Source organism: Myripristis murdjan, chromosome 5, assembly GCF_902150065.1.
Source record: "Myripristis murdjan chromosome 5, fMyrMur1.1, whole genome shotgun sequence".
Taxonomy (NCBI): domain Eukaryota; kingdom Metazoa; phylum Chordata; class Actinopteri; order Holocentriformes; family Holocentridae; genus Myripristis; species Myripristis murdjan.
In genome coordinates, this window is record NC_043984.1 from 33,506,596 (window position 1) to 33,575,514 (window position 68,919).

Sequence of the window (68,919 nt, forward strand, 5' to 3'; positions counted from 1 at the left end):
ATGTAGTTCCCTCGCTGAAATCCTACGCTGAGTCTATTTCAGGAGGGAATCTGTTGGATTCAGCTCAGCCGTCCGTCACGCTGACAGGAGAGGAGAGCCAAAAAATTATAAAGTCTGTCAGAGGTTTGTCCCAGGCTAAATGGACACTCAGCAGACTGGGAGAAAGTACATTTTACCCATTATTTTTTTTAATCTTGTGCTGAGACACAAATTAAATTTTCAAAAAAGTAAAAAAAGCAGCAAGGTAATCAGGTAATAATCTGTTTCATTTCAGTTTTTTAGGACAGATTGTTGCCAGATCTTTCAGAAGCAAAAAAAATGTGTTCATGAATAAATAAATAAAAACAATAAATGTTTTCTGCTTGACCACCTTGCAGTTTTGAGTTTTTTCTCTTGTTCTGGGGGAAAAAAGAAATAAAGACTTAAGACGAAGGGTGGCAAAGTGTTTGACTCACAAGAGCAGTGTGTGATTATTCTTCCTTCAGTTCTATGTTCCTTCAGCTCTATGTTCCCAAAGCTCTATGTTCCCAAAGCTCTATGTTCCCTCAGTTCTATGTTCTTTTGGTTCTATGTTCCTTCAGCTCTATGTTCCTTCAGCTCGATGTTCTCTCGGTTCTACGTTCTTTCAGCTCTATGTTCCCTCAGCTCTATGTTCCTTCAGTTCTATGTTCTTTCAGCTCTGTGTTCCTTCAGACCTGTGTTCTTTCAGCTCTATTTTCTCTCAATTCTATGTTCCTTCAGCTCTATGTTCCTTCAATTCTATGTTCCTTCAGCCCCATGTTCCCTCAGCTCTATGTTCCTTCAGTTCTACGTTTTTCAGCTCTATGTTCCTTCAGTTCTATGTTCTTTCAGTTCTATGTTCCTTCAGATCTGTGTTCCTTCAGCTCTATGTTCCTTCAGTTCTATGTTCCCTCAGCTCTATGTTCCCTCGGCTCTATGTTCCTTCAGCTCTGTGTTCCCTCAGCTCTATGTTCCTTCAGTTCTATGTTCCCTCAGTTCTATGTTCTTTCAGTTCTATGTTCCTCAAGATCTGTGTTCATTCAGCTCTATATTCTCTCAGCTCTATGTTCCTTCAGTTCTATGTTCCTTCAGTTCTATGTTCTTTCAGCTCTCTTCCTTCAGATCTGTGTTATTTCAGCTCTATATTCCTTCAGATCTATGTTCTTTCAGCTCTATGTTCCCTCAGCTCTATATTCCTTCAGATCTATATTCTCTCAGCTCTATGTTCCTTCAGTTCTATGTTCCCTCGGTTCATTTTAAAAGGTTTCACCTCTGGACCAAAACTTTGTATTTGTCAGTTTCATCAGATCTGCATCGTGACATAAAATCAGATTTAAATGTTTTCTGAAAAGTGATCAATATATTATTAACAGCAGTTATAACATCTTGTTTCCTGTAACTTTACAGCCGTTTAGTAAACACTTAACCCCGATGCTGATTGCGTGTTCATGTTTTACTGATCTAAGTGGAAGTAAGAAATTATTTAAACAATTGCAAACTCATTCTGGTGATAAATTTGATAAATCTGGCGTTAAATGTTCCAGCAGCCTCTCCTGTGGCCTGATTGGACGTTGCCTCTTTGGGAAGACTTCCTGCAGCACAAGTGGAAGAGGAAACCCTGTGAAGTCCAAGGACACGGAGGAGGTTCAGCAAGGCAAGTGAGGATTTTTGAAAAAAAAAAAAAAAAAAAAAAATCTGTGAATGGATGTCAATGAAATTTGGTGGACGGATCCGCCAAGGAACAACTGATTAGATTTTAGCGGCGATCCGGACGCGGGACACAACAGAGACGTGAATCCAAATCCTCAGGAAATGTCCGCGGGGGCCAGGAAGTCAATTTAAGTGGAGATGTCGGTGGTGAAGTGTTTGTGTCTATTTTTTGATAACCACATTAGTTTGGCATGTTCTCCCCAGGTCTCCCCAGTCCAAAGACGGTGCCGTGCCACTGCTCTGAAGGCCCATTATCCCCAAACCACAGGAGTCGGAAAAATGTCCCGTTGAGCTGAAAGCCCGTTGGTCCGCCGGCCTGTTATCACGCCTGCTGCTCCGAAGGCCTGCTTCTCTGAAAACACACACTCTGCCGGTGTTATGCCGAGTTTTGCGTCCGTGCCAAGAAAGGCACCCAGGCCTGTTTACCCCGAACCCTCACCCGAGGCGACCCCTGCCCCAAACTGTACCACAAGCACAGAGTGGACATTTTTTTGAATGACGCAAGCCCAACAAGGTGAAGCCGTTTGAAAATTAACGATGAATGAATGAATGAATTAGTTTAGAGACATTCAGGTCATAAATCTCATGTGGTTGTCTGCAGTCAAAGCCGCCTTTGTGCAGGTTTTTAAGGGTTTATTGGCCCTGACTGCAGAGACGATGCTGAGGCGAAATCTTTATCGAGTTGGAAATAACTAATTACATTTGCTCACATTACTGTGACTGAGCGGCTTTTGTGAACTTGTGCTTTTGGAGTGTTTTGATTTAACTGTTACTTCAGTCCGTTTTTGCTTGAGTTTTGTCCTTTACTACATTTTAAATCAGATTCATTACAGAGAATAACAGATTGTGGGTCGGTTTCACAATAAAAGCTCTGTCAGCAAAGATGAGAGGAGGAACCTGCTTCCACTTTGTTGGTTCTACTTTTTATCGTTTTTCAAATTTCACAATAAAAGCTGCACCATGGAAAACTGCAGCAAGTGTGGACGATGAGAACCATGTAGACTCATCCATCATGTTACGTTCTTACCCCACATTTTGTCAGCTGAGTCTACAGGGTCCTCACTTCAGTTTTAGCGTAATATCCCTTTAAAAGCATGTAGTGTGCAGCGTGTTCTCTCCTCCTTTTCTAACTGCATGGAAAAGATCCCAGCTAACACAGTTACTGTTTGGAAAAAGGAGCTCAGTCACTTTTACTGCCAAACATTTGACATGAGACACTTTGGACTTTTACTGCAGGACATTTTTACTGCACTACTTCTACTTCTACTGCAGTCAGATACCAGCAGAGGAACAGTACTTCTACTTCTACTGCAGTCACATACCAGCAGAGGAACAGTACTTCTACTTCTACTGCAGTCACATACCAGCAGAGGAACAGTACTTCTACTTCTACTGCAGTAGCAGCAGTTTGTAGTACTCTATCCACCTCTGATAAAACTACTGAAAAAAACCCCAAATTAGGCAGGATTAACTGTATCTGCTAAGATGATGATTAAGTGTTTTTGTAAACCAAAATAACATAAAATTAACATGTCTTTCTGTCTACTCTTGTCCTTATTATTATTATTATTATTATTATTATTTATTTATTTTTTTTTTTTACCTGATTCTCACTGTGCATTTGTACCATCAGTCTGATATCGGTCCTGTCAATCACCCAAAATCCCTCCTAAAAAGTGTTAAAGTTTCCTAAATGTTGACTGAAACGTCCCTCTGAGTGGCTGTGTGAGCTCTGTGCAGTACTTTCAGGTGATAAGCTGGACCCGTCTTTACTTCAGTGAAACATTGTGTGGTTTCAGTTTGGTATTTTACAGAATGCCTCACACTGGAAGTGAGAGCAGAGCGGCCGTGCTCACACACACACACACTCTGCTGTGGCTGCAGGCTGCAGGCTGCACTCTCACAGCGACGACAGCAAGTCTGACTGCATGGAGAACCTCAAGCCGGAGCGTTCACTGTCCTCGCTGCAGCGCTGTCTGAGGAAATGTGGAGTCTGTCTGCTCCCTGCTGCTGGACAGAGCCTCACACAGACCTCTTCATATGTGACAGCCCCCTACACACACACACACACACGCACACACACACACACACACACACACACACACACACACACACACACACACACACACACACACGCTGAGCTGACGTGGCAGTGACTCCACATGGCCTGTGGAATGTTGTTTGAGGAAAGAAAAAAGACATGTGGAGCTTTTCAGCTGCAGGGATTTGAAGGGAACTTTAAATTTCATACACACACACACACACACACACACACACACACACACACACAGGCATGAATGTACATGCACACAAATGCACATACACAGCATGCATGTGCAGTCACAACAATAACAGGGACACGTGCCTGAGCATAGAGTCATAGAGGCATGTACATGTTTGCACACACACACACACACACACACACACACACACCATGCTTACACCACACTCCAGTGAGATGAACACAGCTGTAATTTAGATGCCAAAACCGTTCAAGTCACTTCTCTGTGTTTGTCAAAGGAGCAGAACTTATCGTTTTCAGTGGAGCTCACTGGGCTTGACCTTTAATTTAAAAAAAATAAACCAAAAAAAAAGTTTTTGCAGGGCAGCAAATTAACAGTTACACTTGAATTTTGTTAGTCAGTTGATCTCCAGCAGACTAATCTGCAGCTCTCATCAGCATTACAGTGAGGGGGTCAGACTTCACAGCGACTTGATAATAACATTCCTGTGACCTGTAGTCCTGCAGCATAACCAGAAAATCACGGGTTCGATTCCCCTGCTGAAGTGTCGTTGAGCAACAAACTGCTTCAATTCATTTCAGAGGATTTAAAAACCTAAAAAAAAATGTCCACACAGAAACACCAAGCCAGCGTTTTCAGATTTACACACTTTTAAAGTCTCAGAAAAAGCCAGCTAAGTGTGACTGAAGGGCCAAAACTGAGAAGAAAAAAAAAAAAAAAACCTGCATTTTCAATTTTACCCGGCTTAGTGTGGAAAGTGTAAGGAGCTCAAATTTAGCACACCGAGGAAGAACCAGAGAGCCGTGTCTTCAAAAGGTCTGACAGCTGAACGTTCATGTATTTAATCAGCACGATGAGCAGCACCTTAAAGATTTTGTGAGGTAACTGAATGAGACGTTTTTCACGTTTTCAGGAAGCAGCTGGACGGGTACAGACCGGACTCAACATTTGAAAAGATGAACGTAAATCACCACGCGGGAGGACAGTTTAACGTCAGTGAGGAATCAGTTTGTGACTCGGCAAATCTCAGCCTGACGGGGAGAAAGAGCTCCACACACCGTTTTGAATACAGTGTGTGAATCTCTCTCTCACTTCCTCAGCGCACTCAGCTGGAGGCCATGAAACAAAAAGGAGCGAACAGATTAACAGCACCCCTGTGGGCCAAGAGTGTTTATGAATGAACAGCTTCTGTTACATTTAATAAACCAGCCTTCAACAGGAAACTTTTTTTTTGTTTGGGTCCCTGAAACTGCATCTTCCATATCGATATTACCAGGTTTTACGGTATATGATGTGAAATCTTTAGCACCGCTGTATGATTTGCAAAATATGGGTAAAATGTAGTAAACAGGACATTCAAAATCCCTGGTATGTGTGTGTGAATGCTGCTGAAAAAGCACACACATGCTCAGCCAATCTACCCTGCACAAATAAAGGCTATGGTCCTTTCATTTCACATCCACCTGTCCAGTGTAAATACCGTAATTGTCGGACTATTGAGCGCACCTGGAATATAAGCCGCACCGACTAAATTTACAAAGAAAAAAGAATTTGTACATATATAGGCCACACCTCTTTATAAGCCGCAGGTGTCCACGTTGTAACATGAGATATTTACACAGAAAGATGGTACACGGAAAGATTTTTTTAATTTTTACTTAAGCGACAGTTCAAGACAGTGAGAAACTAGGTCTAAATATGGCCTCTGTTGTCAACTATTTTTGGGACTACAATTCCCATGATGCCTCTCTTGCCATTACCATGCCTGACACAGGTGTTTGGCATTCTACAATCAAGTGACATGACTATTTGAACCCTCATGTTGTATTCACTTGTTCTGTATGCCTGAAGAAGGTCTATGACCGAAAGCTTGCAGTAAATTTTGATATGCACAGTGTTTGAGTGTGCGATTGCTGTTTTTGTAATCTTTATACTTAAGCGACAGTAAAATGGCAGTAACACGGCTGGTTTAAAAAAATAACCAGCCTGCCAGCCGTAGGCCGTTTGCCTACCAGAAAAGTCATTGATCGCTATCTTCATCTTCCTCCTGCGCACTAAAACCAGTGAAGTCGTCTTCTTCAGTGTCGGAACTGAACAGCCTCAGAATGACTTCATCACACACTTTCTCAGTCTCTCTTTCGTTGTCGCTCTCAATGTCACTTTCGTCTCGAGGCGAATTTGTGCTCGTGCCGTCCTCTTCATCACGCAACTTAAAAGCTGCAACATACGCATTTCTCCGTGTGTTTTCCATGATGAGGGTGTGTGCATCTATGGTGTGCATGATGCGCAAAATGACTGTTCAAAACACAAGCAAACTAGCGTCTTCCTTGGCGCATCATCTCGTCCACCTGTCTGTCTTGCTCTTGCGCTTCCTGCTAGAGCGCCCCCTGGAGGCCGTTAGCCCGTAAAAATCTATAGATTAGCCGCATCGTTGTTTAAGCCGCAGGGTTCAAAGCGTGTGGAAAAAAGTAGCGGCTTATAGTCCGGAAATTACGGTACTCACCTTGGTATCCAACTGACTGATGCTGATTTAATACAAATAATTCATTGTATTTACACACAGTTTAATAATCAGGTTGCTCACCACCAGGGGGCGTTTATCTGATTTGTGAAACTGCCACATAAACGGAAAGCCGGTTTCCATAATCAGGATAAGGGATTAAGAGAAAGCCGGTTAGCACAGGTAGATTTCTGCTGGAGAAACCCCACCACTGTCGCCATGGAGACCATCACTTGCTTTTCTGGGTGTTTTTGTTTTTTTTTTTTTTATGTGCAAGCACGTGCAGGAAAAGAGAGCGGATAAGAAAACTGACCAGATAAACCCAATAAACTGTACAAAACTGCACAAAAAACGTTATTATTGAAGAACACTCGATAATTTGATGTTCTCATGAAGATCTCACTGATCATGTGGTTCATGTTTTCTCCACGCAGGTTCGAGATCAATGCATCGCCGGGCACAGCGGCCACGTTTCGTAACATTACGCGTGTTACCGTCAGATGACATCTCTGCAGCTGAAAATCATCACTCGGGCTTGTTCACATTCACCACGGCCAAATGAAACCACGCTCTTTTATGCCCTCAGATCCCATAGATGTGCCTGTGAGAACATAATGTGAAAAATAGACAACAGCCGGCCTTTTAGCTGAGGTTTGGTGTAAATTTATGACGCCCGAGAGGAAATTCCATCTTGGCCCAAACAAACACAGCCTCTAAAAGCGCGGAGTCGGCCGTGAGAGACGCAGTGAACTGAGCTGGCAGCACTTCTGTTCACTTTGTGAGGAAATGAGCTGACCTTTTTTTTTTTTTATTATTATTATAAAACAGTGATTAATAAGCCGCTGTGTTCCCTCCTCTGTTTTTTGGTAATCACACTGACAGGCCTAAAGCTTTATGTGTCCCTGGCCGACTAAATGAACCTCATGTGATTTAAATGAAGAGTATGGAGACACGGCAGCGGTCATGTTAGGAGACAGACGTGTGGCAGGCGACTTCAGGACAGTCCAAGTGTGTTATATGACAATACAAAAACCACAAAAAAAAAAAAAAAAAATGTATCATGGAGCAAATGAGAAAGGAGCCAGGATGTGAGCCACATTTTATTCGGCTGTTGTAATCACAAATTAGACGGCTTGCACGCCAGTTTCACAAGCTCTCCATCCAAATTGTGTTATTATAAAGAGGCACTGTGAGGCTGCAGAGATTTATGGCTCATAAATAAACAACGTTTGGCGCAGTCGTGTACTGAATTGCATCATGGGGGATGAGCCTGCTGTTGCCTCCTAGCTGCAAGACACGGCGCTCAGCTGTTGTCATCCCACTGCTGAAACGTAGAAATTTGCGGAAATCCAGGTGGATGCTGAGGAGATCTGTCTGCTGGCTGGACACACATGAGGCAAGCTGCAGGTTCACCCGGTTTATGGTTTGATTTGTGTGTTTGGATGTGTAGTCAGGGTGTAAAACTGAAAAAAAAAAAGATCCAATCAATAAACAATATACCTTACGAAAGAGCAGAAGAATCAATGAATATACTGACAGTATTTTTATGTTTGTTTTAATCACTCTAACTAGACTTTTGCCTTTGATTTCATATTGTTATGCCAAATCTCTGAATGAAAAAAAGTTATTTTTGCATGAGAAATGGTAGTTTTTTTTTTTTTTTTTTTTTTCATGTACAAAACAAACTGAAGCAAAACTGTGGCCCAAAATCTGCAACACAAACCGAACCGTGACTTTGTTTGCCTCTCTGTGTGTTTTGTAAGATATTTTCTTTTGATTTTGTCCTTCATTGATCAGTTTGACAAAGTACTCTGAGCTGCTTTTTGGAATGTGTGTGTGACTAAACCAAACTGTGTTTCCTCTCGGGGCAGCCTCTCCCACAGTGATGTTACAAAACAGTGAAGCTCCCCACACTGAACATATTTCTTTACAGCGTGTTTCTGTTTCCATGATCCGACGGGACACGGACTCGAACCCGCAGCGTCGGGAGCAGGACGTGCCTCGGGCTGCGTTCAGGGTCAGCGTGTTCAGATCGGTTTCTCCGAGCTCTGCAGCGTCATCCCGCCGGAGCTCGCCGTGACAGCGATGTCACCTGAACCTGGAAATGTGGTGAGAAAAGGGCTCGAAAGGCCTGAAATAAAAAGGTTTGCCTATTAGCCGGCTATACAAGGGCCCAATAAGATTTCTTTTCATGGGGCGCCCCTGAACACAACAGAGTCAGCTTCTCCTCTCAGATTAAAGAAAACAAACAGCCTGGGAGTGTTTTATCATGTTGTCAGGAACTCTATTAACTGTGGAACTACATCATTATATTTTCAGATGAAGAACTGAGATTAAAGTCCGACCCAGGCACAGAGCTTTTCTGTCAATTAATTAATGGTATCTAACTATTACATCAATAAAACAGAGTGTTACTGAGGAAAAATAGGATAATGCATTAAAAAGTCTACAGATGGAGAATAATGGATTCTAATTTTTCTGTTGTGGTAAACTTCATTTAAATTTTTGCAGGTAGGAGTTTATTGTCTTGTTCAGTGACACTTCAGTAGGGAACTGAACCCTAGGGTTGTGTGTGTGTGTGTGTGTGTGTGGCGATCTGGGGGGAAACCTCACTAACCGCAGCGCCGGCCACACTGCCTCATTCAACGCGGCCCACAAGGCGAAGTCAGGCCTGGATTCCCCCGTCCGTTTCGCAACCGGTCTGCATTATTTACGTCCTCCTACGTTTGTCTTGTCTGATTAATATTTATAAATATATATTTTTTTATTCTGGACAAACAGAAGTGACCAGACAGCGGAGTGAGTCACGCTGAGCTGTCGGCTGCTGGGGGAGGGAAGTCCAGGCTTCATCTAAAACGGCGTCCATTTATTTTGGAAACTCGCTGAATCACTGAAGTGCAGTTCTTCATTCAGCAGCTGCTCTCAAACAGCACGCCGTCCGTTCGGAGAACCGCCGACCAGCGGCTCGTTTTGAAAGCCACGTCATTTGAAATCTTCATCTTAAAGGAGCGTTTCATGAACAGTTTCCAGAGTTTGCACATCTGAAACTCACCGGCCTGGTGCTGCCGTGTGGACGAGGAAAACGGCTTTCTGAAAACAATGAATTTTCATGTGATCCAACAAACGCTTCCACATTATGAGTTGCATCGGTGCACAAATGAGTAGCAGAGGACTTTTCAGTTCCCGGTTGTCTCAGTAGAGACGGTAGACTAATGGAAAACGGTCTGAAATGGTGTGAAAATGTCAGTGTGTTGTACGGAGGGGAGGGAAGAACAAATGACCTTTCCTGCATAGTTAAAACTTCAGATTCATTTACTTTAAACATTTCCATTGTGCTGTTTATCACGTTGAGTGAATGCATTACATTGCAACAAACCATTTTGCAAATCATGCAGCGGTACTCAAGACTTCACAAAATGTGCCATAAAGCCCAGGAAATAGTCACATCCTTTGCCTTTCTGATAAAGGACTGGTTTATGTAAATGGATCAGTGACTACTGATGTACAGCGCCCCCTGGCTGCAAATGTTTTCGCCCTCCTTTTTGTCTGAGTGTGCGCAGCCACCATGAGATTTGCCGAGTCACAAGTCAAATCTTCCTCACACGTGGTGATTTCCATTTATCTTTTCAAATTTTCCGGTCGGTTTGGACTCAGATGCTCAGATGCTCTAACGGCAAACACGAGGACGCTCTGTGCCGTTTGCTCAGTTAAACTGCCGGGGTGGAAACTCAGTGTTATCGGACGTAGCTAGGTTAGTGTGGACATGACCTGAAGCTCCGTTCACACCGGCTGAACCTTGGTGCCTCCTCCTCCTCCTCAGTATGGTTTGTTGAACACAGCAGAAACAAAAGAACCGGCGTGAGAAACTGATTTCAGGTCGCCTCTGAGTGAGCCCAAGCACGTTTCGATTAAAGTGAGAAGGCAGTTCAACCCGACTGCAGGAAGTGAAGACATGACAGAAGTCTGGGAAATGTTTATTTTGTGAATTCTGCCATTGAGCGTTTGCTTTGCGAACGCCATTTTAAAACTGAGTTAAGTTTGTAAGCAACAACACGACTGCATGATTTGTCATTTTTGTTCAGTTTTACATCTTTTCCACATATTTCTTCTGTTTCCAAAAGCAAAATGCATCCTGACAGCCGCTCAGGCTTCAACCCCGAAATCAGCTCAAACCTCTCAGATGTGAACATGTTGATTATCAGTCAGCGCATCTCTTCAGTTTAATTTGACAAAGCTGTTACTCAGTCAGCTGGTGCACATTTTTCCTTCAGGTTTGGAGTGGAATGAGGGCAAAATCAAAGAAAGACAGAAAGACAAAAGAAGGAAGAAGGTGTGAACAGAGTGGTAGACCGTTGTGTTCCTCCTGTAAACGAGGTGAACCTTATTCAGTAAAACTGGAGCTTCACTTCAAGTCAGCTTTATTGACAGCACCTCAGATGACACAGAGCGCCAAACAGCGACAGCAGAAAGAAAACAGCAGAGAGAAGGACAGAAATAACATGAAAAAAATAATAAAAATGATTCATGTGTGCTGGAGCTTTGGGGAAGTCGCAGGTTCGATTCCAGCCGTGACAAAACACTGAGTCAAGCACCGCAAACCTCAGTCAAATAATGGTGGAATATATAGATATATTTTTGAAAAACAACAGAGAGAGTTCCCCATTTCACGTCCCTGTTCCTGCTGACGTGTGCAGCTCGATTTGTCTGAGATTTTCCTTTTTTTTTTATTATTATTTTTTTTTAGCTCTAGAGGAAGCTGGCTCACACAACACAGTGAGTCAGATTCAAACATCCAGCATCAGAATGATCATAAAAAAAAAAAAAGTTTATTATGCACAAAACAAACCAGAGCATGATGAGGCGGCTGTTTCAGACAAAAATTCAAATTTGAAAATGAGTAGATTTTGATGAAATGTTGTGACGTCCTTATTAACTCCACATGATTTACAAAACAGTTTGCTGGCATGTAAAATGTGGATAAATTTCAGTAAAGAGGTCAAATGTGTGCAATTACTGTAATTAATAAAACCCCGTGAGGCGCTGTAGTCCAGTAATTTTAGGCCAAAATTGGGGTCAACCTAGGACAAATTGCAAGAGAAAAAAACTCAACTGATTTTGTATCCTCAGTTTGTCCTGAGTGAGGGGAAAAAAGTCCCAAGGAATCCCATTGGTGGAAAGTTTTGAAAATCACCTATTTATGACCACATATTACCAAAAAACATTGTTTTTAACACACAGGGGAAAGGGGTTCAAAATTTTACTTTCAGATATCACTATAAAAATTCACAAGGTGATTACACACACAAAGATAAGAAAAAAAGTCAATTACAAGTTCTTTGAATTATTCTGTTTACACATGCATATCACACATTATCTGATTTGATATGCACTAATATAATATATTAGATAATATATTTTAGTAACCTTGTTACTTGTTACTTGTAATTCACTGTTTAAATGTCTCTTCTGGCATTTATTCCTTATATTATATTAGTGCATATCAAATCAGATAATGTGTGATATGCATGTGTAAACAGAATAATTCAAAGAACTTGTAACTGACTTTTTTTCTTGTCTTTGTGTGTGTAATCATCTTGTGAATTTTTATAGTGATATCTGGAGGTAAAAATTTGGAACCCCTTTCCCCTGTGTGTTAAAAACTGAGGCGGATCTACGGGTGGGCCTGGATTGACAGCTTGCCCACCCTATCAGATTCAAGACCAAAAAATAACTAACTAAATAAATAAATGTTTTAATGTCCTTTATATGTCTGTAGTATTATGAAATGAGTAGCCTACTAGGAAATTGCATACCAAAATTTATTACGGGTCCGAGAGGTTTTTTTTTCTTTCATCATATCATTTTATACATGTCTATCTAAAAAAATAAACAAAATGAAATAACAGGCCCATCCAGAATTTTTTAGGCCCACCCATTAGCCATGTTCTGTATCCGCCACTGGTTAAAAACTGTTTTTTTTTTTTTTTTGGGTAATATGTGGTCATAAAGAGGTGATTTTCAAAACTTTCCACCAATGGGATTCCTTGGGACTTTTTCCCCCTCACTCAGGACAAACTGAGGATACAAAATCAGTTGAGTTTTTTTCTCTTGCAATTAGTCCTAGGTTTTTTCATAAAATGACTGGACTATTGTGGAGGAAACACTGATAAATGGAAGGTCAGATCACGGTCACATTTCCACCGTGAAAACAGCCGTGAGTTTGACTTGATCAGTGACAAACGGCCTCTCACCACATCCAGGAGGCAGTTTCGTGTTTCAGGACGTCCCGCCGCAGAGCAGCGACACGTTTCGCTTCCCGCTGCCCGTGAGGTGGATGTGGGTTTTGAAACCGCGGCGCTGAGGCGACCTGACCAAACCAAACCGCGGCCACGCAGCTTTCATTGTGTCAGGGCCCAGGCGACGTTTGAGCTGTGAGGAAAAAAAAACAAAAATCATCTTCACAAGTCACTTAGCCTCACCTGACGTGTTTAAATCTGCCAGTGGGATGAGATAATCCCATTTGTTTTCAGTGCAGATTAGTGTAAATCTGCTGAATCAAATGAAGGCAGAATGAGATCAGCCACGAGCATCGAGGAAATGACACTCGATTCAAGGAAATTCTGGAGAATCTTCACATTAAAAAAAATTAGACTGAATGACTTGATAATTTTGGTTGGAGGTTTTTAAATTCATGGAAGAGGTCTTTAAAAAAAAACTTCTTATTATGCTGGGAAAATCTCCAACTGGTCCTAATCAAGACTAAAATGATTTATTCAGAATATTGAGAATCACGGCTCTGAAGCAAATCACAAAAGGGTGGAAAACAACTAAACCCCCAGATGTAACAAAATGGAAAATTATGATTAAGGAAGTTCAACTTATGGAAAAAAATAACTCACAAAATAAGGAATATGGAAGAGGTGTTTGAGAAAAGGTGGATGTTAGACGACCATAAATTATAACTGCATCATAAAAAGGAATATATGTGCATATATGAACTGAAGGTATAAAATGTCTGCAGTGTCCAGTTAATCCATCATGTTTTTTGTTTTTTTTTTCCTAAATTAATTTATTTACTTATTTATTTTTGGTAGATTTTGAGTAAATTTGGTTGTTTTTTTTTTGGCTTGTACTTTTCTTCTTTGTGTTTCTTTATTTAATTTTTTTTTTTTTTTTGACATGAAAGGCAATTGTGGAAGCAGTTAAGCTGCCAACAATAATTGAAAAAATAAAGTATTAATAAAAATGAGACTGAATGACTTGATAACATGGAGATTGTTTTCTTTTTGCAGGGAGGAGTTCGCAGGCAGGGTCAGGGTGAGCGTCTAATCTCATCTCTGTGACGAACTCCTCGAGCTTTAGCTGGAAACTGGGCGGCAGCCGGGCCGGGAAAGGCCTGGCAGAGGAGCGAGCTACACCCTCTCTCCCAAAACGCTGCCGCAGAATTAACACAGAATCCCGTTTTGTTTTGTTTTCCCTGTTAAACTGCAGGAACAGGAGCGCTGACGACACCGACACCGACACGGGCCCCTGCAGGTCAGGAGGTCGTGTTCCCGAGCGGACTGGATGATGTCGCTGCCTGTTTTGTTGGCTCGGTGCAGACACGCTCCTCTCCCCCGGGACGTCCCATAAACACAAGCCGCTGACTGGCAGAGGCCGGGCGCTTCGGCTTCCTGGCAGAAACGAGGCGACGTGTTGACTTTCCTCACCGCTTCATATCAGTACATGTGAAATTGTGCAAGAGCAAATACTTGACGGATTGCAGTTTTCACACAAATACTTCTTCATATCATGTTTTTTTTTCCTGGCTTAGTAAAGTTAGAATGATGCTGAAAGGCCACTTAAAGGAATATTCCAACATTTTGGGCAAAAAAACCCTTTTTGAGGCTTATCTAGACTGAGACAAAATGTTTGAGAGTGATTTGAAGAGAAGTTAATTTGTGGTGGATCTTCCTCTACCTTCAGTGGATAAATGTGAATAAATGTGTTCCGAGGTTACAGCGCCACCATCTGACTTCTCTTGAAACAACTTGTTTTTCATGTATTTCAAATCCACTCAATCCTCTGTGTAATTAATGCAGCTTTGGAGTTGCTGTAAGGTTTATTTTTTCACTTTGACAGAGCCAGGCTAACGACTCCCATAGACTTCAATTCTTTATGCTAAGCTAGTCGGGAAAGGGGGATTTTGCCCAAAATGTTGGAATATTCCTTTAAGTAATTTGTAGCTTCTGGTTGCATCGCGGAACAAAATTCCTGTTTCAAACTCGCTGAAGCTTCACATCTCTGGATTTCGCCTGGATGTCTTTATTTGTTGACGAGCTGTGGAACAAAGTTTAAGCAAAAACGAAAAAACAAAAAAAAACTCACTAGCATTAGCTCTCTTAGCATTACAGGAGCTGACAGTAAAGTTAATATGTTGGGGATTAGCGGGCGACTGCTGTGCCTGCTGGCAGGAGCGGACTTACCATTAGGCAAAACTAGGCAGTTGCCTAGGGCCCCAAGTTTCTGAGGGCCCCATAAAACTCCTCATACACTTATGGTTAGTACAGTTATCACTTATTTGCGCACATTAATTGTGTTTTTGATTAAAATCCTTTCGCTAAAATGCCAGCAGAATGCTTATCGTATTATGTGTGTCTTGGGGCCCCTGTTTTGTGTGTTGTCTTCTCATTTCAGAGGGCCCCATGCCTGCCTTTGCCTTGGGCCCCAAATTTCTTAAATCCGCCACTGCCTGCTGGAGCTTCTCCAGTCTGCAAAGCAACAGCAACACTGCCCACATGATAAAACCTTAAATCAATATTCTGCCCATTTGATTTGTGTGTTTGCTCACTCATCCATTCATTCATTGTCTCCTGATGTTGTACCTGAACATTTAGAGCAAACGGTGCATGGACATTTTCCTGCTTCGGGGCCATAAATGAACCTTTTGGCAAAAAACGGGTTATGGAAAATGTCTAATATCGCTGAGCTGATGTTCCGGGATATGATTGGATCTAGTTTTGATAAACACAGGAGAGCTTTGATATCACAATGAGCGTTTGTGTTTGATGGAGAGGTCGGTGAGGGTTTTAATTAAATCAGTCCTGTCCTTATCACAACAAATTATAATGTAGGAACAACAACATCAGTTCAATTACACTCTTTTCCTTTTTCTCCTCATCAATCAGCTGAACTGGTATGAAGTCGCTCTGTGAGCCGCACACAGTTTGGCTGTGACGGGAAGGTTTTTCAGACGAGCAGCCCTGTTTCGTTTCTTGTTTCCTGCAGCCGGCGCGCAGAGCGGAGGGCTTCTCAGCTGGGACGGTAACTCCGTCTCCTTAATCGTTCCCAGCCGTCCCGGAGGCTCCGCCCCCCTTCACCCGCCGTGACTCCGGCCGGCTGCGAGCTCTGGAGCAACGCGCCGCCGCTATTTAGGAAACCGCACTCATTTAAAGCTCCCATGTGCACACACCCAAAACTCTGCCTGACCCCACACACTTCACAAGTCAAGTGTGTGTGTTTATACTGCTGTGTGTGTGTGTGTGTGTGTGTGTGTGTGTGTGTGTGTGTGTGTGTGTGTGTGTGTGTGTGTGTGTGTGTGTGTGTGTGTGTGTGAGTAGAAGTTGTAGCTTTGCTTATGAGCTCCACATGTTCTCACAAGAACAGGAAGATCACCAGAAAACGACTTTAAATAAAACTGGGTTAAAGTTACGGTAAAAATATACGTGTGTGTGTGTGTGTGTGTGTGTGAGGACACATAAACACATTCTTGCCAGTAATGTGTGTGCTGTAGGTTTGCAGGGTGTTGGGAGGGAGGCACAGTGTGTGTGTGTGTGTGTGTGTGTGTGTGAAATGAAACAGAAAGTGACTTGAATTAGATCCATAGGTACATTCTCAGTTTTGTCAGGGTTATACAGAAATTATAATATGATCGTTCCTGTTTTCAAGACTCTTAATCTGTCATTGTAATGCAGTTTTAATCCAGGTTATCTGTGCACGGTGCACCCGGGGGGCCTCAGCACCGTGGAGGGCCCCCACCTCACCCTCCCTCCCAGTGGCAGGAGGTACCAGACCAGCAGCCTCCTATTATCTTTGAGTTAATTTGACCCCATTCAATGTTTAACGTCTCTAAATAAATGATTAACATCATTTTTTTTAATTTTTTTTTTTTTTTGCTTCATATTTAATGAGTTTTCCTAATGTAATGGGTACTAACGGGTAAACATGAAACATGATGATATGTTTTCAACGTCCTGTGCACACTTTGTAACACATCGGTTATAAACAACAAAAATCTGTACTTAGAAATAATATAAAGCCATTAAAACACCAAAATTAATATTTCTTCCCACTTTCAGGTCAATCAGTGAGATTTTATGGTGATTTGCATATTTTTCTATAGTCGTGTAATAGGAATTCTGGATGTAAGTTGTGTGTGTGTGTGTGTTTATGTTACCACATAAACGTTGGTAACAATTTTAGTTCTAATAATTTTGTGGAGGTTTAAACTGCTGGGGTCAAATTGAAAAAAGATGTTTGTAAATTTGAACATAACAGGAGAGTTAATCCAGGCTGTGTTTTGGGCGTAACATGCAGTCAACCAATCAGAGCGCCGTCTCCCGTCCCCTTTAACAGCCAGGTGAGTCACAGCGATAATGGAGGATTTTCCAGGTAAGAAGGAAGCTTCTCCGCAGAGGAAACGGAGATGGTCACAGATCATCTACGGCCACAGCAGGACTCCATCGGCGCTCCCGTGGACGCTCAGATGAAGAGACTCTGCTGTCCCCACCACGTGGACGCTGGACGGGGAAACGACACCTGAGCCGCTCGGAAACGAGAAAAGACCCTTGGCGTTGCGCTCGGTGCTCGGTGTGCGATACGGCCGCTGGACTTGGTGACCTTCTTCCTTTCACACAGTCAAGTCGCACTGTCGCTTTAAACCGACCTGACGCTCTAAACTGAACACACAAGTGGTGCACGCCATTCAGAAACACCCGCCTGCGCTAATATTTACGGTGTGATATTTTAATATTTGTTGTGCGTTATTGTTCTTCGTGGCGCTGACGTCCGAATGAAACATGATCTCACTCTCCCTGTTTGATCCTGCAGAAATAAAAACACACTTTGTTCCGTGACGGTGTGTGTGTGTGTGTGTGTGTGTGTGTGTGTGTGTGTGTGTCAGGTGTGCCAGGTTGTGTTTGGAGGTGCCAGACTGCTGGTTGCTGTATCCACTCAGGTCTGCTCTACTGACAAACACATTCACAGCTACAGTTCAGTTTTTTTTTGGTTTTTTTTTTCATCATAAATCATTTAGCAGTTAACTGGCATTTCTCACACACACACACACACACACACACACACACACACACACACACACACACACACACACACCAACCCCAAACGATTGATTCCAATTGATTTACCTTAATTCCTTAGCTACTGATGTTAATCCACTGAATGAGAAATCCTCATCTCAAGAAACCTCTCATTTATGTGCACACACACACACACACACACACACACACACACACACACACACACACACCAAACCCTAAATACACACCCTAAACTTTAAAAATACACTCAAAATCCCAAACACCCACCCCGAACTATTCTCTTTTCAACATTTTTTTCACTTTGGAGGATGTTCTGTATCTTTTGGCTCTGTGAGGAGTGATGGAAGTTAAACAAAAAAAAAGAAAGAAAAAAGAAAAGAAAGAAAAAACACACACACTCACTCACTCACTCACACACAGGGCGATGCCCCAGACAGATAACTCATATTTCCAGTATGAAAGTATTCTCTAGGGACTGTAATACTGGACTGCTCAGCCCTGTGTGGCTCACACACACACACACACACACACACACACACACACACACACACACACACACACACACAGGAAGTTACTCAGGGCGGCTGTAATTTCATTCAGATGCTCTGCTCTGTCTCTTGCCCATTTTTTCTCTCTCCCTCTCTCTCTCTCCCTGTGTGTGTGTGTGTGTGTGTGTGTGCACTGATCTGGAACCACAGTCAAAAATAACATAACGTGTGTGTATTTTTGTGTATCTACATCCATATGAAACCACAACCATAAGTATAATACAGCTCCAGTATGTGTGTGTGTGTGTGTGTGTGTGTGTGTGTGTGTGTTAAATACCACAGGGATATGGGGATCTGAGTCTGAAGCACTTGGTTGCCATCTGCTGGCTCAATGATGCAACTGCTAAATGAAGTGATGGATTTTTCTGGAAAAGAAGTTGAACTTTGAGGGGAAACCAGTTCACTGCTCCAGCAGAGAATCAGATTTATGGGAGATTTTTTTTTTAGAAACTTTCAGGTAGTTTTATTCTCCTCAAGGTGGAAAAAAAAAAACAGCATTTAAATCTTTACACTTGAGATTTCCACTGAAACCAGACGGATAAACTGACAACTAAAAGAACAAAAAAAAAATAAATAAATAAAATAAGCACAAATTAACGTCCATGTCAGTTCCTCAGGTCCGTGTCTGCAGGCGGGACGAAGCCCCGTCCCGTCGGAGCTGGACGACAGGACTCACCTGCACCTGACGGTTAACCCTTTCAAACCTGAACCAATTCACCGGATTTCACCTGGATTTTCCACTAATCCTGAAAATCCCAGGTCACGGCGCCTACAGACTGTGAGATTTCAGCAGTTTTATAAGTTTGCAGCGTCAAGGATCCAATAAAGTTTGATGCAACCATCAGGGCTGATGTGTGTCGACTGGGCGATGATCTTATTGGCTGCAACACAGGTCAATATAGAAGAAAACATCATCAGCGTACGCGATCATTCTGCGCCGCTGTGGTGGTAAACAATGAATGGAGCCTTGCAACAGTGGTATTAATGTATTAATATTGATGATTATTATTAACATTAATGTGTTTGGACAGAAATCCACAGAAGAGGAGGAGGACGTGAATGTGGACCCAGTCGTTTTCTTGTTTGTTGACATTTCATTTTGCTCGTTTTACCTCCGTCATTGGGTTTAGTGTTGATCAGTGTAGACGTAGATGTAGGTCAGGTAGCCAACTTTGAATCAGACTCATTATAGTTTTGTATTTTTCATTAGTTTTTATTTCGTTTTAGATTTTTGTTTTCAGTTCAGTTTAGTGTCAGTTAGTTTCCAGAGTCAGTTTGCTGGTTTCAGTTTAGTTTTTATTGTCTGATAATGTTTTAGTTTTCATTAGTTTCAGTATTAGTTTTATTTATTTATTTTTAAAATTCTAATCTGGGCAATGTTTGTCAGGACAGGTATTGACTTTGTGAAGGCAGTGACTCCCAGTCATGTCGACGTCTCAATAAACATCAGTACCAACACACACTCCTGCTGGTTGTGTGAGCACGTCTGACCAAACCGACCAACAGCAGCACTAAACACACTTTCTGTATCGTTTGATTTTAATTAGTTTTGTAAGTGCATAATATTTTTTTGGTCAGCTTTGTTTTTGTCTAAAGTCCAGCGTTTGTTTTTATTTCAGTTAACTAAAATGTATTCTCACACCTAGTTTTAGTTTTAAAATGAAGAGAATCAATCATCTAATGTCTTTTAAAACAGTGGACGTTACATTTTGGAAACACTCTTTTGCATGCACATGGAAGCACATGGAAACACACACACACACACACACACACACACACACACACACACAAAGAAATGAGTCACACAGTCGAGGCTGGTGTATTCAACATTTATTTTTTTGTCATTTTAAAAACAGTTTGAGGACAATCAAAATATAAATACATTTCTCTCTCTCACACACACTCAACTGTCCACATCATAACACCCTCTCACACACACTCACACACACTCTCTCTCACATACACTCATTCGCACACTCTCACACACACACACACACACACAAACCCCAACCCCTGATTTAGATGTTAAAGGTGCAACAACCAGCCAACCGACAGCTGAACCTTCACTGTCAAACTGCATCGTCCAGTCTTCAGAAGCAACTTAAAGGAACATTTCGCTGATTTTCAACCAGCTTTGCATGGTTACAATGTGGACAGTAAATGTGAGTGAAAAACGTTGACCTTCCCTCCGTGTTGCCTGCACCCTGAGCTCCCCGCTCTCGTGTCGTGTCGTCTGGTGGACTTTTGCCGGCTCTGCTGTTGTTTGAACCACAGACTGTATTTTTTCAGTTTTTTTGCACACCTGCCTCCACGGACAGTCGGATGGAGACGGCATGCTGTTTCCTCTTCCGGTCCTCACACCGCTGCGACTAAAAGGTTGCCTAAGAGAAGTTTTTTCCTACTCCAGCCTGCTGGTAAATGGAAACCCAGTGCATCCTGGTGGTTGCAGGTTTTCTACCTTTTGAGCAAAAGGGAAAAAGGGAAGAGCACAGCCCCTTTTCTCTGCTTCCTCTGGTCATGTGGCACCACTTTCAAAAATATCTCCGACTGCATGGACAGCCCAATTTCATGAAAAGACCATCTTTGCAGCAGTAAAATACCACTTTAAACAAAACACTCTTGGGCATAATTAATAGCAAAACTCCATCATCATAATACTCTGAATATGTGCGTCTTTGTCTTAATCTGGGCAGGTTGCAGCAAATTTCTCTAGAATGTGGAATAACCAAAATTCAACACACATTTTGAATTTTGGCTGCTCTTTCCTGCTGCACAGGAAGTGATGCATTCCTGCTTCGTTGGGAATAAACACAAGAAGGCGGATTGGGCAGCTGGCATGGGCGGCGAGTTTCACGGATGAACAAAGGAAAGAGAATCTCAAACTCCATCGGAGAAAAATCCAGCGAGAAGGATGTAGGTCTGTCTTAAAATAAACCGAGAGGAAGATCAAACTGCCAGAAACATCTGCGTCTCTTGTGGTGACTTAACGCGTGAGTCAGCATCGGACAGACATTTACACACTGACTAACTGTGGTTTTGCAGTTTCCTGTCGGCTCCCTGTACTTGACTGAAGGTTCTGGATAAGAATAAAACTTTTCAAAGCGCGGGGCGGAGGCTGCAGATCGGCCACACAGAGATCTGTAACCAAGTTTTCCACATTATTCAGAGGAAATTGGACCTCTGAAACAGCTTTTGGTGCTTCAACAGCCTGACAAGGTGGATTTTTCTTAGATTACCAGACACAGCAGTCCAAAGAATAGAGGGAAAAAAAGTTTCAGAGGCAGAAAAAGGTAGAAGAATCCCTGTTTTCCCCACCAAAACACACCTTTCTTTACACAAACAGTGCAGTGCATCACTGAATCTACTGTGAATTATATAGTTTTCCACTGTTTCTTTCCCTTCTTTGAGGGAGTGAAGGATCCATCTGTACAGTATTTACACTCTAATCAGCTTAAATAGAGGAAAAATGGAGAGAAAAGACGGCAAAATCATAAGAGGGTGTTGCTTTCCAAAATCCAACGTGTTCCAATGCTGAGGAAAAGCATTAATCTGGAGCTCATTGTTCAACTTGTCACTGAAATCAGTACAATCAGGGCAGGAAAATGAGTTTGTTGAGTATCACCGTCCTTCCAAAAGCACCATAATCTGCTTTAGTTTTGTCCTGTCAGTTGTTTTTGACAGCAGGTGTCGGTTTCCGGCCGGTGACGTGGAGGCGGAGCGTCTGTCTGGAGGAGTCGAGGGGCTCAGATCCCTGGAGGCTGCAGCCCGTCACCATGCCTCGCCAAGCTGTGGCAGCGTAAATCTGACCTTGACTACGGGACACTTTAATCTGCCGTGCAAAACACTCATGCTGGACTTGCTGCTCCAATTTGACTGTTTTGTTTGATTGTTGATATGAATTCTAGGGATCTGACCTTTAAAGGTGGAAACTTACACTCAGTGGCCACTTTATCAGCTCCACCTGCTCAATCTAATCCAGTCCAATCCCACTGTTGTGCCGTAAAGTTTCCTCTCCTGCTGCCTGTAATGCTCAGCTTGTCTTGTTGTCACGGTAACAGAGGTGTTCACTCACTTCTATGTTTGGCATTGAGCTCATAGTTAGTGCTGCTGTTGGACTGGACTGCACTTTACTGAGAGCTGTTTCCAATATTCTGTCCTCCTCAATGTATATAAACAGGGGAGGACAAAAAATTAGAAACACCTCTCAGTATAATGCAGTCCAGTAGCAGACCTCTGCAAACTACAACCTCAGTAATAAACACAGAATTAAACTGACACATTCTCCACAATGTCAACACAAACTGAACATTATAAACTTTCTTCAAAGGTAGAATTGATGTCAGAGCTGCTGACCTGAACAGGTGGAGCTGATAAAGTGACACTGAGTGTGGCTGCTAAATGTTGAAAAAAGTGTAACTGAACTGATGAAGCTGATTTGATCAAGTCACTCCTGTCTCTAGTTATAATTTAACAATGAATTCATCAATTTAATTACACTTTTATCTTTTCCACCATATGACAATTATATTTTTATCTTCTAATTTTTGGAAGTTCCTCCCCTCCAAGCGAGCCGCCGTCATCGATCAGCAGACTGACAAAAGGCGTCCAGTTTTATCATTTCAACATTATTTGTTACGAGAACTGAAGTTTTGAGTGAACTGAGGCGTCGTCATGTCGTCCTTAACGCCGCCGCCGCCGCCTGAGCTGACTACACCGCAACAGATTAAGCGGCACCTGTTGTCATGGCAACGCCGGGGAATTGGGGTTTGAGGGTTCAGATACGAATCGCTTGCTTTGGCACGATGCGCTCTATGAGAAAAGATTTTAAAAAATTAAACCGTCTGAATCGGTGAACTTGGGAAATTGTAGTGAGTCCAAAGTTTCTGACCAGTAGATTGTAAAAAAAAAAAAAAAAAAAAAAAAAAAACATAATAAATAATCTGCAGCAATCTCATGAGAAGGGATCATGCTGTATGCTGCGTTCAGGTGATCCTCAGAAAAGTCGTTGATGGGGATTACCTGAACGCACCGCTGATCCGACGGGTAATGCAGGGAGGGGTCATTAAATATCAAGAAAGGGAGGATTTTGATTTGAGGGGCGGGGCTGTTCCAAGTTTAAAAATTAGTTAAACTTTTATTGGCTGAAACTGTTACCTCTACCAACTGGTGCAGCTTGACGCCGCCTCTAAAGATCCACTGTTCCCCAGGAAGTAAAGCGAGAGTTTAAAGATGTTACAGACTCTCCGGGCTCGCCGCTCCACTCCTCCAGACAGAAGCCGTGAACAGGCGGCGTACCGCGTGTGGCGCCGACCTGCGCTGGAGTAAACAGGAAGCAAACAGGAAGTGGAGAGAGGAAAGGTTCACCCTCTGCTTCTGGAGACTGGCTCTGACGGACCGGACCGGACCGGACCGGACCGGACCGGACCTGTCTGTCTGTCTGTCTGTCCTCTCACGTTCAGGCGTGTCTAAAATCCATCCCGTCTGTCCTCCAGCGGAAATCAAAAACAGTGGAGAGGAAATTCAAGGTGCCGACGTTCCTCTTCAGTGCTTTTAAAGCTGGAGGAAAGAGAGAGAGGAGAGAGAGAGAGAGAGAGAGAGGGAGACAGTCTGTGTGTCTCTGTTCATCTGTCTGTCTTGCTGTTTTTCTCTCCTTCAGTCCGACGGAAAAGAGAGAGAGAGGAAGCAGAGACGGTCCCGACTCTTCTAACTTCTCCAAAACATCTTCTGCCTCTCCTTCCATCTCTCTCTCTCTCTCTGTCTCTCTTTCTCTCTCTCTCTCTCTCTTTCTGTGTTGCACGGTGCCGGCCAGCAGGGGGCGCTGTCTGTCTGTCTGTCTGCCTGTTTGTGTCTGTGTGTGTTAGGAGGTTTTTCCCAGCTCTATCTTCTTCTGGATGGCTCTGGCTGAGTGGTAGATGAGCGAGTCGATCAGGCCGGCCACTGCAGGGGCGAGCAGAGACAAACAAACAAACAAACAAACAAACAAACAAAGAGTTCAAAACTTTAGATCAGAGAATAAAACACTGACCCTTTTTTTTTTTTTTAGCACTGACCACTGTATCGATCGTTTTGATTAAATCGATTAATCGTTTAGTGTAAAAAACAACACCAAAGTCTCATGGGAGGTCAAGAGAGGCCAAAGCCCTGCACCATTTATCGATTATCAGAAATATAACAGATTAAGAATCACGTTTGTTTTGAGCAAAATCTGAGAAAACAGAGAAAACCGGCTGTGCTTCGATCGTGAAACATGACAGTGTGGACTGACCTGTAAACACTCCTCCGATGATGGCACACACTCCTGTCAGGAAGTGTGTGAACGACCTGCAGAGAGAGAGAGAGAGAGACACACACAGAGAGAGAGAGAGAGAGGAGAAGTCACAAGGAGACTTTGTTTTTTTATAATTAAATAAAATAATAAAACCAATGAAATAATAATAATAAAATAGATTAAATAAATGAAATAAAAATAATAAAGCCAATAAAATAAAACTGATAACTAATAGCAACAGCTACAACAACAATAATAACGATAGTAAAAACAATAAAATAAATAAAATTAAAATATAAAGACAATAAAACCAATAATAATAAAACCAATAAAATAAAACAATAATAATAATAAATGATAACAACATCAATAATAATTAAACAAAACTTAAAATGAATAAAATTAAAATAATAAAAAAACAATAAAATCATAGTAATAAATGATGATAACAACACCAATAATAATAATAAAATTAAAAAAAAAAAATTAAAAGAAAGCATTTTGGAATAAAACTCAACAAATCCTGTTATTATCATTATTATTAGTAGTAGTAGTAGTAGTATTTTTAAGTTCATATATTATATTTATGTATATTGAATATTACAAAGATGCACATAATGATCGTAACAGCATGGGGTGTACTCATATGGTTTTTCCCTTATTGAAGTATGAAGCTGACTGAGGTCTTTAACAAACACAGACAGAGCGACGTGGCCTTGTGCGGCTGCCGCGGAGCCGCTGAGCCCTGTGTGGTTTTAAACTCGGCCTCACGGTCAGGTTTGGTTTGTCTCGTCTCACCTGTGTTTCTCTGTGAACTTGACCATCATGGGGGAGAGCTCGTACAGGACGAAGACGCCCGGCAGCCCCTGGTCTCCGATCAGCCCGTTGGCCACTTTCTCGTGCCTCGTCACCGAGAACTGGTTCGTCTTCACCACCTGGAGAGGAACACACACCTCAGCTCGGTCACACACACACACATATACACACACACACCCTAAAGCCACACACGGTTCAGGCGTCATCTTTTAGATCGCATCTTTAAAAATGTCTCCTTTAACACGGAGCTGTATACTTTCCCTATTTGTTTTTCTTTTGTTACAAATGAAATCTATTTATTATCATTTGTTTGTGTCTTTTGAGGTTTATACTTTTTACTGTTTTTACGCTTTATACTGTTCTTCTGATGAAGCCCTGTGTAGCTGTGACTTTGAAAACTGCTCACTAAATAACAATTTTATATTATCATTTGGCATTTCATAGAAAAAAATACACATTTCATTTATGTCAAACATGCAAGAACAGTGAGAGAGCACTTTGTTATTATTTAATAAAACATCTAAACTTTATTTCTCATTTTTGATCTTGTTTGTATTAAATGTTGGAGGAAAAATAAATCAGAGAGGAATGTGCCGGACTCACCTCTCCGTCTGCTTTCATGTAGATGGTTGGCACTATTTTTACAAAATACTGGTACATCATGGACGCTGAGGAGGCAAACACAGAGATGCACATTGTAAAAGGTAATGCAGCCTGAAAAATGTATGCTCATGTTTTCAGTGTTGTATAAAGCCTCTTAAGATAAAATCATTTCAGTGCATAAAACTGGTCAAGTTTGCATAATAACCCCTGTCTATTGCAAAAGTTACAATACTAAAAAATAAAACAAATAAAAACTTTAATGATCTTGTGGGTAAACTCGGTCGCTGTAGCCGCAAAAATCAGATACAGTACAGGGACTATAGAAAATAACAGCAAGCAAGAACAGAGCAAAACAGGTGGTACTAAACATTACAGCACTAATTACAACATTTATTTAATAGGAACTGCAGGAATGCAGAGTGTGCAGTGTAACAGCATCACAGAAATATCACTTTCACGTTTGAGGTGCACATAAGAAACAACTAACAGTTTCATCCATTTCAATGTTAAAACAACCGAAGATGTCAGATTTGTTTTTGTGATGCATGCTATTTATTAAATCCTGGTTAATGAATAAATAAATAAATAAAATCTTGATCAACTACATAAATACATAAAGCAACCAGTTAATAAATATATAATAAATAAATAATGCTGGTTACACCTCTGCCAAGAAAAATCATTACAATACTCCTACAGAGAATGTAAAACTCAGTTATGCCTTCATAGTGACCTTATTATTATTTTTTTAATAATATATAATATCTATAGATTCTGTAGTACCTATACAAAATATATCACTATTTTTGCTGTTTGGCATCTCTCTAAAAATTGTTATATGATTACTATTTTTTATTAGTGTAAAATCATATTGAGCGCGTCAAAATATTGTCTATTGCAATTCAAATAGTCACCACAGGGGGCGCTGTGTGTGCTTCGTGCTCCTCATGCCTGCCCTCCGCTCCTCTCTGCTCTCTCTATCCGGTTATGGAGGTCTGCAGCAAAGACATTTAAACGCGGCTGCGCTCAGAAACACGACAGACCTCCGCACAGCGACGGGACTTAAACTTTACTTTCACCGCACGGTTCAAGGTACGGTGGGTTTCAGCGGGACTGGACCGCAGCTCGTCCAGGAAAAAAGGCTTTTTATTTATTTTATTTGGGTGAAAACGGCTGCTTGTGTTTCAAGGCCACAGACACAGGTGACAGGCGAGCTAACGTTAGCCAGCTAGTTAGCATGCTAAGCTAGCAAAACAAACCCCGCAGGTTAGGTTGACGTGGAGGACGTAATTTTACAGCTTCAGTAACTTCTTGGTATTCGCGACATTTTGAAGTTAAGAAAAGACCAAAGACGTTTTTTGTTATCATGTGATATTAAACAGACCCCGGAGATTGCTTGCTAACGTTAGCCGAGCATGCTAGCTGGTCCCTAGCCAGCGTTGCTTAACCTGACTTGACAGATTAATTATCCGGAGGCAGGTCTTTATAAACCCTGACAGCAAACAGCAGATAAGCTGCTCCGTGTCGTGGCTTGGACTGACACTGTGAATATGGATAAAACGATCCGTATGAATAGGTTAGCACTGTCTCGGATGTGTGTGTGTGTGTGTATGTGTATGTGTGTGTGTGTGTGTGTGTGTGTGTGTGTGTGTGTGTGTGTGTGTGTGTGTGTGTGTGTGTGTTATGAGGGGCGTGTCGTGCACTTGGCGTTATGAAACCAGACCTGTTCAAATAAAGAGGTTCAGACTGATCAGGAGGTGACGCTGCTCTTTGTGAAGCCTGAGTGTTGTGACAGGCAGATAGAGTTTGTCTTGTTTGGCCTTATTTTTGTCTCAACCTGGTGCAACACGGAGGTCAAAGACATAACTTAACACTTTGACTTGCACTTTGATTTATCTCCTGATTCAATATTATCATGATACTTGGGTGCCGATTCAATATTTATTGCAATTCACTATGCCATTTTTTTTTTTTAATTCTCCTCTAGTATATGGCTGTAAAGTTTCAAGAGGCTGTGATTATCCGAGAGGTCACTATAGTTCATTTTATACAGTGACGTCAAGTTTAAAGTCTCAGCTTTCCAGTCACAGCCAACTGATGCAACTCCAAGACTGTTTAGGCCCCAGTCTGCACAAACACACCATTTTACAACAGGCCACAAGAACACATTTGACCTGCATGGGATTAACGTATGGTGGGCATGTCTGCAAAGGGTAGAGCCGTGGCTGCACACAGAACCCAGTTTCATTCGGAGATCTTGAGGTCAGAGGTCCCACTGGAAACAGCTATGTTGGTTTTTCTCTCACTGAAATTTAACCGAACTTTGGAGCGACATTTAGTCCCGTTGCCGACAATCTAGCATGACAGCTTGGTACCAACAGATTCCCGAGGTTGCCTAGTTTACCAATGTCTTTACTTTTCCCTACCGCTTTTATTATTATATATTATGTGATTCAGCGAAATAGACAAGCTTCGGCTCACTGTTCCAACTTCTTGGCATTTTAAAGTATTGAAAAACAAATGAGCTACTGAAAATGTCAGCCTGCTGCAACTCAGACACTGCAGTAATGTGTAGTGATTTCATATATTATAATATAGTCTGTTTCTTTATATTCCCCTCTTATAATCCCTCCTCATTTCATGTGTATACGCTGACTTGCTCTCCTCACTGAATGTGATTATGGCTCTCAGTCTCAGTTTGCACTGTGGGCTTTGTTGAACAAAAAGCCCCCAAAACATATTTGCATCTGTACCTCAGTTCTTGTGTTTGTATGCATCAGGGAGCAGCTGATGTGGAAACACTCAATCGTAGTTTTCTGTGTAACATTGGAGATTTATCATTCCTGCACTGCTCCAAAGTGTATGGGCTTATACCACAGACAAGATACAGAAAGACGTTATGAAATGTTACTTGTGGCAGTATGTCGAGATCACATGTCCACTTTTTCTGCTCCTATGGATCAATACCATTAATTTCCTTTATCTTCTCTAAGTACCAGTCTTTTGCTTCATTGTTAAGCTTCTTTCAGTTAAAAGAAAAATCCTGTATTTGCTGTTCACCTGGTCCATTTCAGTTTTTTGTAATTATTGTCACTGTTGCTTTGCTTTAGTATTTGCTGTGAGATAAATCAGTGTAAATAAAACAGGGTATCACATGGTTGCCTACTCTGTAATAGGAGGTGGTGGGGAAGTGCAGTCTGTTTTAATGGTAGGCAGCAGGAGTAGCACTTGGGAATTTGGGAGAGTCAGAAGTTGTGTTACATATGCCAAAACTGCTTTTTAGGGTGCAAATAAACCATAATGGTAACATTTTTAGACAAGTGAACAAGTTCAGTTGCAAAGAGGATTAAAACAGGAAGCTGTCAAAGTCTGGAGTTCTGCAAACGGCTTGTGATGATTGATTGTCTTCGTCATGGTTAATGGTAACTGCTGTTTTTGTCTATATGCAAATGTATGAAAATGCCACGGCATGTCTCCAGCAGTGTCACTGACAGTTCTGGTTTGTTTACCAGAAGTGTCAACGCTAAATGGAAAACAGAACTTTAAGCTGAAATACTGGGGGGAAAAAATAATCTGGTTTATCCCTGAATGTCTTTGGATCAGGGGTGTCAGACTGGTGCCATGGAGGGCCAAGAGGCTGCAGGTTTTCATTCCAACCAAAAACTCCTCCAGGTGATTTCACTGATCACCTCACCTTCAAGCAGAGAGAAGGAACTAATCAGTGAAATCACCTGGTGAAGTTTTTGGCTTAATGGTTTGAGACCCCTGCTTGTGCACACAGCCACAGATCAGCCCCCCTGTTTGTGTCTGTCATCAGTCTCAGTGTGAGCAGGGCCTGATCTCTAACTGGTGCTCCCTGTTTTATCTCTATTTCTCTCTCTCCAGATGCCAGTGGCAGTCGGTCCGTACGGTCAGACACAGCCCAGCTGTTTTGACCGGGTCAAGATGGGCTTCATGATGGGCTTTGCAGTAGGAATGGCAGCCGGCGCCATGTTCGGCACCTTCTCCTGTCTCAGGTACATCTAGACCGTGCACCTGCCTGTGTGCTGTGAAACCTGCAGCTCCTCTGTGTTTTGTTTGGACCAGCTCTCAGCTTCAGAAAACTCAGTTCCCTGTTGGAGGAAGCCATGCGCATCGCCTGTCTGAAACTGCTGTTCTCCTGGAAAGGCAGTGTGCCTGGGCTGCTCACTGAACATGTTCACTGTACTTTAAGTAATCTGTTTTATAGTCTGTGGATTTTATTTAATTCTTTCTCAGTCTTTTAAATGAGCTGATAACTTGAAATTTAAAAACTGAATTTATGTGGTTACTGTTTCAGTCTCCTGCCACAAGAGGTGACTGCACTTTTCATACTATGATACATATTCAGGCTCAAAACTCAGCGATTCGGTTAATTGTTGAACTTGACGACACTTTGATCCTCACAGCAGTTAGTGGCTAATTGATTCTAAGATGGGCATCTAAATTTGAAGTATTTCTATTTGAAGAGGAATGGAGACATTAATGAAAATGCAGCCCAGGATGAATTACGACAGCTGAAACTGTGTGTGTGTCTGCAGAATCGGCATGCGAGGCCGGGAGCTGATGGGAGGAGTAGGAAAGACCATGATGCAGAGCGGCGGCACGTTCGGCACCTTCATGGCGATCGGCATGGGCATCCGCTGCTGAGGATGAGGAGGAGCGAGGGGGGGTCACCTTCATCCCTTCATCTCGCACACACACACCCATGGGACTTTGATAAATTAATAATCACCGCTACAGCTCTGTCCGCTCAACGCTAGCACATTCCCAACCCGGGCTCTAGTTTTGTCAATAAAGGTTCACGTTTCAAACGGGTGTTCAGACTGGATGTGTTGTGCTTCCTGGTGCCGGTAACTGTCCAATCAGAGGGACCAAGAGGTGGACGGCAGCCTGGCGGAGTGTGTCTTAGTGTTTTGGCCTCATCTCACCAACAGTCGGCTGCAGAAATACTTTTTTTTTTTTTTTTTTTTTAACCTGACAAAATGCCGGTCGAACGGTTTGAGACACAGACAGCGTCAGGAGTCTTGAGGGTTTACTTCCTGCTGTGAGTGAGTTTGTACGACAGGTGGCGCTGTAGAGCCATGAGCAAACACAGGCATGATTGGGGAAACACCAGTCAGATTTAAAGATGGCTGCGAACTTGTCAATATTGGCCTTGGGGGAATAAAACCAGATGGTTCATGTTGGTATCAGGCTGCTGCAGGCACTGACCTTGTGGCGCTGTGACATCTGTCCCGTCCAGAGGGTTTACGATGCCCGGGTAGTCTTTCCCAAAGGACAGGTGCTTTATTAGATGGGTCATGTTGATCTGCAGGACACACACATTAACAGCCGTCAGCAGTCTGCCATAATAATGAGCCATAAGGACATCAACAACCTTTAAAAGTCCTGATTGATATTTTTTTTCTCTTGATTCAAAAAGACCCCAGAGAAAAAACTGAAATTAATCTCATCTTCAGCTGATAGAACAGTCTGTCATCTCAAAACAGTTTGACGTTATGAAATTTGAAAAAATCCCAGAATTAGTTCAGGGAAACAGGAAATGACCGGATCTCCAATCTCCAGTTTTCAAATCTCCAAAGAAATAGAGCAACTTTTCATTCTTTAAGCTCCTTGATCAACTTTTGAATCAGCCATTTTCAGTGAAAAAGACCTGCTTGGATTTTATTTAGTGAACTAAAATGCTTCACAAACAAACCAAAACCTAATTAGACATAATAGTGAGAGTAAATGGGAGTGCTGTATTCCATTGGTCAGGTGGGATTCTAGTGCTTTTAACGAAGAACATCAACAGATGAAATCATCAACCATCTGAAGGGGGGTAAAAATCTGTGGTGGCATGACTGGTTGGAAATTTTTGTACATGTACTGGTAAACCATGAAGTAACCACTAAAACACTTGCAGGAAGTAAAAGTAATGGGATTTTGATCTAAAAATAATGAAAAAATAAAGCTGTAAATGTCTTTTGGCATCATACATCATGATACAGAGCTGAAATACAAGGAGAGGAAAGGAGATTAATATCCAGTGATGATGGCTGGTGTGTAGAATAAAGTTCAGCTGCAGAATCAGCAGACATCACACTGCACAGATTAACAGACTAACAGATTAGCACTCTCAAATCTTGTTGATCTAAAAGGTTAAAAACATAAAAGGATTTTGAAAAGGGAAAAAATACAGGAGGCATAGAAAAAAAAAATATCACCGGCTGTGTTACTTACGTTATCGAGGCCAAAACTCTGCAGGTCGTGGACTGCAAATGGAAACAAAACACAAAATGTTATTTTCCACATCAGACACTGAAAACTCTTCTCTTAAATAGTCTGTTAATGTGAAGGAAATGAGCTCTGGGTTTGAGATAAATTATGATACTGAACCTTGAGACATGAGTTACTGATCAGAGTGATTATTGCGCTCATGAATGTGATTTAATTGTTCATTGATTAGTTATTTGGTAACTGGAATACAGACAGAGCCAACAGTCACACCGTTTTTTCTCTGATGTTTAACCTTTAACTGGTGGCTTAGATTGATGACGTGAAGTTTATTCTACTTACATTCACTGCACGTCTTCAGACAAGAGCTTCAGCTAAATTAATAAAATTTTTTAGCTCATCTTGGGGTTTGTTAAGGGGATTGGAACTGGAGCAATTGATTACATTCAACTTTACAAAACCTTTATTTTAACAGAATACTCAAACAAAATCCCCTTTTTCCAACGTCCACAGTCTGAGACAAGATGTTGGATACTGTTTTCACCTCTGTACGTCCAGTGGCTCAGTCTGTGGAAGTCAGAAAAGTGGGATTTTTGCCCAAAACTTTGCAGAATATTCCTTTAACCCATTCCAACATATTAGTCAGTCTCAAGAAAGCATCTGGACCGTCACCAAGCCTGTTGCCAGAGGAAAGTCGGCCACCACCAAGCTTTTTGCACTCGTCAGCCAATTAGATTTTTTTTTTTTGCCTTGCAGCTGAAAAACACAACAAGAAGCTGAATCCAGTCTGTTCAAAGCTTCCTGGCTTTTTTTTTTTTTTTTTTTTTAAAGACAATGGGACTAAACGTCTTCAACATGACACCTGGAGAATGGCTGCACTCATCATCGTTACCTCTGTGATCATCTTTTTGTTTTGTTTTTTTAGATTAATAGTACCCAATCAGTGCTTGTTACACAGCTATGCAGTAGGGATACACAATATTGGATTTTTTGCCAATACCGATACATGCATATATATATTTTTTCTATCGAACTGCAGAGAAAATCAAATCTCTCTTGCAGTGGAATTAACATTTTATTATGCCTGCTCTTATTGTGAAGGCCCATTTGCAGATGCAGACATAAAATACAATGCTTTCAAAGTGCACACATTCACTGGGCAAAACTGCTTCAACTAACATTGTGTAAAACATGCCATATTTATATTGATGTAACATTTTCTTTCAAACAGAAGTGTAAGAGTCATCCTGCTGAAACAGACTGGATGATGCTCGTCCTGAAACAATCCTGACAGCAGCCACAACCAGGGCACATCTGACCTATTTCACATGTCGGCTTGTCATATCAGCAGAAATTCTCATTTTCAGGTCAATACCAGCATTTTATTTTCAAGCTCATATTACGTTTCTTAAATAGCAGGGATGCATGATAATAACAAAGCAGCAAATAATACATGGTTTGTCTGTTCAAACCTTTGTAGCTGCAGAGTGTTGGGAAAATCAGATGCATCAAGAGGGCAGTCATCTGGTTGCCTCTCCCATCCTTTAATCCCTTTAAAAACTACATCTTTTGGTACAAAACTATGACAAACCAGCTGCACTGGTGACCCCATGCAGTTTAATGACTTCTGGGAAATGAAGTTTTCATGCACTCCTGGTCTACAGTAATTTTCCTGAATGGAATAATATAGTGAAGTTATTCTCTGTGTACAACACATTAAAGAGCAAAATAGCGCTATAAATATAATTATTTGGCTTCTGTACAGTGAACAGCATCAATCCTGTGCTTCAAAATTTGAGCACACACACACACACACACCCTCCCCCAGCCCCATCATACAGTCCCACACATACAGGTTACACAGGTTAATACACTGCAGTAAGGCTGAAATGCTGCCAAGGTGTCCACAAAATTAAAAATCTACAAAGAAAGATGGACTTACTTTCCACAGCGTGCACTGCAGAAAGAAGAGAGAAGAGTCACTGTGATGATGCAGGTAAACATAAAAACACGATGCCAGAAGGGACTGCACAGTGCTAACAAAACTCTACTGGAAAACAAAACAGGAAAAACTTTTCTTAAGCGCACAGTTTTAATTGTACACCAGTAATTCTGGACGCAGCATCCGAATCTCTCATTGAGGAGGCTTGTACATCTTTTCCTCGGTGAAAAAAATGCTGCAGCCTCGAGTGATTTGTAATGTGGAAGTAGTCAATATTGAGATTTTTTTTTCTTTTTTTGTCCTGAATAACCGTGCAGCCCCTGGCACCAGTGAAGCAATACTTATCAGATAAATGTTCTCACTAAATGAATCATCTGAATGATCTGTGTTTTCCTTTGGATATTAAGAGCGCTGGCGGCAGACGGCGGCGCGGATCGAATCCAAGATCTTCACGTTACAGGATGGACCGGATCACCGCTCTGTCTCACTGCCACCTCTGGGCTCTGTTTTCTTACTTTTTGAGGTTTTTTTTATTATTATTATTAAAATTGGGACTTTTGGGACGCTTTAAAGCCAAGTCCACAGCTCTAGTGATTCTTGTCTCTTTTTTCTGCGGCTAAGCATTCAGATATGACACTGAACAACATGGAATTGAAATAGTCTCAGTCTGATTGGCTGATATCACATCGTAGAAACACACACATCACAGAGTTTAGTGGGTCATTAGTCTGTTATGCAGGGCAGGAAACTGACCGCCTCGTCCGCCAGCCACAACACTCATCAGCAGCTTCCACTGTTTTACCAGCTGGCGAGATTTTTAGCGAAGCAAAGGATCGCAAAATGATGAATCATCACCCACAGAGTAGAATAATTTAAAGTTTTTTTTTTTTTTTTTTTCTGAATGAGATGTGAAACTGCAGCAAACACACTCCTGATGTAAAACATTCACAACTCTGTTTTTGATTAATAAGAGCAATGGGTCTAAGAACTTTTCTACAAGCTGTATACAGGGTTTCTGTTCAATTGGATTTTCATGAAAATGTTAATCAGTTACTCCGTTTTTTTTTTTTTTTCAAGCCAAACAGTGATACGAACTGAACCGTGGCCTAAAAACAAGCTGAGCCGTCTCAGCTTCCTGTGCTGCCTCCCAGGCTGTGGTTGTGGTTACAGGGGAGGGTTAGAAAGTGCAGCCTCACAGGCAAATTTAACACCATGAGCAAATGTTACACCCCTAATAACCTACTGGAGACTTTAACCATTTTAGTTTAGATGTTTAGAGTAAAATTGGACTGCAAATGATGGCTTTTTGTCAGCCAAAGGCGTCGTGACAACTGAGTTTTTTTCTGAGTGTTTGGCGAGTGGCTGCTGTAAATTTCCTGCCCTGGTTTTTCATGCCCAGATGACACACACACACACACACACAAAAATATATATCCACACAAAGACAAAACAGGACAGTGCACTCACAACCAAACCAAATATCACAGCTAACATAAAATGATGGCGGATGCAAAAACAGCAAACAGGTGAAGGAGAGAAAAAAGGATGAAAGACAGTAAAAAATGGTTTTGGGCTCTAAATAAACTTGAACATGAAACATGAAGCATAAAAACGGTGGGTGAGATGATTAACACGTCGTTTCCTGATGTATTGGGATGATATTAGCCTTTTAATTCAAAAAACCTCTGCAAAAATGATTGAGGTGCTGATCTGATTTCCAGGTGTCGGTCAGTAAAACCCGTCATCATGAAATCTGCCTCCGCCCGCCGCACAGAGCTCTGAGAAGAAGGTGAGTTAGCCTGTCGAAGGAGGGCTGAATCAAGGACGACTGGACTTGTTGGTCAAATCTCAAAGACGTTTCACTTCTCTTCTAAGAAGCTTCGTCAGTTCTGGTCTTCAAGAATTGACAGACAAGTCCAGCTCTCCTTGGAAAACTTTAATATCTTTAACCAGCCTGTTGTCAATGGAGAGGTTTAATATCCAGACGCTTTTCCACCCTGACAGGAAAGAAACGGTCTGGCGGAAACAGTGAATATTATAATTTTTGGAGATTTTTTTGTGTTATGAGTCCAGTTGAGTTCATGCAGAATATCAGCAACTTCTCAATCACAAACAAACAAAAAAACAAAACATTACCAGCCTGCACCGTTCCTTACTGAACCCTGGTGTTTACGGTACAAGAAAAGTGAGAGGCAGCCGTCTACACTGAGGAAGTGGGAAACACGAAGCCACCAGGCCTCATTCCTCTCATTCACAAGGAAACTCTGAACTACGTCTTACTGTCATTTTTCAAACCAACTGCATGTTTATGTGGCCTTTTTTTTTCCTTTCCAGACTGTGGGAGCGACCGAGCAAACCATCGAAACCTCAGATAACGGAGCGTCTCTGTAAACCTCGGAAACAGGAAACTGCAGGAACATGTTGGTGACGATCGGCTTGAAAAGGCACTTTTCAAAGGCACTTTTCAAGTTTCAAGTTTGTTTAGACAAGCTGCTTCTTAGATTCTTTTTAAAATGATTTGTCCATGATATTTTAATTATGTGTCTCATATATTCATTTTGTTGTTTTTATTCATTTTTTTGTAAAAGCACAAGAATAAAAGTGCTTTACAAATAAGGTGTACTGTATTATTATTATTATTAGAAAAGTTGTCAGGAAGCGTGCTGTTTGAGAGTGAGAGTGCCACTCCATCACATGGATTATACAGTAAATCATGTGGAAAAATACGGCAAAATGTGAAAATATGTAAACAGGATATTATGGAAAAGGCCTTTCTCGTGTGGACGGTGAAGTTAAACTGTTTGAGTTTGGTGATTCAGCTACAACCTGACCGCAGGTAATGTGTTTTTTGTAATGTGGTAGCGTCTTTGGAATCAACTGTTCAAATGTTAAATGGCCCTAATACAAAAAAAAAAAAAAAAAAAAATCACTCATATTATGGCTGAAATGTTGAGATTTCTATGCTCATAGATTTTTTCACTCCAGCTGAGTAACAACTGGTCAACTGGTCAGTGAACGCACCACTGGTAGTTTTCATCTGGAGGGAAACCTGCAGACTCTCAGTCCAGCGATGAAGACTGAAAATTTTTGTATTTTTTTTTTTTTTAATTGCTTTGTTAAAATATTAGGGTTATTTGCCCCAAATATCAGTTAGTGACCACATCATTCTAAAAATACATGGCAAAAAATTATTTCCATGTTACCAAGATGGTCAGTTATCATCAGTATTTAATTCTTGTTTTAGGTAAGTAAGACAGGGAAAAATAGAATCAGCCAGTGGGATGAGATAATCCCACTTGTTTCCAGTGCACTTTCACTTGTCTCAGGATTTTTTTTTTCTGGGAACAAGTATAAACATGTTGGAATAAGGCAGATCAGCCCACTAGGATTGAGAAAATGACATTTGATTCAAGAAAATTCAGAAAATTCAAAAACAAGGTATTTGGCATTGGAAACCAGTGGGATTATCTCATCCCACTGGCAGATTTTTGAACTTGTTTGAGGAAAAACAAGTTAATGTGGTGTATTAGTGTGACACTTGAAAACCCCACTGAAGACGGCCGAGCAGCCTCAGTGACTGTAGAGCCTCAAAATTAGGTCTGAAATCATAATCCAGATTACACTGCAAGATGTGTGATTGTCATTGATATTAATGATGATTACTCATGAGGATTAAAGCAGTTTCACTATACTGTTAGTACTTTATTATTCTCGACTACAATTTAAGTTTTACAATTAAATAAAATGTCTCAATATCACCTGAATGCCGACATGTACAGTGCACAGTTAATGAGTGCTGAAATTAAAACTGCATGCAGGTGATTATACAACAAATAAATGGATGGATGGATGGATGGATGGATGGATGAATGGATGGATGGATGGATGGATGTGTCAGGTGTGATGAACGAGTGAGTGGTCAGATGGACAGATTACAGGTGAGCAGGGTCTTACCGTGAACGTGAGACTGCTGGAAACTTTTCCCCGGAGCAAAGTGGAAATTTCCTGCCACCTGAAGCACAGAGGAGGGGGAGGGTTACAAAACAAACAAACACAATAAAAAAAACAAACAAAAAAAACAATCTATCTTCCAGAAAAACCAGCCTGTCTGGATCAGAAGTGCAGCTGAGGAAAACCCTCGTGGCTGAGGTGTGTGTTTGTTCTCCAGGTGTTTCCCCACAGAGACACACCTGTCCAACGGCTTCGTTTGAGCCTCAGTGACACTAAAACATTTCTTACATTTCTTTTGTTTTGCTCCGTCTCTTTTTCTAGTCCACTTTTCGCTCGAATACGCAACACGGACTGTTTGATGGAGCCATGATACGACAACGTATCCTGATCACCCTGAGGGCTTTTATTTTGTGATTAGCTGTCTATGTATCATCCTGCTTATTACACACCTGAGTACCAACAAAATTAATAAACTGACATTCAATATTAATGTCAAATGATTTTATGACTTATTTTATGACTATTTTATGAGTTAAACTAGGTGGCCTGTAGCAACAGTTGATGATATTTAGCGACCATTTTTCAAAAATAACTGACACAACTAACCGATCAGAACTAAATATTTTACAAAGCTGTGTAATGAAAATAAAGGTTAATGACTGTGCAGAATTATGTTTATTTCTGTGGCTGTAAAACTGAACGGTGAGTCATCGTACTCATGATTACTGCAGCAGAACAACATGTAGCTGAAATTGCGATTCATCTCCTGACCCACTGTCACATTTGTTATTGTAATATATTAAATTTTCGTATCTCGTCAGCACAAGCTTTTCTGGACAAATCTGCTTTTTTTTTTTTTTTTTTGAAGCTATAACAATATGAGCGTGTTTTATCTTCAACGCTTCGGGAGAGGGTTGAGACGGCAGACGAGGTCAGTTTTCAAATATCAGAATAAACAATGCCTTTGTGTTTTTCCACATCAAATTCTGCAATAATGACTAACCGTGGCAGCTAAAATAAGACAAAGCAAAATAAAACAGAGACAGTAGAATCACAGTCAGTGAATTACTCGACTAACAGGTGCGAGTTCACCTGCAGGTCATGGGATTTCTGGAAAGTCTGTTACGGACAGGGGAGTCAGGGAATTTAACGAATTCTTGGGCCAGGTCATGGAATCAGGAACTCAAAATCAAATAAAAAAAATAATAATAATATAAAAATTAAAAATAAATTAAAGATCAGCCACTGGTTGGGCACCAAACAAAAGTTACTGTGCAGAATCAAACACAATAATAAAGTGATGATCTCATGATGAGTCATCAGACGGCGTCACCTTGTTGACTTCCAGGAAGCCGTACACCTGGCAGCCCTCGTTCTTCTGCTCCTGCATCTTCTGCGTGAAGCCCTCTCTCTTACACTGCTCGATGGTGTCGGCGTTCTTGAAGGCCCAGCCTCGCCGCCGGTACGCCTCCCGCACGTCATCACAGCTGTTACAGCACCTGAACACACACACAAACACACACACACACAGGTAAATACAGGGTTGTGCACAGTGTGTGGGCGAGGTGGCAAATTACAATAACATCCTCCGAGGTTTGTGAAAGACGTCTGAAAGCACAACTCTGACATCACTCCAGCCTCTCTGCTCTGACCTTTAAATAGAATATTTTAATAATCATAAATATTTTTTTTAAACAGTTTTGCTGATTTTCCAGTGATTGTTTTGGCTAATTTTCTATTATTTTTTTCCTAATTTTTTGGTAGATTTTTTTGTGCAAAATTTGTACTAAATTTTTTTTTTCTTGGTATTATTACTTTTTTATCTATTTTTGCTATTGTCCTGATAATGTTTTTGCTAATTTGTTTATCATGTTTTTGGGGTTTTTTTTACACATGATTTTGAAAGAAATCAAGTGAATTTGCTCAGGTTTTAAAGGGTTACTTTGTTACTACAGTTTAAAAATTTTTTGTCCCCATGACAAATGAATAATAAAACCAAGCAAACAGTCCATTGTTTCATGTTTTGTTCTTTCTCCTCTCATCCTTTCTCCGCCTTTCCTTAAATAATCCTTTTCTTAGACGTTTCTGCTTTGTTTTCACTGTTTGCTGATTTTACAGCCTCTGAAGCCTTTTCACACCACAAAACGTTTTGTTTCAGGCGCCTTCTGCTCATGGTCTTTTAAGTGAATTTTCTCTGTTGCCATCAATATGTCAGTGTATTTTCTGCCTGTAAAACTAAGTTACTCAAAATCATTTATTCCCTCTGCCGTCAGATTCCTAAATGCTGCTTAGGTTCTTTTTCTCTCTCTCTTAGGGATTTTAATCCTTTTTTCCAGACTGATCCTTTATCCTTTTATTAAACTGATACTTCTCTGCTTTTAATCAGTCTACTTATTTATCAGTCTGCTTAACACTAGTATTTATTTTAGACTTTATTAGGGCCCGAGCACTGGAACAGTGCGAAGCCCTATTGTTATTGTAGTGTTTTTTCTTCTCCTTTCTTCTTCTTATTATTATTACGTCTAAGTAACCCTTAATTTGACCCCCTAAACATGCTCCAAAACTCACCAAATTCGGCACACAGGCCAGGTCTGGTGAAAAATTTGATAAAATGGATAGACAGACCCCCTAAGTGCAAAAATGGGCTCGGTAGCGCCACCTAGGCACACAAAGGCAGCCGCTGCGGCTCACAGGAATGTGATAGAAACACCAAACTGATGCCGAAATGTAGATCTCATCAAGCCCTACAAATCATGCGCTGACACCCCCGACCTAAAACCAACAGGAAGTCCGCAATTTGCGTTGGAATGTTCACGTTCTCGCCCAAAATTCCGCTTTGAACAAAATCTTTCTCCTCCCAGGGCGTAAATGTCAGCGGCTTGAAAATTTAACAGATGACAGAGGACACAGTGCTGAACAAAAGTTCTGAAGGATTTAATATTAATTCGAATCGTTTGGATTTTATAAGCCCTCAAAGTCGGAGTGGCCAGAGCCAAAACCTCATTTTTTCCCATGGAGTTTGGTGTGAAGAGGCTGACACTTGGCACTAATTAAGCCCCTGCAGTCTAAAGTAAAAGTCTGACGGCTTTGAAAACTATGCAGATGGAAAGAGGACAAAAATTCCTACAAAAATATGTAGTTTTGATGTGGATTGGACCAAGTTTGTGGGAGCTATGAAGAGTTTTCAAACATTTTTGACTCTGGTGTGCTCTGCTCTGCACTCTGCCTGGACATGTGACTCACTCTAGCTGCCTCAGGAATGCGCAATACACACCCATTGTAAGAGCTCAGAGGGAGCAGAAAACACTCTCAAACTAAAACTGCCATAACTCAAAAACAGTAAAAAATAGCAAAATCATGTAAATGGGAGATTTATAGATCCAAGTCTCGTGCCTCGTTTAAACTTTGAATCAAGTCTGTCACTTAAACGGTGACCGAGCTGTGACACCTCAAACAGGGGTGGGTTTTCTGGATTTCTCCACTGGATTGAATGAGGATTTCTCTGTCTGCCTGCATTTTGGTGTGATCATGCCACAGCTGCCAGTACTCAAGTCAGTCACACACTAGGACATACTAAGGGCGCCATCTGCTGGAGGGGCGCTGCTAGTGGCCAGAGGGGCACCAGCAGCGAATGTACTACCAGTGGGTTTTTGTTGGCGTCGTGTGTGTGTCTGTGTGTGTGTGTGTGTGTGTGTGTGTGTGTGTGCACGTGCGTATGTGTGTGTGTGTGTGTTTGTGTGACTGAGTGAGTGAGTGAGTGAGTGAGTGTGTGTGCCTGCATTTTGGTGTGATCATGCAGCAGCTGCCAGTAGTCCTGTCGGTCACACACTAGGACTTCCGCGGCCTTTCAAAATAAAAGCCCAAAACTCTTTCACAATAAAAGCACCGAAAAATACCCTTAAAACTGGAACACATGGACGAATTGTCTGTGCTTCGACACACGCGCCATCCCCGACGTGCACGGGGGGGGGGCGAGGGCCCGTCCAACGCTGCTTGCAGCTTTAATTTCATACTTAAGTTCTTATGCATAATTTATTGCTGTTTGTACGTCACTGTGTTTTATTCCTGTATTTACGCACCTACTGCTCCAAGCAAATTGCCCCGAGAGGGATTAATAAAGATGTCTGACTTGAAGGTGTGTGTGTGTGTGTGTGTGTGTGTGTGTGTGTGTGTGTGTGTGTGTGTGTGTCTTACCTGAGGTCGTCAGTCTCAGCTCCGTAGCAGCTCTCACATCTTTCCGGGTCCAGCTTACTGGGGTCAAACGTTTCGCCTTCTTCGTCTTTACCGAGCTCTGTACAGGACACACCACCACCACCATCATCATCATCATCATAATCATCATCATCGTCATCACCATCATCATCATCAGAGGTCAGAGGTCAGAGGTGTTAAGGGTGAGAGGTTACCGTGTTTCTCGGCCTCGGAGGTGACAGGTTTGAGGTCTTTGTCCAGCCGCTGTTTGAACAGGTTATGTTCGACGTCGAGCTGCTGCTCCCCTGCCACGTCCATGGCATCTATACTGAGATCTGACACACACACACACACACACAGATATGACTTAATTAGAACATTATATTATATTAATATTTCACCTTTAAAACCAAGGTTAGTGACTCTAAATTTGATTATTTAGTCATTATTTCATGTTAGTCTATTTTTCTGGTTTATAAAAAAGTTGAACTGAGAGAGGAGAGGGATAATCATCACTCTTATTTTCCTGAAACACAGCATTTTTTTTTTCACTGAAAACACTGTTAAGAGAAAGAGAGGAGAGGGAAGACTCTGAAGCTTCAGCAGAAATTATTTGATGGTATTTGAAGCTTCACTACGACGGGGGGCGACTCGTCGGGTTGAAGCGTGTGTGTGTGTGTGTGTGTGTGTGTGTGTGTGTGTGTGTGTGGAGGTGCTCCTTACAGACGCAGGGCATGTGAGGGAAGGTGATGTCGATGTTGATCTTGAGCTTGTCTCCTCGTGACGTGTCGACGTACAGCTCCGGGTGAACCTGCAGGGACAGACGACAGCGCCTCAGAGAGGAGCCCCACCGGGCAGAGAGCTGCTCGTCTCTACCAAATCTCTACAAAATGACCTGGCTTAAGATTACAGCTCCTCCTTTTTAATTTAAACATAAAACAACAGTACAGCAAAAAAAAAAAAAAAAAAAAAAAGCAGACCAGCGTTGCCAGTGTTCAACAGAAAGTCGCAGCTCGTGGAAAAGCCGGTCACTAGGCCGAACACTGTTATTAAGCCACAGCAGTGCCAGCTGTTCTACATTATGGGTGTGACTGTTGTAATTTCATACTGTACTCAGATTAAAAAAAAAAAAATAAAAAATCCAGCAGTTCCTGACATGCACAACTTCAGGGAACTGAGGCCGGCAGAGCCACATTTTTGGCTTCGGTGCAAAATACCTGGAAGAATTTGGTAGTACTTTCAAACCATGTAAAAATGTACAAATAATATAATTTACACGTTTTGTTTTTTTAATTTGTATTACAGATAACATAATCTGGGGAGCTTGTGAAGTTGTGATGGGCAGGCAGTCTCGTTTGTGATTATTGGATTACAATAAAATGATGATTTCATGTTTCATTTTTCTAATTAACAACAAAAACATGTACTATCACTTGTTTTAACTGCAGTACACTGAAGTCAAATGTCGACCCTGCAGGTCATTCAAATGAATCCAAGTTAATCCGCTGCAGGAAAACTTCCAGAGTGATTCCAGTGCGATAAACAAGTGTGCACACAGGAAAACACCAGATTTATTCACACAAACAAACAAAATATACTTCCACCTAAATTTGATGATTACTGCCTAATTCACATATTTTTAGAAAATGAAAAATTTGGGGCTTTTTGGCTGCTTGTTAGACTCTAAAGAGCTTTAAATCATCACCTCTGGCTCTACAGCTTGTTGTGCATTTTTACAGACAAAACAAAGACTCGACTGATTGAGGAAATAATCGATAGGTTAATCAACAATGAAAATGATTGTTAGCTGCAGACTGACATGGAAAATGTGGTAATGCCATTTGGTAATCAAACAGTTGTAATAACGAGCGTTTTTAACTGCCAGCTCTCTGCCATACAGAGTTTGTACAGTAAAATAAAGTCTGCTGAACAAACTGATGTTGATTATCAGTTACTGAGAGACAGATCTGTTCTCTTCTGCTGTGCTAACAGGGTTAAAAAAAAAAAAAAAAAAAAAAAAAAAAACTGATAAAGATCTTATGTACACTGTCAGCAGGTTGAACTGGAAAAAAAGTGACTCAACTGGGTTATTCACTTCCCACCGGCTCTGCAACCGATGATTATTTTCATTAGAGGTGGGAAAATTCCTACGTGTGTACACGACTTTCAAGAGTACAGAGACTTTAAGGACATTAAATCATTTTACAATAAATATTATATATATATATTTTCTGGCCACAAATTCAATAAATTCTGGCCTTGAGATATCGTAGCAATAATGAAGACAACAACGCAAACTTCCTAAAAATATTATTAAATACTTTAATGCTAAATCCTTTCCCCCAAAAAATCTGTCTTTTAAACAGCCTTTCGAGAGGACGACACTACTTTAATACTTTATTAACAAATAAATTCTGCCATAAAATGAACAAATTGGCTTACAATTACAATATAAATACAAAATGACACCATTCGTATGAATATATTAAATCCATTACCAATAAATGATTTAGCAATGGCCTTTTGAAAACAAGGACACTGAAAACTTTAATAATAAATAAAATCTGCCCATAAATTGGAAAAAAAAAATGTTTATTTCAGTTTTTTACTACATGTTTAGTGTTTTAATGTTGTGTGTGTACGCGACAAAAATAAAGACAAAGCCTGATGGGAGGTGTTCAGAGCCCAAAGTCTTCAAATGTCTGCAGTCTGACCAGCAGCCAAAAGAAATCAAAGTATTTAACTTATAAAATGTGAACAGAGAAAAGGGAGACAATCTCAGCAAATTCGTGAAGTCGACATCAGACGGTTGGCAGATTCACTGGGTAAGTGACTAAAACCACTGATCGATTATCAAAATTATGAATCAATTAAAACGGCGCTTAGCAAATTCTGACCACTAGGGGGCGACGACAGCACAAACTCGGGGCCGCTCCTGCCTTTTATTAATTATAGCTTTCACAAGCGATCTGTAAACAAGAACAGTGTGTTTGCAGGATGGAAACGAGGGAAACATTTCACTCTCACAAGGCTCCTGCTGGATTAACGTGGATTATTTCGTCTCTGGGCTCCAGTTTGACAGCAGCCACAGCGGCAAACACACCACCCATCTGAGATTAGGTCGTTTAAGTGACGTTTTGAATGAAGCTGAAGAGGCGAGGGGGTGAAGAGGAGGAAGAGGAGGAGATTATTCAGGCGGTAAAGGAATTTAGAAAGCTAAAACCAGGAAGAAACAACATTTTACTGTCAAAAGCGCACGCAGCATTGCAGCTTTTAACTTTCTGTTCACTAAACCATCAATCGGTCATTTCAGACTTCCTCCAAACGGGTCAAACTGCACTACAAGGACAAAATAAAATAATTCAACGGGCCGGAAAACCAGAGAAGGTCGAGGTCAGAGGTCAGAAAGCTTGGACAGGAGATATTTATGGAGAAACTCACCTCTTTAGTGAGATAGTACTGCAGCTCGGAGAAGAACAGGATCAACATGATGAGACCGCTGATGATGGTCACTGCAGAGACAGAGAGAGGGAAATCATCAGTTTTTACCGAATAGCACCACGCTGACCCTGAGTCGAGTCATATTTATATTTTATTTTATTCTTTATTCATATTACTCCTGGATCTCAGACTAGAAGCATCGTGGGAATCAAGCCCATCGTCACAGGAATGAAACACTGACAAGAGAAACCAGCTACACGCCTCCGATCAAAAGTCTGGAGGAAATTAGGTTTTAATCATTTGGAGGGTGAAGATCGAGCCGCTGTGGGAAAAGTCAAGCGTCGTGGTGAAACGACCAACAGGCGGCTCGAGTCAGCTTCACTTTACTGACGATAAAACGCCACGCACTTTTCGTTTTGCTGCTGACTCTCTGAGATTTGTTAGGAGCTCAAAGCCAATTTGACGGACGAGCTCATGATGATCGTCTTTGGAAGCATGACTTTGAGGACATCACTTTCTGATTTTGGTGACAAATAAAGCCAAAGCACATAAGTAAAGTATATAATATTTACTTTATATACGAAGTGAACCAACAATGAAAATCATTATTGGCAGCCCAGTGAGAGACAATATTCTTGTTTTGAGCAAACCTCAATACTTTTCTGATTTTCCTGTCCTTTGTGGCAACTCTGATCTTTATGTGTGAGGATTAAATTTGTCGGATTAGTCAAAGAAACAGCCGGCAGTGACATGTTACTACGCTTCACTGAGGAGGAGGAGCCGAGGAACAAGCTGTGCATTCGACCCGACACGTTTTGTCTTGTTTTCAGAGTTACAGAGCGTTTCAGACCCTGAACGCAGCGCAAAAACACGACGCAGTCACAAATCAAAACCTCTGACAGCCTCCATCACATGATCCACCACGATCCAACATCCACCAGCAGGAACAAAACTCTGTTATATTCACAGAAAAGCCACTGATTTATGTTTTTTTTTTTTTTTATGGTTGTCCTCCTGTACCTTACATCAGCTTGACTACCTGCTATAGAGAACTACAAATTTATGTCTTAATGATTGATTTCATATTTCACACTTTCAAAGTAGCTACCTGAACCAGCGCTCATTAACATTTTCAGAAAAGCACTAAATTTAACTTTTGTGCCCTTCAAAAACCCTGTGACCAAAATTTTAGACTGGTTTGATACTACTTGTAATTAACATAATAACATGTACTATGGAGCCTTCCAGATGCACCGTGTCAGCCTAAATTATCATGGCCATTTTAAAAAAAAAAAAAAATGAATTTAAATTTCAGAAAAGCAATATTTCATTGTTTAACTAACTTATTCTATTCTAACATAATGAGGTATATAATGTATGTCTTTAACATTTAAGCCAGTGTTATAAAAGCAGGTGCACTATGAACTCAAATAAAACCAAGTGTAAGTTTAATTACAGCACTTCACATTAATTTACATCCACTTGATTGTTCCTGCTATAAGGAGAGCTATGAATTTATGTCTTTGTGACTGATATGACTGCTTAAAAAAGGTAAAGTGTGTAAACAACAATCACTAATCCTTTCAGAAAAGCAGCAATTTTAACTTTCGAGTTACCTTTAAAACTGATCTGATGGCTTATTTCTTACACAACCTATCTAAATGTAATGTAACGAGGCAAGCTACATAATGTCATTATGAATTAAATCAAAAATTGGGTAAACTTTGAACTCAAATATAACCAAAAGTAAGCAAATTAGAGGAAAGTGACTTGTTTACGACTTGCTGCCCTTAATTTACATCAGCTTGATTCTATTTATGTCCTTAAGATCAAAATCATCCTTTAAAATGGTAACAAACCTGAAAGAGTGTAAACAACAATCACCAACATCCTCAGAAAACCACTAAATTTAGCTTTTATCCACTTAAAAAAAAAAAAAAAACATAACCTAAATTTCAGACTGGTGTGACAGCCTGCTTCTCATACACATTATATTTTCCTGTAATATAATATAATAATAATAATTTTAAAAAAAAGGGTAGACTATGAACTAAAATAAAACCAAGTGTAAGTTTAATTACAGCACTGCATATTAATGTACATCTGCTTGATTCTTCCTGCTATAACTATGAATTTATATCCCTAAAACTGATAAGACGATTAGAAAAAGTAAAGAGTGTAAACAACCACTAACATCCTCAGAAAACCACTAAATTCAACTTTTATCCTCTTGAAAAAAAAAATAATAATAATTTCAGACTGATATAAAAGCCTGCTTCTCATAAAACATATTTTACTGTAATATAATATAATAAAAAAGCTAAACTATGAAGTCAAACATCACCAAAAGTAAGTTGTAGCTAGGAAGGAAGGAAGTGAGGAAAATCACTGGCTCAGGACTTGCTCTCCTCAGTTGCAGCACATTAACTTTATTAATTTACTTCAGTTTAAACTTTAATCATTTGTTATGTGTTATGTTGTGAATTTCAGGCATATTTAAAGTCCGTGTCAGCCTGATAAAAGGTGGAAAGCTGTTTCTCTGTGCCCGGAGCGCCGGTCTGTCACAGGGGAAGCTAACGGCTAGCAGTTAGCATGCTGCTGGTTATTTATGAATGGCTGCCTTGCTCGTCGGCACAAAAGCCGCTCACCCGTCGCTCCGCCCCACGTTTTCACCCGGAAATCCTCGAGCGTCTTCGGGTACGCGTCAAACTGCTTCAGCTTATTTAACGTGTCCATTTTTCAAACCAGGAAAAAATCGTTAAATCGCAACCCTGCCACCGCTGCTGCCGAGCGACTCCAGCCCAGACACACATCAGTCCTGCCGTTTCACTTCCGGGACACACGGGGCCACGGGCCGCCGGGCCAATCAGCGGCCGCCGCGAAATCAGGATGGAGGAAGCGCTTTCGTTCTGGTGTTTTTATTGGTGGATGAAGTGAGGGCGGAAGTGAGGGGCGGAGGAGGCGAGTTTTTTTTTTTTTCCATAATAATTCCAGAATTATGCGCACATTTATGAACAAACAAGCACTCGCAGAGGACGCATGCAAACACTGAATCACACTCTAAATTAATAAACAAAAGAAAAAATAAAGAAATAAAAAAGAGGGTTTATACACTAAACTATACGAAATACACGGCACAGAGACAAAAAATACATAGGAGCAACAGAAAAAGAAGCATAACTCAAAGCAAAAAAAATCGGGATACGTCCTTACATATATTTCTTGCGATTTTGCAAGAACCTATTTTTAGGAGTGATTAAAAAAGTATAATCTTTAATACACCAAACTAAGGAAGGGTTATTTTTCCAATTAAAACAATGAATATGATTTTTACCCATAAGAGTAACCATATTAATCGAATCTGAAACTGAAGCACAAAGATTATCTGTGTAAAAAATACGTATACGTGTGGAACATCAAAATTTGGGATTTTTCCATAGACAAATTCCCACAGACACACTCCAACATCCGGCAGAAAACCTTCCCAGGAGAGTGGAAGCTGTTCTCGCTGCAAAGGGGGACCAACTCTGCCTCTGGATTTAGAATGGGAGGTCAGAAAAGCTCCAGGAGGTGGTTCAGTACTTTTGTCTGTATAGTGTGTGACAGCCTCCACTCCAGCTGCTGGAGTTTATACACCTGTGGCAACGAGACTGAATGAAATACCTGAATTCAGTGATTAAGAGCTGTGGCTCAGTACTTTTGTCCAGAGAGTGTGTTTATGGAAAGAAACCAGCTCTTCAGAGTGATAGTCCTGCAGCTCAGAGCACAAAGTAAAGCCGGATTATCGCCTCATCTTTACTGACTGTTCACTGGAAAAACGTCCATAATTTGTCCATTTACGATCGTCCAATTTCATATGTCTCTTGAGAGCCTGAGCAAATCTGTACTCTGTAGTGGATCATGTGCTTTAAAGAGTAACTCAACACCAAATCACACGGGGCAGAAAACCTTTGCTGCACTGCCCTCTAGGGGTTGAAAGTTTCAGTCCTGCTGCACTTCTGGCAGGTACGTTCAACAGAGCACCTGCAGCTACATCACTGACTGGGTGTGACCAGGGCTGCAACGTGCATGAACCTTTTCAACCCCTAGAGGGCAGTGCAGCAGAAATGTAATGCTGGTCATGAGTCAGTCCTTACAGTGTGGCTAAATCTGAGTTGTTAAATGTATTTAATTCCCTCCACCCCTGGACACAGGTGTGTGCGTCCCACATTTTCTAGCATCGAGGCTTCAAGTTTTAAGACACAGCACAGGAATGCAACACCATTTCAGCGTCTTAAAGTCCCAGATGTCAGACTTCATTACTGATGAATGAAAGCATCAACGTTCTGACAAAATAATCATCTAAGGGCTGAAATCCCTGATCTGGGTCGTTACCAAAATATAATCCACCCATTTTTCTGACCAATCTGTGGGCAATTGGAGATAATTTGCACCATGAACAGACACCAGTCAATTTGTTTCAGGACAAATTTCTTCATTCTCGTAGAAATACTTGACATAAAATTCTAAAAAATAATCAGATTCATCTTCATGTTTTTTCATATCCGTGTCAAGTTTCACAACTTCCGTCGATCAATAAACTGAATTCATAATTGTCAAGTTTTTGTTCAGTACACCAGTTTATTAAATATTTACACGACAAAGTGTAGATGCAGATTCTACTTCAAGTCAGGCAGATACATCAGACTGGCATGGTAACGAGCAAGGACGTCGGTGAATCAACTTCATTTCCTCTCCCTCCTCTGAGTGTCCAAACAAAACGCCGAGACAGAAAGGTTCCTTTAAGATAATTTATTTTGTACAGTAAAACAGAGGTTTAAAGGTTGCATTTGATCCACTGAGGCCCCCGGTGTGTTAAGGATGGAGTCACGCACACGTTCCATTTCTCAGCGCTCAAATGGTTACTCGGTATCTCATAAAGATGGACAATCAATGATCGATCAATCAGCTGAGAGCATGTGGCCCACCCCGGATGTCAGGATGTGAATCGACAGCAGCCGCAACTTTGGGGCGGGTGCGTTCAACAACGCCACATCTCTCCGCAACAAAACAACGAAAACTTACAAGACAGTATTCCAGGTACAGGAAATTTATCTCACACAAGTCGTTCTACCATGCCGACAACTAAAAAAAGGCATTTTTCTGTAGGAATAAACAGTTTAATGTATATATATTTATACTCTGTCTCTACCCCCTCTCAGAAAGGCATGTGTGTTGTTTTTGTGTCCGTTTGAACGTTGTGGAGCGAGGAAATGCTGTGAGGTTGTTGAACGCAGCCTCCTCTGTGTGGTCAGGGAGGTCGGGGTGCGCTCGTTTCCGTTTACTTGGGGGGCCGGTAGGCGATCTTCCTGCTCTTCAGCACAGACCACCTGTGTCTTTTCATGTAGTAGACCAGGGGGATGAGAATGGCCGAGCCCATCAGCATCTGAGAGAGAGAGAGAGAGTTTTAGTTATGATGCTTTTATGCTAAACACCAGCTGTGTTTCCATAAAACATTCAATTTAATCAAGAGTGAACAATTTAACCAACCAAAATTTAGTTGCCTTTACATATCTTCTGTACAACTGAATAATGAGTGAAATAATGCCATTTTCCACTCAGGAATGTCTGGACTTCTTCAACTGTGCACCTGCTCTTTTTTTTTTTTTTTTTTTTTTTTTTTGTTTTGGCACGGGACAGCGACAGTGGAGAGAAACAGGACGACACACATCGAAGCGCCTGGGCTGCACATCAAACCCAGACTGCAGCAACAAGGACAAGCTGAGTTTTTCACTTGTATTGACTGTTAAGACCTCTACTTAGTAATAATAATAGTAAACGTCATTTATATACTACTATTATAAAGTGCTGTACCTACATAAAACAGGGTTAACTAATGGAAGACACGGGAAAGACAATGTGTCCGTTAAAGCAAGTGTTAGGAATGTAAAAACAATGAAATGAAAACAAACAAAAATAAAAGCATCAGATTGAAGAATTAAAAGCAGATTTATACAAATGTGTTTTGAGGAGTGATTTAAAACGGGGCACTGGTTCAGAGTCTGATCTCCTCCGGCAGGCCCTTCCAAAGTCTGGAGGCTCCGACAGCAAACGCAAAGTCACCTTTAGTTTTTTTTTTAGCTGTGACTTTGGAACAGATGACCGAGTTTATGGTCATGAGGGGACAGCAGCTCGATTTTAGCAGTCTCCAAACAGGAGAGGATCTTACAAGTGATGAAAAGGATTTTAAAAATCAGTTGTAAAAGACACAGGTTGCCAACGTAGATAAGCTACGATAGGCGTAATACGGTCACATTACTTGGGTGGATGCTGGGCGGAGCTTAGTCCAAGATGAGGTCAGCTGAATAAAATGCTTTTGACAGCCAGCTCCCAGGGTGCTGTGTGTCTGTTCACTTCCCCTCCTTCACATTCGCTCATGCCTGAAGTGTGTTTTTCTGTCCATGTGGGGTTTCCCTCACGTACATTTGCATGTATTGGAATTATTAATTTTCTGTCTCTATTCATACGTATATAGATATTTATTGTGTGTGCGCATGTGTGTAATGTTATCTGTGCTCTGACCTTCAGTCCTGTGTATTTATACGTGTGTGTGATACGTGTGTGTGTGGGTGGTGTCCTACCTTCAGTCCCATGCGTTTGCGCTGGTCGTGCTCTGGCTCAGCCGCCCACCTCAGGAAGGTGCACACATCCTTAGCAACCTGGCTCATGGTGGCAGGGGTTCCTATGGCAACACACAGACACACACACAAACCGTCAGCATGGTCACTGGAACGTTCCACATCGCAGCAATTCCATTTACTGCCACAAGAGGGAGACAAATCATATAGGGCTCGAAAGTAGCAAATCATGCAAGGTTAAAAAAAAAAAAACCTGATGTGTGAGTGTAATATAAAACTCTTTCATGGATATTGTCCAGTACCAAAATTGTTTATTAATTTCCATAAAAAGTAAACTGCTTAAAATACACCAATTCACAGACTCTGAATGGCTAAACACAAAAAAGGAGGAGGAGCAGGAAAATATAAGGAGTGCAGATCGCAGTGCAGGAAATGGGAAACATCCGCTGGCACCTGCTTCCACCCAAAGTCCAGCGCACCACCTCCACCCCCCACCCACACACCTTTTTGTAACAGATTTGCATGATCCAGGTGGGTCACATTTTTAGTTTGAAAAATACACCTGCAATTAATCTGGACGAATCACATCCTAATGCTGAGGATTTGGTGGCCCAGCACAGTCAGCTGCAGCTTGGATGATTTACTAAATCGGGTAAGCTTCACTTAAATGAGCCACTCATCCACCCAAATATATGAATAATTAGTTTACAGAGGCTTAAAGCTTCACACAGCAGCAGATGTGGCACTGTGTGTGCCGCCAAAATGATGTTAACTGCTGCCAAACGACGGCTCCGCTGGACTTGAACACAACTTTGTGCACCACCGGAAATTTCAAACAGCGCAGCCCCTCATCAAGCGCTGGCCACACAAACAGGAACAGATTCAGGTGTGGCTGTTTTTTCTTGTGATGGGCTGAACTTTTCTTCAGTGGCACCAGAGCAGGCGCCCAAAAAGCACAGAGAAAAAAAAAAAGCAAGCAAAAGACAATCTGAAATCCTATTTGAGCGACCAGAGCATCCAGGCTGAGATGCACCCGCAGAAATCCAACTGGACTCGCATTTCAAATCACCTCCAAAAGTGGCTTGGATTTGATTTGCAAAAAAAATAGATCGCATTCTGTGTTGTTGTTTTTTTTTTTTTGCCATGCAGCCTTTTAAAATCAGTCTGGATATGCCAAAAGAATGGATTTGGGCTAACAGTCAAAAGAAGGCCTCAGTTTTTCACACCAAATACAGCTCTGCTATTCTGCTGAGAGGGAAAAGACCTTGGCTAGCACACAGTAAGCTCAAGTTGTGATGTTCTCTGTTACTGTTAAATCACAGTGGTGCATTTTTCACAAGGATTTTTTATGTTTGATTTATAATTCAGATGCCTCGTTATGGGGTGTGTATGACTTGGAACAGTGTGTTCAATAAACACTTGCTTTCTCTTTTACTGCATAAGGAGGAGGAGTAACAGCTTATTACATCTAACATTTATTCCACCTGCTAGTTGTTGATTGGTGAGTCTGAACTGTGATCCTCACACAGACAAACACACACACACACACACACACACACACACACACACACTTACCATCTTCGAACTCCAGCACTTCGTTGTAGATGGGCGGGGCCATGCCGATGGCCTGGCCGGGGAAGTATGGGTTGTAGTAGAGTCCCTCTCTCACTGTGACTCCTGCGGGAGGCTCGCAGTATCCCGTCAGCAGGCTGAACACGTAATCCTCACCGCCGTGTCTGAGGGAGAGAGGAGGAGGAGAGACTGTAAGATACACTTTGAAACAAATCCACCTCATCACACTGCTCATTTTTACTGAGAACGTTACTGAATGGATCTGCAGACACAAAACAACGAGCTAGTTCAGCTGCTCTGCCTCACTAGCTGCTGCTCACACATGTAACTGACAGACAATCTTATACGTCCCTTCATGACAGCAGATTTACGACAACTAAAAAGCCTCTGTCAGTCATTAAATTCTCGTTATTTCCCTCTGAGCCAAACAGAACTCCATGTCTTATTGGGAATCCCAGTTGAGTTTTGGGTAAGATGCTCCCATAGGGGTTAAGGTTAGGGTTTTGGTCGAGCAGGGGCGGACACAGCTGTAAAATCAAAGCTGTTTTGGCAAATGGACAATTGGCAAAAATGTCAAACCATCAGTGAGTTTTTCAAGGGAAGCTTCAGCAGCTATGATATAGCTGGTCATGAGTCAAGCCTGATCGGTTGATCACCCAAACGATCAGGCTTAAGGTCAGGGTGATTACAGAGTGTGTCGCTGAGGTCCTGCTCTGCCTGACCGCTGGGGGAGGCTCAGTCTCTGCCTGAAGGCTCTCCTGTTGTAGTCTAGTCTCTGCTGGGGTTTTTTTTTTTTTTTTATCTCCCTCAGTTTCTCTCTTCCTCAGATTCTTCTTCACCTTCAGTCTTGACTGTGTTGTTGTCTGAGTTACTGCCTCACTCTCCTGTGTGTATGAGTGGCTGCTGTTGTCTCCTATCTTTAGGTCAACAGTCTGGCTCTGACTTTGTGCCCTGCTGTCCCTGCTCCTGCTCCTCCTGCACCTTCACAGGCATTAGCTTTGTTTCACATTCTCACCTCCTTGTCTTCTTGCTTCCCTAAGTCTTGGTACCTCGCTTGTAGTGTTGTGGGCCAGAAAAGCCCTTTGAGACTGTAAACAGTGATTTGAGGCTCTAAATAACCTTGAACTTGTATCTTCCACTGCTGCTGATTTGGCTGAAATTTAAGTTGACATTAGTAAAAATGCTCTGCTGTTGCCATGAAGGTTTAACGATGAGTACAACCGCAACGATGACGGCATCGCATTAAGTATAAACTAAAGGTCATCGCGGCTGACCTTTAAATGTGATTATCGCCGGTGGCAGCCACCACAAATCACCAGACTATAAACTAACCTCAACTCAGGTCAGACTGTCTATGTGTTTTGTTGATTTTTTTTTTTTTTTTTAAATTGCTATTGTGCATGTGTTACCTGGCATTGACGATGTAGCTGAGGTCTGGAGGCAGCGCTCCGTTGTTGGCGACTCGGGCGGCCTCGGGGTTCGGGTATGGCTTGGGGAAATAGTCGGACAGCTTCCCGGGCCGGGTGAACATCTCGCCGCTCTCATCAGGACCGTCCACAACCTCAATCTGTGCACAACACGGGACAAACCTTTGGTTACAAGGGGAAGCTCTGCTGTTTCAGAGAGACTGTCAAAGGCACTGGTTATCATCCATCAGTATAAATCCATAAACCAATTATATGGTTCCATGCTGAGCGCGCTGCCCCAGTAGATGATTGACTACATTAAAAACAAACATTAATGAGAGTACCACTGGACAAAGAGAGATGTATTTTTACGACCTAAGAAAATTGTATTTACAACTTTTTAATATCTTTTGAGGCCTTAAATTTAAGACTTTTTAAGGATCCATTTGAACCATGTGTTAGGGTTAGCCAATCAGAGGCAGAGCAGGGGCGGGTCTTTGCAGAATGCAGGTGGGAAAAAATAACCCTGCCATCCCACTGTCGCTCTCCTGTCTGATCTTTTTGCCGTTCATCTGTAAGATTTGTTTTGGTCTGGTCGTTTCCTTTCAGTTTGGTGATTTAATTGACTGTTTGCAGATTAATTACTTTATTTGTGTGATCTTCCTGTTTTGTCTGAACCTGTAGTCGGTTTGTGACAATATGAATAAACTTCTCTCTCTCTGTCTCACCTCCTCAGCGATGGCCTTGACCTCGGCCTCTGTGTGCGACACTCCCACCAGGTTTCTGAAGGCCAGGTACTCCATACTGTGGCAGGCTGAGCACACCTGCTTATACACCTGGTAACCACGACGGACACTGCAGGGCAGAGACACACACTTATAAATGGACTTAAACTCAAATCCCAGCTCACTTTAACATAAACTCACAAGAGCACGGTTTATACTAAAAGTTTCCAAGATTGAGCCGGCAGAAAAAGTCCCAACTTGGACATAATTTAGCCCAATCCCCTTGTAGGTGCTGGGTCTTCATTACAAAATCACTGCTGATGTTTGTTATTTAAACTGAAGGCTGTTTTATGGTTGTAAGGTGAGTCTGGTGATCACAGTGATGTTCAAAAGACAGAAAGACATGCTGTCTGACGGTGTGTTGCACCTGTCCAGTCATTGCAAGGTTGGAGCTGCCATTATTTATTGTAATCATGTTTTGTTTGTTTGTTTAATATTACTGGTTAAAAGCAATTGTTGGCAGTAAAGAAATGGATGGGTTTGAAGAGAGACTGATCAATACTGGAAATCTCACCTTTACAATGCTTTCAAAGTCAGAAATATATCAACAACAAAAAAATAAAATACAGTTAACTCCTGGGGAACACTGTGTTCCCGCAGCTCATCCCCTCTCAAGGTAATTAAAAACTATCGTAAAACTATTGTACAAGCCGGAGGCCATCTTTGCTAAATGCAGATGTAGCTGGCTGGTTACCATGGAGACAACAGCGGTTGCTACAGACGCCTTCAGTGTTGTCCAACACTTTTTGCAAGGCATCCTTTGATGCTTCCTATAACCATAAAGTAGCCTTGAGGTGTGTACGTTGGTGGGTCGTGTGTGTGTGTGTGTGTGTGTGTGTGTGTGTGTGTCACACCTGGCGTGGTCCAGGGCAGACAGGGGTCCAGCGTGGCTCCAGGGGAAGTGAGGTGGGTGAAGCTCCAGGTCTGAGGCTTTGACGGACTGATGCAGCATCAGGGCAAGCCCCGCCCCTCCAGCTGTGACCACGCCCAGCGTTGTCAGGGCAACCTTCTTGTTGCGTGGCAGGCTGGCGAAGGACATGTTGGCCTGAGGAGGAGAGACATGACGACAATGTGATATTTAGAGCAGGCGTTGTTGCATTTCTCTCTTCTGCTCGATGTAGGTTCTACATTACGTTATTTTAATGATCCAACAAGCAGTTTCTCATAGATTTAAATTGGCAGATTTAAAATAATAACTCAGAAAGTAGCCTAAAGTACTCATGTGCCAACTCAAGTCATACTGACATTAGTAAAAAATAACCCAGCCCCTGTGAAGGCCTCATGTGAACGAACGCGACCTGCTACTTGATATGAGTCTGACAGCCCCGAGTTAGAGATGCACTGAGTGTTTATAGCAGTGTAGTAATCAAAGTATTCATTTACCAAAGGAAAATTAAGTGACTGTACTTCTGATAATGGTACCAGAGAAATCAAACAATCATTTTGGTGATTTATAAACTAAAAACCCCAAGCATCTAATGTCAGCTTCACTTCTCTATGCTAGGATTTCTCTTCCTTTTCTCTGTTAATCTCAACATCAATTTAATATTTTGGGCTTTTTTTTTTTCAGCTGCTGCTCAGACTAAGAGAGACATCTGAAGACTTCACTTCGGGCTCTGATCACATCCTATCTGACCTGGGCTTTATTCTTCACTCTTTACACACTAGGCGGTTATCAGGTTTATCCAAAAAACACACAGAATGAGTCAGTTTATCAAAGTAATCATCAATATATAATAAAAAAAAATGACCACAATCATTAGCTGCAGCCCCAACCTACATTTAACAGTACTCCAAACAGGTAAGCTGGCCCTTTCATATGAAAATATAGATTCACTACTTGGTCGATTCAAAATATATCAAGTGAATCTAAAGGTTAACTGGAGAGACCGGCTGAATGTGTGGATAATGTGTGTTGGGCCTCCCAGTGCATCGTCACATCTCTGTTAACATATACACTGCAGTCGCTGTTATGAAACTGCCCTTCCATCAGAGCTTTTGTAACCGAGGACCAGGCCTCACGTGACGGAGGCCTTCAGCCGGGCACCTACAGCATCACTGTATCACCACACACACAACATAGGCTAAAGGCATTAAAACCACGCAGGGAGAACGCATCATTAGCTGTGTTGTGCTTTAGTTCCATTCAATCTTTGAAACGGCAAAATTTTACTTTCAAGATTGTTATTTAACTCACACAAATTAAATGTGCTGCAAGCGTTCATTAATATAATTTCTTGTTTCCATGCTGTTTTAATCAGTCCACCTCCCATCACAGGTGTGTTCACAGGACAGAGCAGCACAACAGTCAGTAGCTCCACAGAAAACACCAAACCTCAGCCACAGATGTAAAATTGGCCACTACACTCCGGTGTTTGACATGCAACAGTCTACACACTTATCTACTGCTGAAACAATTAGTCCATCAATAGATTAGCTGATCAGAGGAAAACTAATCAATCATAATTTGGATAAGCAGTTATGGATTCATAACTGATCAAGACAATATACCAAATAATTGCTGGTTACAGCTTGATAAACGCTAAAATTTGCTTGCTTTGCTCCATTTTATCTTGTTACTGTTTTGTTTTTCTCTTCTGTTCATTTTTGTTATTTTCCTGGCCAGACTAAGTAAGCCATTTTAAAATACTGCTTTTGGCTCTAGTAACTTGAAATGGACATCTGCCATCATTTTATTGCCTGAAATATTAGTCAGTTAATCATAAAATAAAGATCAATGGTTAGGCTGCACGATATGGACAAAATTTCACACCCTGACATTTATGCCAAATATCTCAGTAGTGGTAAAATATACAATATAACTTGAGGTTCACACTTGCGAGTGTGTTGCAACAGTGAAAATTATGCATTATTCAAAAAACTTCATAATAATAATACCAACTAGATGTAGAAAATACAGTTACTTCACAACATATTTCATTGATCGAACTGGCCAATCAGTTTTACACTAATGATATTCATAACCTTTCATTTTATATCGACTATGTCGTTCCCTTCTGAGATATGAATATCACGCAGGTTGACCGATATGATAACAATATATCGTTCGGCCCTAATCAATAGATTAAATGACAGTGAAAATAATCTTTAGTTGCAGCCCTTCACTGCAGCTGACCTTATCTCCAGCTTCGCACACACACTGACCACTGTAAACCTTAAAGTGTGTTTGAGCTTCATTAGGCGTCATCAAAAAATCTGGGGGTTTTATATAAATCTACTGACACTTACACGGCTGTAAATTAATTTCTGGGTAAAAAGTAAAAGCTCAGAGGGACAACACTTTTATACACCCATGCTCACGGTTTTTTCTGTTCTTTCTTTTTGCACACTGGCTTGTACTTAGATCTTATTCTTTATTATTATTATTATTATTATTATTATTATTTTTTTATCTTTTTTTATTTTTATTTAATCTGTAATCTGTGGATACTGCTGAAAAACTGCGAATTTCCTGCGGGATGAATAAAGTATCTATCTATCTATCTATCTATCTATCACTGGCTCAGATCGACCGGAAGTCCCCTCAGTCCTTGAAAAGCTAACTCGTTAGCTCGCTCGTTAGCCAGGTAATTTGACATTTGAACAGAATTAAACCACTAAAATCAAACGACACTGCCAAAGCCTGTAATACTTACGGTCACAATACTTTTGCCTTTAAACGGAGTTGTAAATGCAGCCCTGCTTCTTTGAAACACAAGCCGAGACAGAAGCTAAAATGCTGGCTAACCTCTTCATCCTCCAGCCGGGCGCCGTGACATCATGAGTTAGCTAACGGCTAGCGAGCGACTGTTAGCCGGCGAGCTAAACCGACCTGAGTCCCTTGAGGCTTTACGGTACATTTTGGGACGTCTGTGCTGCTCTACACGGATTTTTAACACCGCCGCCATTTCTCCATTTTAGGCATAAACAGGCATGAGATTATAATGTTTCGGCCGCAAGAAGCACCTTAAAAACGGTGAAGCATCGTGAGTGACCTTGTCCTGACAGCCGCCGCGGCTAACCAGGCTAACCGGCTGCCAGGACACCACACAGCGGGCCTTTTCTGCGACAAACTCCGTGTTTAAGACAAAAATCCTGAATGGTGAAATAAATCAGATATGTGTGGGCCTACCTTGGGGGCGGTGATGGTTTTCGGCGTGCTCAGGAGAGCTCTCCCACTCCCCGAGAGCACCACGACTCGTAGCGCCGCCATCTTCTTCTCTGCGGATCTGAAAGGCTGGAAGGAGAGGAGCTGCCCGGAGGAGCGTCAAGCGCCACGCGATGAGAAACACTGCTTCCGGTCGGCGCTTTCAAAATAAATACGGCCAAACCCCCTGTGCGTAACCGGTACCGCGTACAACTCACCAGGCGAAATTTCAAAATAAAGTCCTCACTGGTGTACGTACAGTAGATAGATAGATAGATAGATAGATAGATAGATAGATAGATAGATAGATAGATAGACGGACACCTGTGTATTCCTGCACTTGACATTTTGCTCCTGTCTCTGTACATTGACATTCTTACTGCACATATATACAGAACACACATCTTTAAATACACTAACAATCATTAAAAAAGATTGCAGTGATTGTTTAGTTCTCATGTATTTGCATTATTTGCATGTACATTGTGCTTATTTTTTAAATTGCAAGTCTATTTTTTTTTTTTTTTTTTTTTTTTGCATTTTCCCCTATTATTGTTATTATTTTTAATTTACCTGTATAAATATATGCATATTCATAATGTAAATTTTTAATCATAATTTTGAGTATAATTTCTTGGTTCAGCCTTAAGGAAAACGTTTTATACATAACTCAACTAATGCAATATTTTGTAACCTCCACTGCTCTACTTATTTTGGTTGTTCTTATTGTGATATTGTGACATTTGCTTTTACCTTTTATTCTTTTACTTTTTATTCTTCTATTGTAACTGTTGCACTTTGAGATCATTTATTTGATGTAAAGTGCGTTATAAATTAAACTTATTATTATTATTATGCAATGTTTTGGGAATAACAAAAGTACCTAAGTACATACAAAAATACCTTACAGTCAAATCTGAAGATTAAAGATTAAAATTCTGTCCACAGTTATTCATGCAAAATGTTATTTGGAATAACACTCCACAATTCTGTTGTGATAAAATAGTATTTACTCTCTTTTTGTCACAGGCCAGAAAAACTGTCATGTGAGCTTCTTCTACTTGGAGTTCGCTCCACATCACTATTAGACAGACTAAAATAATATTTTCTTTTCAAAACGTTACTAAGGTTACTAAAACACAAGCTGATAGTATAAGCAGGAGTGCGCGAGACCTGTTTTCTCATTATTTTGAAGGTCACTCATGCACTTCCGCTTTTAGCCCGCCTGGCATTTTAACTTTACAAAAGCAAACTTACACAACCTGCTTTTACACAACATTTTCTCTTTTGTTTAGTAACATATTACAAAAGAAAAAGAAAGATTGTCTCTTAATAGTGTCGGGCAGAACATTATATATTTATTGGACCTCGGTTTGTATGAAATAAATCCATAAGCGGTGATTTATTTTGTTTGTTTGTTTAATATAAGTCTCCCTCCAGCGGCTTCTTGCTCTTTCTTCATACCGTTTGACCCACATTTGTAAAAGCTGCTGCTCTGCACCAACATGACCTTGGTTATGAGTCCTTGTTCCATATTAATATGAGCTGAAGGCCGCAGTCTCTCTCATGGCCTCACTCTCCTTAAAAAACAACATGATGGAAGAAAAACAGAGAAATACAGCTTTTTTTTTCTCACTGCGTCTTCAGCTGCTGCCCTCAGACACTGCTGCAGAAAAAAACCTTTTTAATTTAATGTGGTGATTTTCAAAATGTTAGTGCAGTTTTATATGATATATTGTTATCATATCATTATCTAGATATGAACATGCAGGATGTTAATATCTCTAATGATATGAACGATATCAAATTTACAGTTAGGGGCTAGCCCAAGACTCTGATTGATCTGTTCTGATCAAATATATGTATATATATATAAACATATATATAAACACACACACACACACACACACACACACACATATATATATACATACATGTATATATATATATACATATATATATATATATATATATATACATACATGTATATATATATATATATATATATATATATATATATATATATATATATATAAACATATATATGAACACACACACACACACACACACACACACACATATATATATATATATATATATATATACCTCACATATATATTTGTGAGGTAACTGCATTTTCTACATGCTATGAAAATCTCCGTTTTTTTCTCATAAATTTGTGGGGATTTTTTTCCCATACATTTACGAATTTAATCTCAGAATTTCTGATTTCTGCCTCGCAAATTTGTGACCTTAAATCTCTGAATTTTCAAGTTTTTTCTCTTAAATTTGTGAGCTTTTTTTTTTCTCGTAAATTTACGCCTTTAATCACAAGTTACAACTTACATCACAAGTTTTTTTTTCTTCAGAAAACTTCACCAGAATATTTCCCCTCCCCCTCCTCTGGCTCTTTAACTTTTTTTCTCCCTGCAGTGGCTCTGACACGCTGTCGTAACATCCAGTTGTTTTTATTATGCTTTTTTTTTTTTTGTAGTTTTTGTTTTGTTTTTTTGAAGAAGGCTCAGTTTTCACTGTTACACTTCACAAACTGTTGAAGCCTCGTGTCTAAGCAGAGCTTACAGCAAAACGTTTTATATTAATTCTTTTTTAAAATTACTTTAATTTTGACATGAACACTGACTGATTTGTTCTGCTCAATAACACATTTTGTGAAGTAATAGCATTTCTTTAGTCCATTTGGTATTATGCTGTTTGATTTTGTTTAGAAGAATACTTAATCTTAATGCTTAATTTGTATTTGTGTTAATTATGGAATTGTCTGGAGGTCAAACCTGTCAAATAAATTCAAAGTGGTGAGATTTAAAAAAATCATGTTAAAATAATCAAGCAGGGCCGGCTTTTGGCATAGGCGGTATAGGCAGTTGCCTAGGGCGCCATCTGCTGGAAGGGCACAAGGGAGTAATTTTGTCTAGACTAGAGCGCCAACATAGGTAGAGCTGGCACTGTAATCGAGCGTAAATATTTTTGTGTTGAGTGAATTAAGTTTTTGAAACTTGTTTAGATTCAGTGGATTTCTGTAAAAAAAAAAAAATGCCTGAAAAAAGGTGAATAGCAAATAAATAAATATATAATACTATAACAATCGTGAGATAAAAATCCAGGAAAATTAAAAAAGAAACAAATAAAAAAAAAAAAATAACAAAAAAATAACTGAACATAAATTTAAAAATTGAACCATAAACTATATTAATTACTAAAATCATATATTAAATATCAGATCATCGATGCTGGACTGACATCAGATTTAAATTTAAATTACAGTGAAGTCAAAGCATTCCTTATTATATCTTTATTTTGCTGAGGACAAAACGTTCGCCCCTGGAGGAGCCTGAAGGACCCCCGGGGTACCACGGACCGCACTTTGACACAACAAGCACACCTTTTCAAAATAAGAGTCCTGCTTTAGACAGAGGGAGAACAGCAATCAAACTTGTACAAATCTAAACATGCACGCGCGTGGGCGCAGAGGAGCTTAAGTCTCCAAAGAGGAAACTGAGAAACAGTAAATGAGAGTAAGTGAAAGCTGTTGTACCTCTGAGCTCCAGCAGGTGGAGACGCAGCATCAAAAACTAAAAGATGAAGCTGAGCAGAGCCTCTGTGGAGAGTCAGGAGGATAGATAGATAGATAGATAGATAGATAGATAGATAGATAGATAGATAGATAGATAGATAGATAGACAGATAGATAGATAGATGAGCTTTAAATGAGCTTCTGCAAATGATCTATACAATAGGATATGTATTTAATAGGATAATGTATAACCATGAGGTATAATTTTTAAGTATAACCTCCATGTGGCAGAGACTGTCAGACTCAGTTCAGCCCTGTGAAAAACATTTTATAATATATATACGTACTCAACCATGATCAGTATCAGTATATTGGTTTGGTGGCAGTGGTGTGTGTGTGTGTGTGTGTGTGTGTGTGTGTGTGTTTGTGGTGTGTGGGGTTATAGAAACATGGATAAAACTCCATGACACCCTCCTCATCCTCCACTTGAGGCAGGTAGCAGTCGTCACCATGACAACAGAGTGACACATCACTAGCCTAGCTGTTTCTTCCTCTTCTGTGTTTGTTAAACGCACAGAAGTTGAATGGAGTACAACGGTCTTTCCCATTCAAATCAACAGGATGGGCGGAGCGGCGGTGCCGTTGTGGTCCGACGGCCCGTTGCCCTAAAACACCAACAGTCTGAAAAATTGTCCAGTTGGAGTGAAAACCCATTATTCTGACGGTCCTTTATCGTGAAAACCAACTAAACCATTACTCTGAAAATACGGCCGGCCCTGTCCATGGTGCTGAATCTACGAGGGTTTTGTTCTTTTAATTAACTCTCCTGTTTCTTTCAACTTTATTAACATTTTTCATCAGTTGCGGTAAGTTTGGTTCCACCTCTCGTGCACACACACCTCACGACCGCACAAGAAAATTTTACAGAATTGATTTTTGCTGCAAGATTTGAGTGAAAGTCTGTGTGTCTGATAAGTCCTGAGCATAGCACTGGAATCTGGAGACTTTTTCATAGAGATAGAAGTCATAAAAATATGGACCAATATTTTTTTTTCCCCAATGGATCAGACACAACTGCCATTTTTGGAATATAAGTTGACCATGACGGTTTGGGAGTAAAGTATTCTTCTGTGCAGAATTACCTGCCTGTCTGCTCGTTCAACATGCACCTGATGCAAAATCCCTGCAGAATACACCTTGAAACCTGAATGAAAACTTCAATTATCTGAGAGTAAATCGACAACTATCAACCATCAATCAGAAATGGAAACTGTGATGCAGGAACCAGGAGAACAAACATACAGCCTGCGATCTTCACTGAACACACACACACACACACACACACACACACACACACACACACACAGCTCGATTACGTGACCCTGCCTCTGTGAATCAAATGAACCTGGTTGGGAGCGTAACAGTGGATGGATGTTTGCTGTTTGACAGCAGGCAATAAAATATTCATCAGTCCCAGCGGTGACTCTGCCATCGCCTGTCATGTTTGCTTGACAGGAGGCCTTTTCTCTCACGTTGGCGTGAGCGACGTGCCGTGCATGTCGGCTCCACTGCAGCGACACATTAACACCGCGGCTTCACCGAGAACCAAATGTTGAGGCCGAGCTGAGCTGAGCTGATCCTGCACGGCACAGAGCTACACAGCAGCGGATTTCTCGTTAGGTGACATTAGTTAAAACACTTATGACATTAAGGTTAGGGGTAAGGAACAATACACTCGATATCTCACAGCTGCCCCATCTCCAGTTTCAGTAGTACAGGCGGCTTGTGAGGTGAGTTTTGGAGAGGAAAGGCACTGGTCCACGTCCGTGACTTATCTGCCACGACACTGAAGAGCAAAACGCCTCGACATGTTAACGGTTCCCAGTTTATGGAAACCATGTGGCGCCCCCTGCTGCCTGGGACTGGATGGCAGGAGCTGTCAGACTGGGTCCAGCCTTATGGAGTCACCTGGTCCCCTTAATGTTTACCTGCTGCAGCAGATCAGGGCCTCAGTCCTGTCAGATCAGCTGCAGGTGTTGTGGGGAGTTACTGTGGGGACACCAGCACACTGCTCTGCTGCTGGACGGCTAATGCTGCCTTCAGGGGAACCTGGATCTTAGATAGATATATATACTTTATTGATCTCAACCAGGGAAATTCTGGAAATTGCAAAATGAATATTGTCCCTTTGTCATTATTTCCCATAACAATAATAATGGCAGTAGTAATATTAGTAGTAGTAAAAGCAGTATTAATATTCATTAAATACAGGATACATACTGTAGATTCAGTTTACATACTGTAAATATACAGTAATTTACTTCCCAATCTGTGACCAGTATTTTGTTTTAAATTTACAAGAATACAGTAATGAACTGTACACTTATTTCCAGTAATACACTGCAAACCTGCTTCTACTGTAACTCTACTTTGGTGGCAAAGCTGCTGCCGGTTAATTACTGTAAATTTACACTTAAAATATTTACACTGTGGATGCATTATTCTTTTGGTGTACACTGTGAGGTTTCCTCCTCTTGTGAGTATTCATTTATCCCAAGCAAGGTTATAAAAACTAGACTAAATGAAAACAAACTGATTAAGTATACAGAAAATGTGTTTAGTTTTAGTCTTTGTCAGTTTGGTCGAAGGTGTGTTGTTGAGACCGGGAAGTCGACCTGACTTTGAACTGGAATGCCCTCAGTCTTGTTCCTGACTTGACTGATGTTGTTCAGCGTCTTGTTCTCTCATCTGGACTTCTGCCCAGATATTTGGTCAAGCGCCGCTGAGAAACATCAACAACAACAACAACAACAAAAGAAACCTTCAAACTGCAGAGAACAGAGCAGCCAGATTAATCCCTCACTGTCCAGTGTGTGTGTGAGATGCAGAAAATGAGAGTCATGGTGACCTGTGGGGGCCAAAATAAAACTCTGTCTTCAGCTATTCATGCACAATGTCATTTGGACTTACACTCTGCAATTCTTTTATGATAAAATAGTGTTTACTGGTTTTTGTAACTCTTTTCTAAGGTTATTTTTTGGCAGTTTTGCTTTATTTGACAGTCACAGTAAACAGAGACGGAGAGATGCACTCTGATCCGGTGAGCTATGGGCGCCCTACCTCCTTAATTCTTTTATTATAAAATAGTTTTTACTGTTTTTGTTTGTTTGTTTGTTTGTTTGTTTTGTTTTTTTGTTGTGGACATAAAACTTGTCAAGTGGTGCCAAGTCCAAGAACAAACTGTATGATGAGAACGTTTCTCTGTAGAGCTTCTTCTACTTGGGACACCCCACATCAAAATTAGACAGAATAAAAGTAGATTTTCTTTAAAAAAAAAAAAAAAACTTTACTAAAACAAAAACAGATGAATATCTTATAGCTATTATTGTATTAGAATTTTTTAGTTTTATTTTTTGCTTTTTGACGTCAAGTGTCTGACAATTTCATTTTTGTGTTCATTGCAGGTTACTATTTTACTTTATTTACCAATCTGTACATTTGGCTTTGTTTTGTGTTTTTTTGTGTTGTTGATACAGTTTGTGAGTTTAATTAGTGCTTGTTTTTATTGTTGCTGTTTTTGCGTCACCTTCTTACTCACCAGCTGATCTGAATGTTTTTGTTTTTTTCTCCCCAGTCAGCAGTTTGTATCCATGGTAAATCCAACATGATGTGAATATGCAGTAACACTCAGTAGTTCAGTTCCCTGTGGACTCAGAGTCGTAACACACACACTCAGTAACACCTGTGAGGCGCTGCGGATAAGCATGTCAGTCAAACGGTCTGTGTGTGTGTTGGTGCAGGAGCCCAGTGGGATTCCTGCACAGTGTGTGTGCACTGAATATGTGTGTACATCATCACACGAGACAATTTCATGGGAATCTTATCACCTACGGAAGGTGGAGTGTGTTATTCATGTTTGAGTTGGAGTTTCATGTGAACCATAACGGACAAAGTGAGCATGATGTCAGCCGCCGGTTTCTGATTGGTTGGTTTTTTAAAGCCAAGAGACTCTGATGTGGGAGCCAGAGCACCCAGAGCGAGGCAAAGGGGTGGAGCCAAGGTGGAGTGGGCGGAGGGCAGCAGCTGTAAGCAAACTTCATGGAGCACGTCGGTGTGTTTTCAGGCTTTTTAATAAGCAGTGAGCAGCAGTTCATTCTGCTGCATGGAAACACAAACAAGGTTTCCATAACGGGTTTATGGGATTAAGAGAAAGATGGTTAGAGCAGGTATATTTCATGCACAGGTCACCTGTCAATCACAACTTGAAACGACCTAAAGACATATTTTCCTTATGCAAGATTTAAAAAAAACAAAACAAAACAAAAACAAAATCCAAAAAAAAAAACAGACATATAAGAAGTTAAATTATCTGCTCAGACCAAACCTGTTGTGTAAATTTGTTGTTGTTGTTGTTGTTTTTTGTTTTTGTTTTTGTTTTGTTTTTTGTTTGTTTTTGTTTGTTTTGTTTTGTTTTTGGAGCATAAGCTGCACTGTTGTTGCCTGGAGATGGGCGGGGCTTGTGTTGCTTTGCAGTTGACCACTAGATGGCGACAGAGGAACTGAGTCTGCTTCAAAAGTCACTTTAAGTTCCTTAAGTTTTGGCCACCTGGTGTGCGCATGCACTGGTTTACTTGTGTGTGTGTGTGTGTGTGTGTGTGTGTGTGTGTGTGTGTGTGTGTGTGTGTGTGTGTGAAGTGGTGTCAATTTTCATCGCAGGTAGTCCCAGGAGTCACTCAGCTGTCACATCTCTATCGGTACATCTACCTACTGCAGTCCCACACACACACACACACACACACACACACAATCGTGTGATGACTCGGGGTTCTTCTGGCATTCTTGCACACAGCAGCAGTTTCCCACATCAAGACCCCGTTGCATCATGGGAGCTGATCGATGGCAATGTGATACTGATGATGAACTGAGCCGTCACGCTGGAGGAAGCTGTCGCCTCCAGACCGCAGCGCCGCGGGTCTCAACCTGCGGCCAGCGGACCGTGACCTGTGTCGCGGGGTGATGTTACAGGGTGAAAGGGGAGGAGGAGACGATTAAATGATCGCAATTAAAAAAAAAAAAAAAAAAAATGTTTTCCCAT

At 41.1% G+C, this 68,919-nt stretch overlaps 3 protein-coding genes across 5 annotated transcripts; 1 reads left to right on the plus strand and 2 right to left on the minus strand.

Moving 5' to 3' along the window:
- Positions 1-22,594: 22,594 nt before the first annotated feature.
- ergic3 (ERGIC and golgi 3) lies at positions 22,595-48,574 on the minus strand. 2 transcript variants are annotated; one of them, XM_030052388.1, is made up of 14 exons: positions 48,414-48,574; positions 45,766-45,836; positions 43,048-43,135; positions 42,540-42,659; positions 42,328-42,424; positions 39,467-39,632; positions 38,137-38,194; positions 34,183-34,197; positions 32,247-32,278; positions 31,236-31,332; positions 26,004-26,068; positions 25,383-25,519; positions 24,582-24,637; positions 22,595-24,253 (listed from the first exon to the last, which is right to left on the minus strand). In XM_030052388.1, the coding sequence occupies exons 1-14, from the start codon at positions 48,499-48,501 to the stop codon at positions 24,174-24,176; spliced, it is 1,170 nt and encodes a 389-aa protein (XP_029908248.1). In that variant the 5' UTR covers positions 48,502-48,574; the 3' UTR covers positions 22,595-24,173. The 2 variants fall into 2 exon arrangements, with proteins under 2 accessions (XP_029908248.1, XP_029908250.1); XM_030052390.1 differs by lacking the exon at positions 34,183-34,197.
- On the plus strand, positions 26,948-30,839 carry romo1 (reactive oxygen species modulator 1). Its single transcript, XM_030052403.1, has 3 exons — positions 26,948-27,095; positions 29,889-30,019; positions 30,563-30,839. The coding sequence occupies exons 2-3, from the start codon at positions 29,889-29,891 to the stop codon at positions 30,669-30,671; spliced, it is 240 nt and encodes a 79-aa protein (XP_029908263.1). The 5' UTR covers positions 26,948-27,095; the 3' UTR covers positions 30,672-30,839.
- A 1,967-nt stretch (positions 48,575-50,541) lies between the features above and the next one.
- On the minus strand, positions 50,542-60,434 carry cyc1 (cytochrome c-1). Of its 2 annotated transcripts, none has more exons than XM_030052396.1 (7): positions 60,278-60,434; positions 57,000-57,190; positions 56,089-56,215; positions 55,364-55,521; positions 53,958-54,118; positions 52,386-52,486; positions 50,542-51,190 (listed from the first exon to the last, which is right to left on the minus strand). In XM_030052396.1, the coding sequence occupies exons 1-7, from the start codon at positions 60,356-60,358 to the stop codon at positions 51,086-51,088; spliced, it is 924 nt and encodes a 307-aa protein (XP_029908256.1). In that variant the 5' UTR covers positions 60,359-60,434; the 3' UTR covers positions 50,542-51,085. The 2 variants fall into 2 exon arrangements, with proteins under 2 accessions (XP_029908256.1, XP_029908257.1); XM_030052397.1 differs by having other exon boundaries at positions 55,364-55,518; positions 56,086-56,215.
- Positions 60,435-68,919: the final 8,485 nt, after the last annotated feature.

Bases quoted from the DNA above. Each gene is read 5' to 3' on its own strand.
- ergic3 (XM_030052388.1), bottom strand. From the start codon at position 48,501: ATGGACACGTTAAATAAGCTGAAGCAGTTTGACGCGTACCCGAAGACG. The intron at 43,136-45,765 runs GTGAGTTTCTCC...CTGTCCCTGCAG, and splicing joins AGTACTATCTCACTAAAGAG to GTTCACCCGGAGCTGTACGT. The intron at 42,425-42,539 runs GTAACCTCTCAC...TGTCCTGTACAG, and splicing joins CTCCGAGGCCGAGAAACACG to AGCTCGGTAAAGACGAAGAA.
- romo1 (XM_030052403.1), top strand. From the start codon at position 29,889: ATGCCAGTGGCAGTCGGTCCGTACGGTCAGACACAGCCCAGCTGTTTT. The intron at 30,020-30,562 runs GTACATCTAGAC...GTGTGTCTGCAG, and splicing joins GGCACCTTCTCCTGTCTCAG to AATCGGCATGCGAGGCCGGG.
- cyc1 (XM_030052396.1), bottom strand. From the start codon at position 60,358: ATGGCGGCGCTACGAGTCGTGGTGCTCTCGGGGAGTGGGAGAGCTCTC. The intron at 56,216-56,999 runs GTGTGACACACA...TCTGCCCTGCAG, and splicing joins TCTGCCCTGGACCACGCCAG to TGTCCGTCGTGGTTACCAGG. The intron at 55,522-56,088 runs GTGAGACAGAGA...TGTTGTGCACAG, and splicing joins TCAAGGCCATCGCTGAGGAG to ATTGAGGTTGTGGACGGTCC.